The sequence below is a fragment of the Tachyglossus aculeatus genome, chromosome X4 (assembly GCF_015852505.1).
Source record: "Tachyglossus aculeatus isolate mTacAcu1 chromosome X4, mTacAcu1.pri, whole genome shotgun sequence".
In the NCBI taxonomy this organism is placed as follows: Eukaryota; Metazoa; Chordata; class Mammalia; order Monotremata; family Tachyglossidae; genus Tachyglossus; species Tachyglossus aculeatus.
The window spans coordinates 41,256,901-41,328,989 of NC_052098.1; the positions used below are offsets into that span (position 1 = coordinate 41,256,901).

At 42.9% G+C, this 72,089-nt stretch overlaps 1 pseudogene; it reads right to left on the reverse strand.

The window, feature by feature from the left end:
- Positions 1 to 11,617: 11,617 nt before the first annotated feature.
- Positions 11,618 to 41,651, reverse strand: LOC119947879 (annotated as a pseudogene).
- Positions 41,652 to 72,089: the final 30,438 nt, after the last annotated feature.

Genomic DNA, 72,089 nt, shown 5'->3' on the forward strand with positions numbered 1-72,089 from the left:
CTAGGCCAAACTGCTTCCCAACTTGAATGAGAAAAAAGAATGTTACAGAAGAGGGAGACACTTGAGGTTTTCTGAAACCTCTTTACCAGGTCTGTTTCTAGGGCAGTGTTAGCAATGTTAGCCAAGAACCCACCCTCTATAGCTTGTTTTCCTTCCTTTCCTTTCTGTCTGATTTGGAAGGGCAGTTGCCATGAATGAAAGAGACAAAATGTGCATTTAAAACACTGTGGCTTGGAGGGGAGGGAGAGGTAATTCAAATCAATCAGTTGTATTTATTGAGCCCTTACTGTGTGCAGAGCACTGTACTAAGTTCTTGGGAGATTACAGTATATCAGAGTTGGTAGACATGTTCCTTGTCCACAATGAGCTTACAGTCTAGAGGGGGAAGACAAACATTAATGTAGATAAATTACACGGATGTACATAAGTGGTAGTGGGGAGTGGAATCAGTGAGAGCATGGTCAAATTCCAGAATTTTGGACTCACTCCACACCTTGCTCCAACACCTTTCCTGGTTCCTGTTCCTTCCCTGTCCCCCTGCTCTCTCCTTCACCTTCCCTTTCCCTCAAATCTTTTGACCCTGCCTTATTACAATGGTCAGTCACTAGAAAAAGAAGAAGACACAGTCATAGAAGATGGAGAGAGTATTGGTTTTCAGAACCTCTCCTCTTGGCTAGTTCTCCTGCAATGAGCTTAATTGCCCCAGATCCTACCCTTTCCAGTTCATTTGCTGCTCCTATATGATTCAGAAGTTATGGTGACTGGGGAATGAAGGCACAAAGCTGCTCTTGTATTTAAAGCATGACTACTCCAGTGAGGAGAAGTGCTTAATACAGTGCTCTGCACACAGTAAGCACTCAATAAATATGATTGAATGGATAAATGAATGAGAAGGGATTGGAAAGTTTGGGTTGGTTAGGATAAACTCCATTCACACATGAGAGTTTGTCTTCCATCCTGTCTCAGTTCTAAGTAGATAAGAGTTGAGACCATGCACAAGACATCCTCCATACGTGGTAAAACGTATAAGCCATGTGGGAACATGGCCAAGTTCCCACTGAGGACTAACTAAGCATAGCTGGGCTATATGGGAGGGTGAATAGATCCGTTTTTTTTTAAGGCCAACTCTCCCACCAGTTATTTTGCATCTCCTGTCCATGCTCTGTTTCCTTTAAAGTGAGACCCACCACATCCCCCAGCTCCAATGTATTTTCCTCCCAAACACATGGAGTCTGGCTAACTCCATCTCTCTTCCTCACCATTTTTTAAACAATTGGTGTCAGTCTGGGGAACTAGCCAAAACACCACTCTTTGCAGTTCATTGACTGCCCCTGTGCGATTCTGGAAGGCAGTAGCTCAGGGGGTAAATGAACAAAGTATGCCTCTATTTAAAGCACAACTCTCAGGGCCAAGATCAGAATTGGGCTATTCAGAAAATCTAGCCTCTGACAACTTTATTTGGTTATTATAAATTCAAATTACGGTTGGGGGTTTCCAACCAATTACTTTTCTGCCTATTTCTCAATTCCTTGAGCACTGGCCGAAGAATTGAATCTCCTAAGAGTTTTTGTCCTACTCCAGACATTGCTCCGACCCATGCCTTTCCCTCTTCCCCTTCCCTTCTCCTCCAGCTCCTTCTCTTGACCATCCATAGGACCAGCAAAAAAGCTCCTTCCTGACTGAACTCAACTGTTATAACTGCTGAAACTTTAGAACCAAAATGAGATTTGGGACACTTCATTTTGAGTTTTTTTATGGTATGTGTTAAGCGCTTACTATGTGTCAAAACAGTGCTCTAAGCACCGGGGTAGATACAGTGTTAATTATCAGATACAGATCCTCTCCTTCAAGGGCTCACAACAGTCTAAGTAGGTGGAAGAACAGGTTTTGAATCTCCATTTTGCAGTTGAGGAAACTGAGGTATAGAGAAGTTAAGTGACTTGCCCAAAGTCACATAGCAAGCAATTGACAGAGCCAGGATTAGAATGTAGGTTCCCTGACTCTAGGCCTGGTCTCTTTCCACTAGGCAATGATGCTTCCCTAGGCCACACCACTTCCCTAGGCTATGCTTCTTCCCTAGTTTGTGATTTACTTTAAATGTTCCATTTTCCAAAATGTATTCCTTTATTTTCTGTGCATTTTTCCTCCCTGAGAGAGAGAGAGAGAGGGAATGAATATGAATAACTGATGTATTCAGATAGAAGAAGAGACCAGGCTGTAAAGCAAGTCTAGTCTCTCAGAACGTTGATTGGTTATCGTAAACTCAACCTATGTATGGGAGTTTCTCCCAAATTATTTTTCTGCCCCTGCCCCAAGGGAAGAGAGTTGAGAATTTCAAGCATGATGCCCTGTAGAGGGGCAAGGGGATTGAAGTCATGGAAGACGTGGCTAAATGCCCTCTCCCTCTTCACTGAAAATGATCCAGCTGAAGTTGGACTGAAAGAAAACTGGAAAGTTTGACAGATTCAGCAACCTCGCTTACTGCTTATCACCTCCCACTTCCCCTGAGAGTTTTTGATCCACTCCACCCTGTCCCTGCCTCTTCTCTTGTTATTTTCTCCTCCCTTTGCCCTTTTCTTTAATCAAGGTTCTTGCCCTTTGCAGTTTGATTGCAACCCCTTGTGATTCAGAGGTGCATTTGAGCAGGGAATGAAAGTACAAAGGTGTGCAAAGTTAATGACTTCTGTCAGGGCTGCTAGGAAAACATCCAGAAGAAGTTACAGAAAAGGGAGAAAGTTGAGGCTTTCTGAACCTCTCCTCTAGACCAGACGTTTTTCAGGCAATACAGTTGACCCTAGCCCCATCTTTTCCAGCTCATTTACTGCTTCTCTTGTTATTCAGAGGCACAGGTGACTGGAGAATGAAGGCACAAATGGGGCACTTATATTTCAAGCACAACTCCTCCAACTTTGGATGGTTAAGGGAAACTTCACTCACACGAAAGAGATTGACCAATACCCTTCCTGTACCATTTTTAAGCAAATAAAATTGAGACCATGAACAAGTCACCTCCAGGTGTGGCAAGTTTTATAAATTGTGTGGAAACATGGTTAAAAACCATTACACCCCACACTGAGGAACACTTAGGGGAAATGACCAGACTGTAAAGCAAGTCTAGTTCCTGAGAACTTTAGTTGGTTATGATGAATTCAGTCTACATACAGGAGATTCTTCCAAATTCCTTTTCTGCACCTTCCCCAAGGGAAGAGAGCTGAGACCTTCAAAGGCAAGCCCTGGAGAGTGGGAAGGGTGTTGAAGTCAGGAAGTGCATGGCTCTCTCCTTTCTCACTGAAAATAATCCAGCTAAAGCTGAGCTGAAAGGGAACTGGAAAGGTTGACAGATCTGAACTCATTCTTTCAGCCTGGCTTTTCTCAAGCTTCCAAGACCTTTTGACCCACTCCGCACCCTGTCCCTGCCTCTTTCCTTGGTTTTTTTTTTAATGGTACTTGTTAAATGCTTACTACGTGCCAGACAATGTATTAAACACTGGGATAAACAAACACGCTAATCAGGTTGGACACAGTCTTTGCCCCACCTGGGGCTCACAATATTAATTCCCATTTTATAGATGAGGTAAATGAGGCACAGAAAAGTTAAGTGATTTGTACAAAGTCACACAGCAGACAAGTGGCGGAACTGGAATGAGAACCCAGGTGCTTCTGACTCCCAGGCCCATGCTCGATTAGGCTCCCCTGCTTCCTCTTGCCCCTTATTTGCCTTAAATTTCACCCCTCCCTCCTGGCTCTGTCCCTCCACAGTTCATTAGAATAGTTGGAACTGTTAATACCAAAATGAGGCTGATGCCTGGAGCCTAAAGTAATGAGAAAAAGATGTTTATCTGCCTATGGACTGTCTTCATTTTCAAGTATGTGCTTTCTTTTTTACAATGTACCAAATAAAGCATATTTTTTTCTTAGTTTTTTTACTTCCTCCTTTAGATCATGAACTCCTTGTGGGGAAAGAAGTTTCTCTGATCTGTTTCAAGCCTGCCATTTACCATCCTGTTTGGATTTTGATTTCTGTTAGAGTCAGGGTTTTGATCACCTGGTCCTTTCCATTTCCAGCCAAGAAGAGTTGCCAAGGCAGTTCAGGAAATCTAGTCTTGTAGAACGTTGCGTGCATAGCACAGACTCCTCTCAGGCACTGGGTTTTCTAAACATTTAGCTTCGCCAAGGCAAGAGAGTCAAAACCTTCAGTAAATACTTCTCAAAGAGGGGCAGAGGGCACTGGAGCCAGTGAAAGCACAGCCAAAGTCCCTCTCCTTCATTTGCTGTTAGCTCACTATTTACTCATAACTGGGTTGGAGGGCCCCAGGAGGGGCTGGCAGCTCTGAGTTCCCTGTGGTCAACCCTCACACAGGTTGTCTTGCTTTTCTTCATCAAGGCTTCTGCTCTGACTTTCACAGCTATTCCCACCTCCTGCCACAACTGCTCTCCCTCACTAGCTACCAAGGCTTCTCCTGGCTCTCCATACTCCACACTCACATCAGCCTTTCCACCCACTGCCTTTCCACTATGGCCTAGTGAAGCAACGACCTCACACCAGCCTGACAGGAAAGAGGAAAGTGCCCGCAACATTAAGCCTCCACAGAATCTAGGTAAGGATATTAAATGCTGTAGCCACTGCTGTGGCTTCAGGTGTACCTAGGACAGAGCCACAAGGAGCCTGAAATTCCACTCCTTTTGCCACAACCCTTTGCTGATTTGGGGTTGTGTATGTATCTGTATTTGTCCTTTTATATGTTCTATTGTTTCATTGTTCCTTATGTGTCTGTCACCAGTCCCGTCTTCCCCCCTCTCCACTCGCCCCAGCAATATTTTCTGATTGTGAGCCCCCTGTGGGACAGGACTGTGTCTACTTACCACTTCTGTACATTTTCCCAGGGTTCAGTACAGTGCTCTGCACACAGTAAATGTTCAATAAATATGATTGCTACTACTCCCATTACTACTACTACTGCCTCCCTCTCCCACCATCATTACACCAGATCACTTGAAAGGGTGTATTGTAATAACAATAAAAATGAAGATGTTTGTCAAGCACACACTTTTTGCCAAGGACTGTAATATGTGCTAAACACTATACCAATTGCTGGGCTAGATAATCAGATTGAACATAGTCCCTGACCCATCTATAGTCCAAGTGAGAGGGAGACCAGATATCTATCTGAGCCACAGTTTTACGGATGAGGAAATGGAAGAACCGAGAAGTTAAGTGACTTGACTAAGGTCACACAACAGGTAAGTGACAGAGCTGGGAATGGAACACAAGCCTCCTCACTCCCAGCCCCTGCTCTTTCCACTAGGCCACACCACTAGGCTTAACAGTCCAAATCCAATAAGAGCCTGGGCCTGGCAGTCAGAGGACCTGGGTCCTAATTCTGTCTCTACTGTGTGAATTTGGGCAAATTACTAAACATCTGTGGGCCTCAGTTCTCTCATCTGCAAAATGGGGATTCAAGACTGTGAGCCCAGTGTGGGACCTGATGATCTTGTATCTATCCCAGTGTCTGGTACAGTGCTTGGCACATAGTAAGCACTTAACGAATACTACAATTATTATTATCCCTGTACAATGTGGTCTGAATCTATTTGAAGATAAGGAAATGGATCAGCCAGAGCAATCTAGTACCAGCAAAGGGAGAACAACCCTACAGGAGATATAACAATTAGAACCTAGGTAACATCAGCCTAAAGGAGTAATCAGAGCCAAGGGAACAGGATGTGACAGTGGGAAGAGCACAACTTGGGAGTCAGAAGGCCTAGTGAGTGCTTTACAAGTATCTTAAAAAACCAACAACCTGTAAGTAGGTGAACTGTCTTCAATTTTAGTGCTAATAATGATAATAGTAATATTTGTTAAATGTTCAATAATAATAATAAGAAGAATGATGGTATCTGTAAGCTCTTACTATGTGCCAAGCACTGTTATAAATGCTGGAGGGAGATACAAGGTTATCAGGTTGTCCTACATGGGGCTCACAGTGTTAATCCCCATTTTATAGATGAGGTAACTGAGGCCCAGAGAAGAGAAGTGATTTGCCCAAAGTCACACAGCTGACGAGTGGCAGAGCCAGAATTAGAACCCATGACCTGTGACTCCCAAGCCCATGCTCTTTCCACTAAGCCACGCTTCTATATGCTTCTACATGTTTATTATATGCCAAGCTCTGTACTAAGTGCCAGGGCAGAAACAAGTTAATCAGACCAAATGCAGTCATTGCCCTACCTTGTGCTCAAAGGCTAAGTAGGAGAGAGAACAGGTATTGAATCCCTATTTTACAGGTGAAGAAACGGAGGCCCAGAGAAATTAAGTGATTTGCTCAGGTCACACAGCAGGTAAGTGGCAGAGCCTACTTCTCCAGAAGAAAAAGCAAGCCACTCATTTAAGAACCAGCCCTGCACCTCTCAGGAAGCTGCCCTCTCAGGAAGCTGTCCGTTCCTCTCTCTGTCCATCTGTCTGTCCGTCCATCCATCTGTCCTTCCATTTGTCTGTCCATCTGTCAGTCTGTCCATCCGTCAGTCTGTCCATCTATCAGTCTGTCTGGCAAGAAAGAGAAAAGGGATGCTGTCTGATCTTGGGCAAGGCACTGCACTTCTCTGTGCTTCAGTTACCTCATCTGTAAAATGGGGATTGAGACTGTGAGCCCCACATGGGAAAGGGACTTTGTCCAGCTCAATTTGCTTGTATCTACCCTAGTGCTTAGGACAGTGCCTAGCACATAGTAAGCACTTAAATATCATCACTGTCATTACTATGACAGACAAACGGACAGACTGATGGATGGATGGGGAAATTCTTATGGTAAAAAACACCCAAGACAGAGGTAGGTCACAAGCTGCCAATAATTCAGGTGGAACTGAGAATTAATGATCAAATTGGGAGCTATAGCAGTTAAATTCCGCACCAGGATTGGCACATTTTCAGAGTTCACGACAGTCACAGTGAACCCACCTGTTGAGATGGGAATAAGAGACAACTCTCTTCAGGTCAAAGTCCTAAGGGATGAATACAGAATTTGGGAATGACAGAATAATTACAGCCAGGATCGTTTTCTTAACATAGTTTCAATTTCATTGCTAAACATTGCAGATGCAAACACTGTCTCTCCATAGTTCATCCTTTCTCTTATTTCCCTTTAATTTTTCTAGGATATTTTAAAGGGAATTTGATTTTTGACTGGTTACTTAAATTGATTTGCCAGTTCCTTTGGAAAGTTCATGAAATTAAACTAAATATTTTGAAAGAGGAATTTCCTCCCTTTCCTCTAGTGCCTTTTCTTTACTCTGTTTTCCTTTTTTCCATATTCTTACCAGCACTCCTTGATTTCTGATGTTTTGAATTATGATGAATAGCACCTCAGACCTTTCTCTAATTATTCCAGCCTTACATCCATTTTGGCTTTATACCATCGTCCTCCTTGATGGGCATTACCTCCACTTACCATCCACAGACTAGTGCTTCATCAGTGGTAAAAATGGACATATCCACCCTACCTAGCAACTCCACCACCCTAACTTGGCCTCTTCTGCTCCATCCCTTTTTTAAACATTCCATCCCTCTTCCCCTCCAGTCATTTCACAGTTTCCACGTGGCACCCACTCACACTCATGCATCCCACAACACGCAACCCCAAATCCCCAGGAGCCCCTTTTCCCTCTCCTTCCCGGTGCCATATTTTGGAATTTATTTTAGAGCAGTTCTCACTGTCGGGCCAGAAGTGGGTCCCAACGGCCTTTCCAATCATACACTCACCTGTGAGTGAACCTTACTCAATTTCCAACTTTACAACAACATTTCCATCCAAAATGAGGGACTTAAATGCATGTCTGTATACCCTTTATTATTATGATATTAAGCACTCACTATGTGTCATGCACTGTTCTAAGCACCGGGATGGAAAAAAGTTAATCAGATTAGATGCCGTCCCTCTCCCACATGGAGTCCATGGTCTAAGTAGAAGGGAGAACAGCTAATTTGAATCCTCACTTTACAGATGAGGAAACTGAGGCACAGAGAAGTTAAGCGAGTTGCCTAAGGTCTTCCTCTTCTCCTTTCCAACCTTAAATTCACTCTTCATGCTCATGAAGGATAGGGACCATGTTTCCTAAGGGATTCCTTTGAAGCTCAGTTCCCAGAAAAGCCAGTTTAGTTTTTACACCACAGTTATGTCACGGTAAAGTCCCTTGTCATAGAAGCCATTAGATTAAGGCTGGCAGCCTGCTGGGGCATAGGGGCATCATGTGTGTGTCACTTTCTGATGCTGGGAGCCTTCTCAGGGTCAGGGATGTTGTGCTTGTCACTGTCCGAGGCTGTGTGCCCCTTCAGAGGGAGGGAGGCTATGTCCATTACACTGTCAGAGGCTGGGAGCATCCCTATTGGGAAGAGAGGCAATATCCATGTCACTGGAAGCTGGGAGCCATCTGGAGGGGCAGGGCCTTAGAATCCATGTCATTATCTGAGGCTAGGAGTCTGCTGAGGGACAGGGCCACTGTGTCTCTGTCTTTGGCAGAGACATAGAGTCTGCTCAGTGGCAGAGCTACAGCATCTGTATCGCTGGTCTTGGCCTGGGAGTCAGGGCTACTGGCTGCTTGTCTCTGATGGAGGCTAGAAGCCTGCAGAGTCATTTGTCCACATTGCTGTCCAAAGCTGTGAGCTGCCTGAGGGGCAGGGACATTGTGTCCATGTCACTGTCAGAGGCTAAGAGCTGCCCCTTGTCAGGTACAGAGGTTGAGTCTATGTAACTGCCCAAGGCTGGCAACCCACTACAGGCCACAACCACTGGGTCCATATCGCTGGCCATGGCACCGAGTTTTCTGTGGGGGAGGTTGACTGCTTGCTTGCCTCTGGCCATGGCTGGGAGAACTTTGGGAGGGTAGGATCATTGTGTCAGTGTCTGGCCAAGGCACGGAGTCCACTGGGGGACAGGGTCACCGTGTGCATATCACTGAGTCTGAGGGCCACGGAGTCCATGATTTTGACAGAGCCTTGGGCCCTGGCCACTGTGTGGGTGTTTCTGGTCTTGGCCTGGAGCCTTTGGGGGGGCAAGGCCACCACCTATATATCTCTCAGTGAGGCTGAGAGCCCACTGGGGGGACAGAGCTGTCCCATCTGTGTCTCTGGCCAAAGCTGTGAGCCCATCTTGGGGCAGGGCTGCGTCAACCATATCGCTGTCCGAGGCCTGGAGCCCTCTGGTGGAGCAGCCCATGGCGTTCATGTCTATGAGCATGGCAGAGGGTCCCATGGGGGGTGGGGGGTGGCAGGGGGAAGGCAGGGCCAACACATCCAATTGGCACAGCACCAGTAGGAGAAGGGAATCGGATGTCATTATCTGTGTGCCTTACAAATAATATCAGTTTATTCCTTCTTTTCATTGGTTTCCTGCCTAGGGCCAGGCTGAGAATTAAAACTCAGTGAGCAAGAGGCAGCATGGTGGGGAGAGATGCTCCCTGCTCACCATGGCATGGACCATTTTGAGTTTCTGAGGTGAGATGCTCAGTGACTGGAGGAAGAAGGGTTCTGGAGGAACTCAGCTATCTTCGTTTCTCCCCCACTGTGGTCTGTGGTTGCCCTCGTAGTAACAGAGGCCCTATCTTTTCACCCTGCCCCCACTGGCCAGAGAAGTTATGTCACAGGTAGCATTTTGACTTTGGGATAGCCGGTGCCCAGGCTCACAGTCTTAATCCCCATTTTATAGATAAGGTAACTGAGGCAATGAGAAGTTAAGTACCTTGCCCAAAGTCACACAGCTGATAAGTGGCAGAGCTGGAATTAGAACCCACGACCTCTGACTCCCAAGCCCGAGCTCTTGCCACTAAGTCATGGGGTTCTCATCCTGACTCTGCCACTTGTCTGCTGTGTGACTCTGGCCAAGTCATTTCAGTTCCTTTGTGCCCCAGTTTTCTCATCAGTAAAATGGGGATTAAGACTGTGAGCCCCACGTGGGACAGGGACTGTGTCCAACTTGATTGCTTTATATCTACCCCAGCACTTAGAACAGTGCTTGGCGCATAGCACTTAACAAATACTATTAAAAAAAATACCTGTTCTCCTTCTTACTTAAACTGAGCCTCACATGGGGCAGTGACTGTGTCCGACCTGATTATCTCATATCTATTCTAGCATTTAGTAAAGTGCTTTGCAAATGAGTAAGTGCTTAACAAATGTCACCATCATTACTACTATTGTTGAGGCACTCTCCTTATTCTAGCTCCTCTGCTAATTCCTCTTTATCTGTTGCCAGTCCTCTGCTGTGCTTGTTGACTATCCTGTTTCACCTGCCAGTTCTCTGCCTATTGGTGATCCTATTTCACCTTCTGTTTACCTTAAACTATGCCTATTGGATCTGCTGCTCCACCTGCATTCTGCCCAGACGTTTACCAACTTGTACCCAATAACCGCACCAGTACATTCTGATTCTGGGCTGACTTTGCCCTTGGTCCTGTCCTTGGGCTTCAATAATGCCTGATTACCCATACCTCCTAATTAGGGCTTCATCTAAGGTGAAATGGAAACTCAAGTAGATCTATTTGATTTACTTTATGTAATTTTGCCCCCATAATTGATTACATCCTCATCCATTCCATAGATCTCCCAAGTAACTGGTGACTAGCCCTTGCTTATTTCTTACCCAAACCTTTCCAACTTCTAATTTGGAAGGAATGATGGCATGGGGGGCACCTATTCTTGCTAAACTGAGGGGCGGGGGAAGTCATCTATAGATTTGTGAATGGTTGCTTTCAAGGATATTTTTCCACAAAATCTTATACTACCTGCAGTGTGGCTGCTTTAGCCAAGAGGCAAACCTGGAATTAACTTAGGACCCATTTCTCTCTGCAAGGCCCTGTGATCCTCAGGGAAGCACTACTGACTCAATAGCCTCTCTCTTTTCCCCCTCTTATCTCCACCTCATCAAACAGAGCCCTGAAACTGCAGTCCAAGAAGGGTGGTGAGAGAGTTAACTTTGACCTAGGGGTCCCAAGAATTCTTCTGCCCAGGATTTACCAGAACTTCAACTGGCCCTGGCTTTTTGATAATCGCCACCTGCCTAATCAGGGAGAAGATTTCTGAAGGGTGCAGTTTGCACCTTGCATAAACACCCTGTTAAACTTAATGTCCTTAGGCTATCGCTTCCTATGATCACAACCAGACAGATAGGCTCCAATCAATCGAAGGGAATACATAGGAACTGTAATTGATAGATTAGGATAATTAGGGGGTCAACAAGTATAGTATAGTGTAATAGGAATTCCTCATGGCCCCTGGATTGGAAGGCCTAAATAGTGTCAGAGATCTCATCACCCCTGGGTTGGAGGCCTTAATGGAAGAAGGATCTTTTGTGATTGATGTTTTGTGCATGCTAATAAGTATTTTCTTAAGGTGATACTGAATATCTTGGTTTGTTCTGTCTGTAAAGCTGAGTCACGAATCCACTCTCCCCACTCCCTAATTGGCTCAATTGGGACATAACAACTTCCAACCCTCATTCTCCATCTAAGCTCTACACAAAGTAAGCGCATAATAAATACCACTACCACCACTTTCCTATATAAGATTAATGGTGTTTATTCTCTCTCCTCTTATCTTGACAATTCACAATAGCCAGAGGCTATTCATTCATGTAATATCCATGTCCCCACTCCACACCTCCTGATAGTAGCCTTTTGACCGACTCACACTTGTTCTTATCTAGTAATTAGGCATAAGGGGAAAGGAAATCAAACTAAAATCAATCATATTACTCCTTCTTAGCAGTTCCAGGACAGGATTTATTCAGGGAGAAGATTAAACTGAAACTGCTGATGAAAATCATTGGTTGGGTTTATCTGATATTTCAATCACTCCTGTTCCCATTTTGATGGTTCATTCATTCATTCAATCATATTTATTGAGCACTTACTGTGTGCAGAGCACTGTACTAAGCACTTGGGAAGTACAAGTCGGATGGTTGATAATGGACTATAGTTCTGAATCTTTCAAAGCCTTTATACAGCCCAGAGTAACTCCCCAGAGAAGGATTGGGCTCTCATTTGCCCTAGAGTTATAAACACATTCTTTCTTACCTAAAAATTGTGCCCATTTTCCCAAATGATTTCTAATGGCCCAAGCTCAAACTATTTGCCATTGTGCTAAGTGTAATTATCGCCTGACTAAAGATAGCTATCACCTCAGTTATCTGTGGCACTGCCATGAGCCACTTGGAACAGGACTGTTGAGTGCCACCTTTGTGAAGAGCTAGGAGTTGTAGTCAAACTAGTGGAGCTCATTTCATTTTTGCCCCAAGTCCAGGAGCTCTGCAAACTAACCATTTGGGAACATTTAATTGATGTCTTCAGGACTAAATGACTCACATTTGCAACAGTGCCCCAAAATAAAGCTTGCAGCAATGAGGAATGGAATGACATTTCTTGATCAAAGGCTTTGGTCAGCAGAAAAGTACGGGTCAAGAATGCAGTACAGCACACAATGTGATCGGGAGACCCCTGCGGCTAAAAAGCAAAGAACAATTCTTTTGTGGCTGCGGGTGGAAGGGAATGATGGGTTTGCACCCTTTAGGATGGCATTTCATTGTCAGTGGCATTGGCATCACCTTCAAGAAGGAAGGATGACTTCTTTTCTATCTCTTTCTCTCTCATGTTATTTCAAAATGCATTTATCTCTCAAAAGAAAACTCAGGAAATGTCATTTCTCTCCAAATAAACTTCAAGAACATTTTTTTCTAAATCTAAATCTGAAATGAGATATATTTCTGCTGTACAGAAAGAAGCATAATAAACACACACACGCATGAGAAAAAGCTCCCAAGACGCAGTTTATTTACTCAAAACTAGAATCCTGCCACTTTTCATATGACTGGTCTCAATCTTTGTGGTCAGAATCAGTTGAAAAGATGATTGATTACTGAAAATTCTGCCACCAACTATTGTAATTGTAGCTCAATTCACTTTCTTCTTAGGCATTGCTTCATCTTTAGACACAGAATGAGAAAAGAAAACATATGGTTTTGCTGCCAAATGATTCGCCAAAAACAAATACCTTAAAACATCATTAGGTTTTTCTAAAACATGTCTCAAAACCCAGAGGATTCCGATGATAAATATGAGGCAGAAATAATGACTGATAATTGGTGTAATTGATTAAAACTGGAGTCTACATTCCCGAAGTAATTGTTTTGTTTTGTCGGGAACTACATAGTTGAATCAGAGTATCAGAGTTTTGCATATAAGGAACAAATAAGTTATAACTGACACTGAGGTGATGTGCTGTTTATACGATACTGGATATAGTTTACCAATTCCTTTACTGCAGTATTATTATTTTCTGTAATAATTTCATAATCTAAATATGATCTGTCATTTTCCTTAGAAAATAGTTCTGTAAAAATTACCGTTATGAGTAATTAGTTTCTGCTTATGTCAATTTATTCACTGTTCCTCGATTTTGTCTATTGCACTGCCAACCTCTTGCCCAGGTCTCTGACCTGGAACTCTTTTTGTGGCTGCTGCCTGGTTTCTGTTGGGCAGCAGAGTGACCTAATGATTAGAGCACAGACCTTGGAATAAGAAAGACCTGGGTTCTAATACTGGCCCCGCCACTTGACTGCTGTGTGACCTCGGGCAAGTCTCATTTCTCTCTGCTTCAGTTATCTGAAAAGTGGGAATTAAGACTGAGTCCTGTGTGGGATGTGGACTGTGTCAAACCTGATTAGCTTGTATCTACCCTAGTGCTTAGTGCAGTGCCTGGCCCAAGTTATTTCATAACAAATACCATTAATAAAAAAAAGGAAAAAACTCCCCTCATGTGTGACCGAACACTATCTTCCCACCTTCAAAGCCTTCTTAAAAATTACATCTCCTCCAAGAGGCCTTCCCCGATTGAGCTTTTTTTCCTCCTACTCCCTCTCCCTTCTGTGTTGTCTATACATTTGGATCTGTTCCTTTTAAGTACTTGTTATTCTCCCCACCCTCAGCCCCACAGCAACATCCTTTATTTATTTATTTATATTAATGTCTGTCTCTTCCTCTAGACTATAAACTCCTCTTGGGCAGGGAATGTATCTACCATCTCTGTTGTATTCCACTCTCCCCAGCATTCAGTACAGTGCTCTGTATACAGTAAGAACTCAACTAATATCATCGACTGATTGCTAATCGATGAGGCTTTGAGGATGGGGGTTGACACTTCATTCATAAATTTAATTCTTCTTCCCTGACACATGGAGCTATACTCTTTACAGATGGGAAACTAGTGTGATGATGCTAAATGTGTCTTCAGCCCCTCTCTCTAATCTCCAACAGCCCCTCCTGCATGTCATTTAAGCCAGGTGGTTCCCCAAGGGCACATTGAGGTAAATTCAACCATCCTTAGTGTGGATTACAGTACATCATAGTTTGCCATATGTAATAATAATAATAATAATAATTCTGGTAGTTTTTAAGCACTTACTATGTGCCAGGCACCATTCTAAGTGCTGGAGTGGATATAAGCAAATTGGGTTGGACACAGTCCCTGTCCCATGTGGGGCTGGCTCACAGTCTCAATCCTCATTTTGCAGATGATGTAACTGAGGCACAGAGAAATGAAGTAAGTTGCTCAAGGTCACACAGCAGACAAGTGGTGGAGCTGGGATTAGAACCCATGACCTTCTGACTACCAGAGCCGTAGTCTATCCACTACGCCATGTAGGTTGACCATGTTGCTTTTGCTGAAAACTGGAACATTGGGAAACCCTCCCCAGCATAGGAGGGAGAGATAGCAAGTGGACAGCTAGGTGGTAGTGCAGGTAGGCTGAGCAAGTTCAGGCAGGGCAGCCAAGTTTTAGGACATTTATGTGTTTTGCTAAGATGGGTTGGGCCTACCTACATAGATCCAGGATAGTCTCAATTCATCTGGGATGTATGGTCTGCCTGGCTATTATGGAGCATCGACACTGTTTGAACAACATAATAAATGCCAAAACCACTTGCTCACTCTGTCTTGGACTAGATCAGCTTGGTATCAGATACCACACAGTTTTGAGGCTCTGGAATCTTTATGACAGTCACCTGAGAATACCCAATGGTTTCAATAGTTTATTACCACCTACAGTCCTTGGCTATTATTGTGAAAATTAGAACTGCAGTTTCATCAAACACACTTACTTCTTACACATGCAGAGGAGCCCAACCTCATTCATTCATTCATTCAATTTTATTTATTGAGCGCTTACTGTGTGCAGAGCACTGTACTAAGTGATTGGGTAGTACAAATGGGCAACATATAGAGACAGTCCCTACCCAACAACGGACTCACAATCAGGAAGGGGGAGAGAGACCAAAAAACAAGTAGACAAGTGTCAGTACCAACAGAATAAATAGAATTATAGCTATAAACATATCATTAATAAAATAGAGTAATAAATATTTACAAATATACACAAGTGCTGTGGTGAGGGGAAGGGGGAAGGGCAGAAGGAGGGGGGAGCTATGGGGAGGGGAGGAGGAGGAGAGGAAAAAGTAGGGCTCAGTCTGGGAAGGCCTCTTGGAGGAGTTTAGCTCTTAGGGCTTTGAAGGGAGGAAGAGAGTTAGTTTATATATATATATATATATACATATATATATATATATATATATATATATATAATATATACCTGTAATATCTATCTATATCTTTTTCCTCTCCTCCTCCCCATCCCCCCGCCCTACCTCCTTCCCCTCCCCACAACACCTGTTTATATGTTTGCAGATTTTACTTTTCTATTTTACATGCATACATTTTTAATACATTTTCTATTTTACTTGCACATATTTACTTTCTATTTATTTTGCTAATGATGTGCATGTAGCTTTACTTATAATTATTCTGACTTGACACCTGTCCACATGTTTTGTTTTGTTGTCTGTCTCCCTCTTCTAGACTGTGAGCCCATCGTTGGGTAGGGACCATCTCTGTATGTTGCCAACTTGCACTTCTCAAGCGCTTAGTACAGTGCTCTGTACACAGTAAGCACTCAATAAATACGAATGAATGAATATATATATATATATATCAGAGTAAGCATGAAAATAAGTACTAACCCACTTACCCACGGCCCAAAAGAGGCCAGCAGCCACATAAAGAGGTTCAGAACTTAAGGAAAGAAGTTCAGAAGCTTAGGGAAAATATGAATTTTCTATGCATCTTTGATTTGCTGTTCACAAGGATCTTTAATGGGGAAATTGAGTACATGCATAGTGGGCATTATTCCCTATAAACCCAGTGGGATGGAAGGAAGGTCAAAGATACAGTAGTGATGATGAAGAAATACGATTGGCAGCAGGAAGTGGTAAACATCGTGGATGTGGGGAGGGCTAGTTTGGCAGGCTAAAGAAAATATGAAGTGATTTGCAATGGTCTTTTACAGAGTGTGACAGCAACAGAATCTAGAAGCTGTTGAAGAAGGCATTTTTCAGTTTCATGGTATTTTGTTAATGATATATACTGATTTATTATTCACTGGAAGTGCATAAGATCTCTTCTGGGCTATGGGTTGGTAGCATCCAAGTATTCAACCTCATCTTTCATGTTTGTTTTAATTGTTGCAATACATTTTATAGTTCCAATGCATAAGGCATCATTGCATTAATGAATTAATCAATTGCATGTAGTCTGATCTTCCCATTTCCATCTGTGTCATAAGTTAAAAGATACTTTGCCTTGGGGATGTTAGCTCTGTGCACTTCAAGATGCACAGTAATAGCTGATGATCATGTTTGAAAATCATGTCTTGCCACGTCATTAATTGTTATTCAATGCTGAATCATTTCATTTTAAACAAATGATGTAAGAACACTACTATCATTGGAGCCATCATTTTATCCTCTTGTTAAGATGACATAAAACACTATGCTATTCTATTTTAAATATAACAGAGACCCTTAATTTGAATCAACTTCTTATTTTTGTGCTTGTTATTGTGGCTTGGCCTTCAATTTTTTTTTCTGCTCTGGAGCCACACAGCATGAGATACACCAAAACCTGGTTAACTCAAAATTTGGGCTAACAAATTATCAGTTTTGTACTTTGAGGGCAGGAGAACAGCAAACCTATCACGTCTATTTCATCAGCTATTCATTCATTCATTCATTCAATCGTATTTATTGAGCGCTTACTATGTGCAGAGCACTGTACTAAGCGCTTGGGAAGTACAAGTCGGCAACATATAGAGACGGTCCCTACCCAACAACGGGCTCACAGTCTAGAAGGGTACGTGATGCTTTTTCTAAAGAACCAATAAGTTACTGACAAGGTGACCAACTGTCTCATTCTATCCATTTTTCAGCTTGTCTTTTGTCCAGTAGTAGTTGTAGGAATGGTATTTATTAATCATTTACTGTGTGCAGAGTACTGTACTAAGCTTTCCACACAGGTGAAAATTAGACATGATCCTTGTCCCAATACTGATATGGAATTACATATATGCACAGTAGTTATGTTTTTAAACCATTCAGCCTCTTTTTAAACACCACAGCTCCTGCTGCTGAATTCCATAGCTTGGGATCTCACTTGTGACTACAGAGACCTGGGATGGGAACACAAAAGGCCCTGTGACATGTTCAGCTTAAAGGAGCAGGAAGACATAGCTCCTTTTCTCTTTCCAGAGCTGGTGGTTCTGAGCTCAACTGGGGACCTGTCTTTCAACATTTCTAGAGCTTTTCTTGGCCTGTCTCCTGGATTAGCCCTATCAATCAATCAATGGTATTTACAATGAGCATTTACTGGGTGCAGAGCACTGTGCTAAGCACTTGGGAGAGTACACTACATGAGTTGGTAGACACATACCCTGCTCACAGTCTAGAGATGATAGGGAACAGATGGGCAGATGGAGCTGGAGAGAAGAGGGGCTTTGCTCATACCACATCATTTAGATGGGGGGCTAAGGAAGAGGGACTGTCCCCCCTCCTGCCCCCCACCAGTCTTCCAGCAAATTAGGGGCCTCGGGGGACTGATCTGTGTCCTTTTCAACATACTACTACACATTGGTTCTTATTTTGATCAATCATTTATTGAGTACTTTCTGTGTGCAGAGCACTGAACTAAGCTCTTGGGAGAGTAAAATGCAACAATAAACAGACACATTCCCTGCCCACCATAAGCTTACAGTCTAGAGGGAGACAGACATTAATATAAATAAATAAACTGTAGACAGGTACATAGGTGCTATGGGCCTGGGAGCGGGGAAGAAGAAAGGGAGCAAGTCAAGGAGACACAGAAGGGAGTGGAAGAAGGTGGGGGGGCTGAGTCAGGGAAGGCTTCTTGGAGGAGATGTGCTTTCAATAAGGCTCTGAAGGTGGGGAGAGTAATGGTCTGTTGGCTTTGAGATGAGAGGGTATTCCAGGCCAGAGGCAGGATGTGGGCAAGGAGTTGGCACCAAGATAGGGGAAATCGAGGGATAGTGAGAAGGTTAGCTTAAAAGAGCAAAGTGTGCGAGCTGGGTTGTAGTAGGAGAGTAGTGAGGTGAGGTAGGAGGGGGCAAGGTGATTCACTGCTTTAATAATAATGATGGCATTTGAAGCCAATGGTGAAGAGTTTTTGTTTGATGGGCAACCACAGGAGTTTTTTGAGGAGTGGGGTGACATGTCCTGAACATTTTTATAGAAAAATGATCTGGGCAGCAGAGTGAAGTATGGAGTGGAGTGGGGAGAGAAGGAGGCTGAGAGGTCAGCAAGGAAGCTGATGCAGTAATCCAGGAGGGATAGGATGAGTGATTGTATTAATGAGGTAGCAATTTGGATGGAGGGAAAAGGGCAGTGTTTAACAATGTTGCGAAGGTGGGACCAACAGGATTTAGTGATGGATTCAATATGTGGGTTGAATGAGAGAGTGGAGTCAAGGATAACTCCGAGGTTACACCTCACAAATTCAATAGTCCCTCTCTGCTGCTCACAGACATGTTGTTAAGATGGCTTTTTATGGTATTTAAGTACTTACTATGTGTCAAACACCATTCTAACCACTGGGGTAGATTCAAGTGAATTAGGTTGGACACAGTCCCTGTCCCTCATGAGGCTCACAGTCTAAGTAGGAAGGAGAACAGGAGAACTGAGTCACCGAGAAATTAAACACAGCAAGCCTTTGGTGGAGCCGAGATTAGAACCCAAGTCCTCTGACTCCCAGATCCATTCTCTTTCCACTATGCCATGCTACTTGTTAGCTAAATCCATATTGGCCCACTGTTGTTTCATGGGAAATGAAAGGATGCTTCCCAAGCCTCTCCACCAAACTCCTATTGCCTTAATGCATCACAGTACTGACCGTTCCCTGTATTATACTCAAAATCCTGTCATAAACTACCTGTGTGGCCTTGGGCAAGTCACTTTACTTCTCTGTCCCTCAGTCTCCTTAACTGTAAAATGGGGATTCAATACAAGTGTTCCTTCATACTTGACTGTGAGCCCCATGGGGGACAGGGACTGTGTCCCACCTGATGAACTTGTATCTACCCCTGCACTTAAAATAGGGTTTGACACATAGTAAGAACTTCACAAATACCATTAAAAACTAAATTCTAATGGCAATAATGTCCATGGCTTTTGCTTTGCATTTTCCCTTATCAGTCCAAATGTCAATTTTTTAGAGATGCTGGGCATGGAAATTCTGTAAAGCGAAAGAGTGTCCTGGAAAATACACAGAATAGTTAAGCACCATGAACTAATAATGAATTCACAGTTCACCACCAATCCCCCTTGCTTTGCAGTTGAAGAACATGATATTCCTGGGCAATAGGCTGCCCTTCAGTATGGGCTATATTTTCTTTTTTAAATTTATTTCTTTTTTAATTTTTCATTTTTTTATCCTAAAACATTCCTGTGCCAATCTTTGGTATTTGCAATATTTTGAAGTTTGAAAGTCGAATAATTCAGGTGCAGAATCAGTAACACAGACACTGTTTTTGTGAGGGACTATGGGAAGCAGCATGGCTTAGTGGAAAGAGCATGGGCCTGGGAGTCAGAAGACCTAGGTTCTAATCCCAGCTCTGTCACTAACCTGCTGTGTGACCTTGGGCAAGTCATTTAACTTCTCCGTGCCTCAGTTCTCTTAAAATGGAGATTCCATACCTGTACTTCCTTCTACTTAGATTGTAAACCCCATGAGTTACCTGATTATTTTGTATCTACCCCAGAGCTTCATACAGGACTTGGCACATAGTAAGCACTTTACAATTACTGCAGTCATTATTATTGTTATCATTATTATTGTTGCTTTTGTAAAGTCTATAGATACCTGGAAGAGGTATACATTAGTATACAGTTAGTTGAAAAGTCAATCAAAATAATGTATTTTTGTTCTATTTCATTGATCATTGTCATGTTATTTATAGCCTTCTCTTGTTGGTACCCTTTCATGCTAGAACCTATTCAACTGCTAATCTAAGAGAGATATGATCCCTATTCAAAGAGGAGGCCATGGAATTTGGGGTGTTGATCACTGATGAGGCAGAAGAGGTTTCACCTTGAGGGCAGAGATCATTTATTCTCACTCCATTGTACTCTTTAAAACAGTACTGTGCTTTCCCCAGGAGGCACTTAATAAATACTATTGATCAAGTGACACCCTGAGTGTCTGAGCAGCCCTTTTTAGGAGTACTTGTGGATGGAGAAGGGATTAGAAAAATGCCATAAATATTTGCCAGCTGCTTTACCTCACATCAGTAGGGCAAAGGACTGACTGTCTTAACGTGTGTCAAATAGCATGTCAGTCTTTTCAGTCAAATAAACATGCACTGTCTATTAATCTCAATGTCAGTCATGTAATCTTTGAACACACACACACACACATACACACACACACAAAATTATGTATATCAATAGATATGAGAGAGAATATTAGGACTTCCCCCTCTAGACCGTAAACTCGTTATGTACAGGGAGCATATCTGCTTATTCTGCTGTACTGTACTCTCCCAAGTGTTTAGTACAGTGCTCTGCACATAAATGCTCAATAAACACTATTGACTGATTGATTGATTGATGGGAAGAAACATATCCTAGTGGATATAGCTTGGGCCTGGGAATCAGATGGATCTAATCCCGGCTCTGTCACTTGTCCGCTGTGTGACCGTGGGCAAGTCACTTCATTCATTCATTCATTCATTCAATCGTATTTATTGAGCGCTTACTGTGTGCAGAGCACTGTACTAAGCGCTTGGGAAGTACAAGTTGGCAACATATAGAGACAGTCCCTATCCAACAAGGGGCTCACAGTCTAGAAGACCGACCGATTCCTAGGCTGTATCTGCATCAGCAATCGACCTCAGTGCCTTCGGCTCAGGAGAGACGCTGCCACGGAGAAGCAGCGTGGCTCCGTGGAAGGACCCCGGGCCTTGGAGTCAGAGGTCATGAGTTCAAATCTCGGCTCTGCCAAGTGTCAGCTGGGTGAACTTGGGCAAGCCACTTCACTTCTCTGGGCCTCAGCTCCCTCATCTGGAAAATGGGGATCAAGACTGTGAGCCCCATGTGGTATACAGATTGTGTCCAACCTGATTAGCTTATATATAGCCCAGTGCTTAGAACAATGTCTGGCACATAGTAAGTGTTTAGCAAATATCATCATTATTTTCATTATTTGTTACTGTCATTGTGAGATGTCTCTAAAATAACATTTCTACCAGGTTTGTGAGCAATGAGTGTGAATTTTCTCATCAGATAAAGAGGTCAGTTACATGTGTCAGAATGTGAGCTTGTCCTTAGTTCTCAGCGACCTGCTTGCCATGGGCCAAGTGTATTTTTAAAAAATAGTTTTATTTCAGAAAATTCTGATTTGGACAACAACTTTCTAGGAACTGCCCTCAATCTTTACATGGCAGCAGCCAGGAGGAAGGATAGAGCTAGTGGGTGGTGTGGTGAGCAGGAATGACTCCATCTTGTAATGCAGAAGCCATTTCCTAAGAGACTATCTTTTGACCCCAAGAGCAACAAGTTCGAAGGAAGAATTTGAGTAGTAACTGTATTATCTTGCTGAGGACTTCGAGGAGGCCCTGAATTGCCCTACTGGGCAGGAGAAAGACTGCCAGATAGAAAGACAGCCATGGGGTAGGTGCAGTGGGGTAGGATAGCCGCCCACCCCCTTTGCCCCTTCCCCCCAGCATCTCCCCGTAATAAGTTAAAGACTGCAGGAAATCAGAACTGCAAATCAGAACTCCCACTGCAACACCCCCCTGAAACAGCTAATAAAAGGGGGAAAGAACTGGTTCCCTGGGCTGCAGCAAAACCACCTAAGCCAAGACACTTGTGGCGTGGCCACAGCAAAAAAACAACTAAGCCATGCACTGAGACGCCTTACTGCAGCCACGGCCAAAGCACTTGAGACTTGATCTGGGACAATGTGCCTTGGGAGGCCAGACTCTTTGAAACCCTAACTTGGCATCATCTGCAAGACTTTGGGGAAAAACAGTTGGATAGGTAGCTATTCTGTGTCTGTGTATGAGTGTGTGTAGGAATCTACCCCCTGTTTTTAGTAGGTTAAGTATGAAATAAAGCTTTCCCCTGTACACAGTGATGGTTTGGTTTCATTTTGAACTTGTCAGAGAGTTCCTGATTCAGTAGGTGCTCCTGGTTATTTAGGGCTGCCCAGTGGAGGGAGGTGAATCTATGGATCTCACCTCAGGGGCCAGGAATCTGGGGGGAAATGCATCTATGGATCTCATTCCAGAGGATCAGGAATTTGGGCGAGGGGTATCCAAGGATCTCATACCAGGAATCTGGGTGAGATCCATCCAAGGATCTCATCCAACGGAGCAGGAAACTGGGGGTGAGGTGCAGCCTGGGGGAGGCCAGGCAGGGCAAAGAGCTCAGGCGGGGCTTATGACAGGTGGAAAAATCTGAAAGGCTCCACAACAGCCCAGTAGAAATCATTTCCCATCTAAATGATTTCCACATTTGCAGAGACACCAGGTAACGGCCAATCATATTTATTGAGTGCTGACTGTGTGCAGAGCACTGTACTAAGCACTTGGGAGAGTACAATATAACAGAGTTGGTAGAGACATCCCCTGCCCACAACGAGTTTACAGTCCAGAGGGACAATGTCCAGAGGGCCTCCTCCAGGAGGCCTTCCCAGACTGAGCCCCCTCCTTCCTCTCCCCCTCCTCCCCCTCCCCATCCCCCCACCTTACCTCCTTCCCCTTCCCACAGCACCTGTATATATGTATATATGTTTGTACATATTTATTACTCTTATTTGTACATATTTATTCTATTTATTTTATTTTGTTAATATGTTTTGTTTTGTTCTCTGTCTCCCCCTTCTAAACTGTGAGCCCACTGTTGGGTAGGGACCGTCTCTATATGTTGCCAACTTGTACTTCCCAAGCGCTTAGTACAGTGCTCTGCACACAGTGATTGAATGAATGAATGTAAAAACAACCCAAGTCCCACTCTCCTGGCTCTGCCCTCTGTGGTTCCTAGTCCACACCCTTCCTGCCCTTCTCTCCACATTCTCTGGCACTCTCCTCAGCAGTGACTTGTCTATTATTTAAACATTTTATTTTTCAAATTGCTGCTACTGCTACAGCTGCAGCCACCATCATTTGACCTTTCCCAGAAGGCTATATGTATATATAAGTGCTGGTCTATGTACATATCAAAGTGCATAGACATGCAGAGGAGAGGGTGGGTTGGAGAAATGAGGGCTTAGTCAGAGAAGGCCTCTTGGAGGGACTGTGGTCTTGTAGGGCTTTGAAGGTGGGTAGAGTGGTAGACTGTCCTATGTTCTAGAAGATTGTGCCACTGTCTTTAAAAAAAAAAACCTTACAAATACAGAGAAGCAGCATGACTTAGTGGAAAGAGCACGGGCTTGGGAGTCAGAGGACATGGGTGCGAATCCCGGCTCCACCACTTGTCTGCTGTTGGACCTTGGGCAAGCCACTTAACTTCTCTGTGCCTCAGTTATCTCATCTGTAAAATGGGGATGAAGACTGTGAGCCCCACGTGGGACAACCTGATTACCTTGTACCTACCCCAGCGCTTAGAACAGTGCTTGGCACATAGTAAGCGCTTAACGTATATTATTATTATTATTCTTATTAAAAAGCCAGTTTGAAAGACTCTGGAGACCCAAAAAGAAACTTCTCACTAGACTATGATAATCGTTGAAGCTACAATACTAGACTTTTTCAAGCCATTCTCAAATTCATCAAATACTCATGTTAAATTAATTCAGTTTATTCAGTCGCAATGATAAGCTTAACAAGACTCCAGAACAGTTAAATAAATGTTCACCTGGGAAATCAACGATTTTTCGTCTCCTCTGCTGTCCTTAGCAAATGATAAAAGAAAGAAAAATTCGTGGAATTTCATTACTAAACAAATTATACAAGTCATCAACCTTCATCACTCATAGTATGAAATGGTAAAATCCATCTTCAATCATGTTCTCGCTTTGTCAGATAGATGAGGATGTTCATTTTAAGCAAAAATGTTCCCCAGTTGAGGAAAATAGATCTCTTAATTGAATATGTTATTTATATCATATCTCTCCCTAAAGAGGAAATCATTCTTAGTCTTCATTTTCTCTTCAGCTGCTGCCAAACCGGTAGAGGAGGCTAGTCCAACTGGTCAAACAAGGAGCAAGGAAAGAGCTGAGAGACAACAGAGAAAACACACCTCTTCCATCTACACAAGCAGCCTTCTGAGTCAAAAGATATACCAAGATCCAGGGTGGAGTCATGCAATGAAACATTTAATTTTTGGTAGGCAGGGATCATGCCTACCAACTCTATCATCTTGTACTCACCCAAGTGGCTTGGTACAATGATCTACATACAGTAAATGGTTAAAAGTGCCTTTGATTTATAGATCAGCTGAAGAATAAAAAGCACAGATTTGTTGTTTCAGTGATTATCTGAGCAATAAATTAAAATGCCACCCCTGCCTGGAACAAGGAAACTGTCACTCGTAAATCCCCAGGAGCCAGTTTTGCTAGCATCAGACAGTAAACTTGGTTCCAAGGTTTCAGAATGGAGGTGGTCCCAAGTGATGTGAAAAAAATCCATTTCTTGATGTTTTGTTTCTTTTAGGATGACATTGATTTCAAGTTTTCTTTTTGGGGGGTCAAAATGGTTTGAATTAAGAGTGTTGGGAAGCACACACTTCTTCCGTACTGGGTTATGTTATTTGAGCAATCAAAATGTGGGCATGTTTGTGTCTCATGGTGAAGCCACTTTGTTCTGTCACAGCAGGGCATAATAATAATAATGGTATTTGTTAAGCGCTTACTATGTGCAAAGCATTGTTCTAAGTGCTGAGCATTGTTCTAAGCGCTGAATCCTTTTGGAACCAATGATTCTCACCTTGGAGATATCATACATGGTGACTGGGACAAGAGCCATCCACCCTACTCAGGGACTCTAATTCCTGTGATCTGGTTAGATTCAGAGTGACTTCTTTTTGGAGAAAATGATCCAAGTCATCTAGGACTTATTATTATTATTGTTATTATTATTAATAATGACAAGAATAATAAAGGTTTTTCGGTGCTTACTGTGTACCAAACTTATTAAAGCAGTGGGGTAGATACAAGAGAAGCAGCATGGCTCAATGGAAAGAGCACGGGCTTTGGAGTTAGAGGTCATGGGTTCAAATCCCAGCTCCATCACTTGTCAGCTGTGTGACTTTGGACAAGTCACTTAATTTCTCTGTGCCTCAGTTACCTCATCTGTAAAATGGGGATTAAGACTGTGAGCCCCCACGTGGGACAACCTGATCACCTTGTAACCTCCCCAGCGATTAGAATAGTGCTTTGCACATAGTAAGTGCTTAATAAATGCCATTATTATTATTAAGATCATCAGGTCAGACACGGTCCCTGACCCATATGAGGCTCACAGTTTATGTAGGAGAACAAGTGCTGAATCCCCATTTTACAGAGAAGGAAACTGAGGCCCATAGATGTTAACTGATTTACCCAAGATCACAAAGCAGAAAAGTGGCAGAACCAGGATCAAAACCCAGGTCCGCTGACTCCCAGGCCAGAGTGCTTCCCACTCGACGGGCAACTGGAGGGGAGGGCTGTGAACTACTGGCAGATCAATTCCTGTAGACAATCAGCTCAATTCACGTAGACCACACAGACCCTTCACTGGTTTCTGAGCTGGATCAAATCAGTGGTAAGGTATTGTTTTTTCCCTCACCAATGCTGTTTATTGAGATGGCAAAATTCTGTCAACTGGATTTCATCAATCTTAAATTTTATCTTAACTGCTCTAAATTGGAAGTGTCAAGGGAAAAATCCTTGATCAGTTCAGCTTGATGTCATTTGCATTATTGTTTGATTAGCAAAGCAACTGTCTCTTGCTTATCTGTGCTCAGAGTTGTTTTTCATTTCTCCTGATCTCTCTGGTCTTTAGTTTCTCTTCATCCTGTTCACCCCCCAGGCCCCCACCAACACATCCACCCTCTCGCTGATTAGCAAAGCAGATTTATTGCAGTGTCAAAGGGCTGGATTTGTTTCTACAATACTTAGATTTGTAGTGATAAATACCCTTCTCCATATTTACCTAAAAGGGTATTTGCAGAAGATCACTATATCTTCGTAATGATGGGTAAACCTTCAAACAGTTCAGAGATTTGAATGATATGGATCTTTTATGAAGCACTGGATGCTTTCTCCAACTCCCTCAAATGGTGCTGAATCCTGCTCCCAAAGTGTAGTAATACAAGTCCAGACCATACCGGCTCTTCCCCTACCATGCAGATCGCTGATTCCCTACCTTAGAAGGCTCCAGAGGGGAACATTCCTGTTCTTGGGGCCCAAGCCCACAGTAACAGGCCAGGAGGGAGAGGTTGGTTAGGCTCTTCCCTAGCCCACCTGGGAATTTCCTACCCAATTGGTATCAGTGCAGGGATAAACCATCAAACCTGTATCAGAAGCCAAATGCAGCTCCATGGAGTCAGCAACTCGTGCTGGCCTCAGTGCTTCAAGTTGGCATTCTCCAGTCTCGTTTTTCTCAGTTCTCTAGATTGTATGGTCCTTGTCAATCAGCCTGTCAATCAGTCAGCTCTCCCCCTCCTAAAATACCTTGCTGCTTTCCTCCTAGAACCCAGCCGGCACATTTAGTTCCTCTAATGCCAAACTACTCACCGCAACCCTATCTCATCTATCTCGCCACTGACCTCTCACCCACGTCCTGCTTCTGGCCTGGAACAAACTCCTCCTTCATATCCAAGAAATAATTGCTCTCCCTACCTTCAAAGCCTAATAGAAGGCATATCTCCTCAAAGAGGCCTTCCCTAAGCCCTCATTTTTTCTTTTCTCACTCCCTTCAGTGTCACCCTGATTTGCTCCCTTTATTCATCCCTCAGCCCAACCGAACTTATGCACACATCCATAATTCATTTATATTACTGTTTGACTCCTCCTCTAGATGGTAAGCTCGCTGTAGGCAGGGAATGTGTCTACCAATGCTGTTATATTGTACTCTTCCAAGTGCTTACTGCAGTGCTCTGCACTCAGTAAACTCTCAATAAATGCCATTGATCGATTGATTCAACCACAGAACCTGCATTGTACACAGAACCATCCCACCTCCATCACCACCTCTTGGCAAACACAAACAATTTAGGGATGTTTATGCTGTTTCAAGGACTCCATAGTGGAGAAAATAATAATAATAGTGAAAATAATAATAGCATTTGTTAAGCCCTTACTCTGTGCTAAGAACTGAGGTATCTTTGGTACACAGATGCTGCCCCACATGGGTTCACAATCTAGAGTAACCCCATTTTCCATTCATTCATTCATCCAATCATATTTATTGAGCGCTTTCTGTGGGCAGAGCACTGTACTAAGCGTTTGGAAAGTACAATTCAGCATTACCAGATTTCCAGATGAGGAACCTAAGGACCAGAGAGGTGAAGTGATTTGTCCAAGGGTCACACAGCAGGCCAAGTTTCCACCCAGGTTTCCAGACTCCCAGACCAGTGGTCTTTCTGCTGGACTCTGCTGGCTCTCACTAGGTCTTCCTGGGTGGAATGTTAGAATTGAGGAGGTGTGGTGATGTGACGCCAAAGAAACCATTACTGTCCTCAAACCTATAAACTCCTCAGAACTGTCCTAGAATGAGGAGGTTCCAAAGATTTCCTCTTTAAGGTTGAACTAGAAATGTCCTCAAAATAACATTATATCCTTGGTGTCTGGCATATTCGTTCCAGTCCTGACACTCCCTAGATAAGAACAAAGGCGGGAAAATGAGTTAATAAGAGCCCTTTGAATTTCAAAATGTCAGGTTCAGGTACAGAAAATTATTCAAAGCAAAAATATTTACTTAAATTACTACTTCCAAATATTTCCTTTTAACTACACCAATTAATTGTGCGGTTATTTTGCAATCTGCATGGGCTTTCATATCAATATTTCTCACAAAATGTATTTATCACTGCCCTGTGAGCACAGAATATAGATGAGCCATGAAGTAACTTGACCATAGCTTAGTCAAATGTTGGATGTGTAGCATTTAAACAGCATGTTCTCAAAATATGGAATAGGTTGTCCTTCAGTTTTAATGGAAACTGGTTTCCCAGATGACAAGTCTTTTTTTGGCCAGGGGGAGGGGGAGAATCTATTAAAAATCTGCCAAAATGTAAAACTAAATATTAAATTACTAAAAATAAGCTTTGAAATGTCTTTTGATGAAAATTAAATTGTCTCTGAAAAATGCAACAAAAACTTTGACCAGCTGACTTTCATCTAATATTTCTTTAATGTCTGTATCCCTTCTCCCCTTTCTTCTCTCTCCCCCTACCTTCTGCTTCTCCCCTGTCTCTCTTCTCTAGGAGAGTGGTGTGTGAGGGAGAGCAGGAGGAGAAGTCTAGGATTCCAAGATAGCTGGGAACTAATGTATCTGCAGTGGGGGTATGATTTGCATGAGAGGGGTTTGGTTGATTGATGGATTTGTCTGGGTGTTCTCTCAGTTCCTCTAATCGTTAGTAAGCGGGGTTGAACTGCAACACAAAATGGTGCTGCCTTTCCCTCTCCCCCCCAGTCCTATGATGCAATCTGTTGCCTGGCAGTGACCACAGATCACCCTAGTCCATAGTCCGGTGGACACCCCTGCCTTGGACCGCTGCTGCCTCTGGGGAATTTATTTTTTGCTTTTTTTTTTTAAACAAAAAGCAGAAGAAAAGGTTTCTCATTTTGTTTTCTCTACCCACCCCCAGTCTGGTGAGGAACCACAGGTGCTTTCATGCTTCCCCTGCTCTGGCTGCCACTCTGGAGCCTGGGCTGATGAGTGGGGAGATGGATCTTGGGTGGCATGAACCCTCCTGAGGAGCTGGGACAGAGCTGCTTTGGTTTGTACCGCTTTCCTGCACGGAGGGGAGGGAAAAAGGTTTCCCTGCTCTGGCCGCCACTCCAGAGCCTGGGCTGACAGATCACCCACACCCAGCCCCCCACTGGAGTGGCCTCTCCGTCCCCTGGTCCAGGAATGGAAACCTTGCATGCACATCTCCCTTCACCCACGCAGCTTGGTGACAGTGGCAGCAATAACAGCAGCAGCTCTACGCAACCGGCCAGTAAAGCCCCAGTTGTGGCGGTCCAGGCTGGGATCCCACTTGCCTTGGGGGTCAGCTCTGGGTTCACCCCCCCCACACACACACACACACTTCAGTTTCAGAGGAAACTACATAGTCTTGCATCCCTAGCACTCAAATCCCTTCTTCCTATGGAGCTTCACAGAATGCCCCCGCCCCGCTTACTTGGAAGGTAGGGCAACCTAGTAATTTCAACTTTGAGCCTATCAAATCAGTAGATTATGAATTGCTGGTTGGTCTTATCATCTTGAAGGATTTCACCTGAAAAATAATAATGATGGCATTTATTAAGCACTTACTATGTGCAAAGCACTGTTCTAAGCGCTGGGGAGGTTACACGGTGATGAGGTTGTCCCATGGGGGGCTCAGAGTCTTAATCCCCATTTTACAGATGAGGTAACTGAGGCACAGAGAAGTTAAGTGACTTGCCCAAAGTCACACAGCTGATAATTGGTGGAGCCGGGATTTGAACCCCTGACTTCTGACTCCAAAGCCCGTGCTCTTTCCACTGAGCCACGCTGCTTCATTTCATAGAGCAAACTGCACCAACCCATCATGGAACTGCACTAACGCCTCCACTCAGCAGCTTGATAGGCAAGATGGGATTCCCCAGTTTGAATAGCTTTTTGCTTCAGATGAAAGGGTTCTTGAGCATACATACTACTGACATTTCATTGAAGCATGGCATAGTGGTTACAGCACTGGCCTGGGAGTCAGAATGTTATGGGTTCTAATCCCGGCTCTGCCACTTGTCTGCTGTGTGACCTTGGGCAAGTCGCTTCACTTCTTTTTGACTCAGTTACCTCTTCTGTAAAATGGCGATTGAAACTGTGAGGATAGACTAGGTGATCCCTTGTAGTCCCTATGGTTTTGTGGCCTTACAAATCCCAAAAGGCATCTTTAGAAGTAGATTGTAGCTCTTTGTGGTCTGGATTCTGGAAACATCCTCCCTACCCGCTGCCCCCACCCACCTCCACTTCTCCAGTTAGGATGAACTCTCCCTTTCACTTCTGTTTCTAACCCTCCAGTGACTTCAAACATTATTTCCTTCACCTCATTTTCTAATTTGGAATGTTTAGCATGTGTAGCATAGTCAATAACCGGTCTATGAAGCACTGAGGAAAGGCAGAAACTGTTAAAGTATGATGTTTTGACAGAAGCCTTTTCCTTGTTCTAGTTTGGGCCATGGTAATTGCGGACCAAATGTAAAATTACCATGCCATTTGACTCATAAAATAAAAAATTAAGAAGGGAATAGAGGGAAGAAGCCCTGTAAACTCTGATTTCTGGGGAGGTACTAAGTGCTTACTGCAGTGCTCTGCACACAGTAAGTACTCAGTAAATATCACTGATTGGTCAATTGCTTGCTTGGGCTCTCTTCTGCCCTAGATCAAGCTTTCCCTTCCAGTTTGCAAGTATGCGAGTAGGGAAGTGCAGTGAAGAGGAAATTCGTCTTCACTCTGTGCCTGGGGAATGCACGGTTCTTGGCAAAGAGGTGAGCATCAAGACCAATTTTTCCTAATTAGAAGCAGAAGCTTCATAATTCTGATTAATGATGTAGGGAGATAGTGCTAAATATGGATACTTAAGGATTCTGAGTCCCAATTGATAAGGAACGTCAAAACCAAATGTCTCAGTAAATATGTAAAGTGTAAGTGTCTTACGTTCCAGCACAAGTAAAGTGGAAATGCCTGCTGTACATTATACATGGTTGGTCAAGCATTCCTAACTATCTGTATTTTGCTCAAATTTAGTTTTTATATGATTTATTTGATAATGCTCATGGTGAACTATAGTTATTGTGTTCATTAAACAAGTACTTATTGGAAGAGCAGTACTTACTATATAGCTCCAAAACCAAAATCAGGGTTTCGGGTGTTTTTCGAGCACTGTAAACAAAAGGCAAATTTAAAAATAGCAAAACCGAACAGTAGTTTTACCACCTCCCTCTTTGTACAAAGTGTGGTAAGGAGAGGGGATCTAGAGGAAAAAGAAAGTTCTAGAGAAAAAAAAACATAAAAGGTCTGGGGAGAGATGAACAGAGTGATGTTTATGAAATATGATACAGGCATTAGAAAGAATTATGGATTGGAGGGGGGAAACATTGGAAGTAGGGAGACCAGTGCAGACCTGATGCAGTAATCAAGTTGGGATATGGAGTTAAGGAAGTGAAACCCAGATTGTGGGAGGTTAAAGAGGGAGTTGGAGAAGAGGAAGTGAAGGCAGCAGATGCTTACAACCTATTGGAGGGGTTTGGACATAAATAGGAGTAGGAAGATGGGGCGATAGCTGGATGGTACAGTGTGGTCCATATAAAGTTTTGGTTTTTTTTGAGATAGGGGAAACATGGGCATGTTTAAAGTGAGAGAGGAAGGAGCAATCGGAGAGTGAGGAAGAATGAGTGAAAACATTATTGTATCTGTAGTGTTTATTGGATGCTTACTATGTGCAGAGCACTGTACTCAGCACTTGGGAGAGTACAATACAACAGAATAGAAAACAAATTCCCCACCCATAATGAGCTTACAGTCTACGGGGGAAACAGACATTAATATGAATAAATAAATAATTTCTTATATTTAGTTTAAAGATACGTACATAAGTGCTGTGTAGACTATAAGCTCGTTGTGGGCAGGGACTACATCTGTTTTATTGTTATATTGTACTCTCCCGAGTGCTTAGTACAACAATCTGCTCACGGTAAACACTCAAGAAATATGAATGACTGACTGATTGACTGACTGGGATGAATATCAAATGTTCAAAGCTCATAGATTCAAGTTCATAGACAAGTTCAAGTTCATAGGGAGAGAGAACTGGGGAAAAGAGGGTTTAATCAGGGAAGGCCTCTTGGAGAGGATGTGACCTTAATATAGGTCATGGGTTCTAATCCCAGCTCTGCTACTTGTCTGCTCTGTGACCTAGGGCAAGTCACTTCACTTCCCTGGGCCTTAGTTACCTCATCTGTAAAATAGGGCTTGAGATTGTGAGCCCCATGTAGGACAGGGGATTGTGTTCAACTGGATTTGCTTGATTCTATCCCAGCACTTAGTACAGTGTCTGGCACATAGCAAGTGCTTAACAAATACCATAATTATTATTATTATTAATGATTTGATGAAGGAGAGAATGGTGATCTGGCATATATGGAGGGGAGGGAGTTCCAGGCTAGGGGGAGGATGTGGGAAAGTGGTCAGAGGTGAGATAGTCAAGATAGGGCCATAGTGAGTAAGCTGGCAGTAAGAGGAGCAGAGTGTGCAGGCTGGGCTGTAGTAGGAGATTAGTGAGGTAAAGTAGGATGGAGCAAGCTGGTTGAGTGCTTTAAAACTGATGGTAGGGCGTTTCTGTTTGATGCGGAGGTAGATGGGCAGCCATTGGAGGTTCTTGAGGAATGGAGAGAGATAGACTGAATGCTTTTATTGTTACATGATCTATGCAGGAGAGTGAAGTAAGGATTGGAGTGGGGAAAGACAGGAGGCTGTGGAATCATCAAGGAGGAAGATAATAATAATAATGATAATAATGGCATTTATTAAGCGCTTACTATGTGCAAAGCACTATTCTAAGCGCTGGGGAGGTTACAAGGTGATCAAGTTGTCCCATGGGGGGCTCACAGTCTTAATCCCTCATTTTAGAGATGAGGTAACTGAGGCAAAGAGAAGTTAAGTGAATTGCCCAAAGTCACACAGCTGACAGTTGGCAAAGCCGGGATTTGAACCCACATTAGAACCCGCAGTAGTCAGGGCAGAGAAGCAGCATGGCTCAGTGGAAAGAGCACGGGCTTTGGAGTCAGAGGTCATGGGCTCAAATCCAGGCTCCGCCATTGTCAGCTGTGTGACTTTGGGCAAGTCACTTCACTTCTCTGTGCCTCAGTTACCTCATCTGTAAAATGGGGGATTAAGATCGTGAGCCCCCCGTGGGGCAACCTGCACTAAGCACTAAAAAATGCCATTATTATTATTATTATTATTATTAGGAAAAGTGCATAAAAACAACATAATAGCAGTTTGGATGGAGAGACAAGTGTGGATTTTAGCAATGTTGTGAAGGTAGAATCGATAGGATTTGGTGACAGATTGGATATATGGGTGGAAGGAGAGAGATGAATTGAGGACAATGCCAAGGTTACAGGCTTGTGAGATAAGAATATTGGTGTTGTCTACAGTGATGGGTAAGACAGTTGGGGCGGGCAGTGTTTCAGTGGGAAGAGGAGTTCAGTTTTAAACATGTTTCATTTGAGGTGTTGGCAGGATATCCATGTAGCTATGTCTTGAAGGCAGGAGGAAATGCATGATTGCAGGGAAGGAGCAAGGTCAGGGCTGGAGATATAGATTTGGGAATCATCTGCATAGAGATGGTAATTGAAGCTATGGGAGCAAATGAGTTCTCAAGGGAGTGGTTGTAGAGGGAGAATAAAAGGGGACCTAGAAATGAGCCTTGAGGGACTTCTACTCTCAGAGGGTGGGAAGCAGAGGAGAAGCCAGCAAAAGATACTGAGAAGGAGCAGAAAGATAGGAGAACAAGAGTGGATGGTGTCAGTGAATCCAAGGTTGGGTAAAGTTTCAAGGAGGGGGGTTGGTCTACAGTGACAAAGGCAGCTGACAGATCTAGGAGGATTACGATGGAGTAGAGGCAGTTAGATTTGGCGAGAAGAAGGCCATTGGTTACCTTAGGGAGGGCTCTTTCTGTGGAGTGAAGGTGGTGGAAGCCAGATTGGAAGGGATTTAGGAGAGAATTGGAGGATAGGAAGTGGAAACAGCAGGCGCAAACACTCTCTCAAGATTATTATAATAATAATAATTGTGGTATTTGTTAAGCACTTACTGTGTGCCAAGCACTGTTCTAAGCACTGAGGTAGATACAAGGTAATCAGGTTGGACACAGTCCCTGTCCCACGTGGGGCTCACAGTCTTAATCCCCATTTTACAGATTCATTCATTCATTCAATCGTATTTATTGTGCAGAGCACTGTACTAAGCGCTTGGGAAGTACAAGTTGGCAACATATAGAGATGGTCCCTACCCAACAGTGGGCTCACAGTCTAGAAGGGGGAGACAGAGAACAAAACAAAACATATTAACAAAATAAAATAAATAGAATAAATATTTACAAATAAAATAAATAAATAGAGTAATAAAAACGTACAAAGATATATACATGTGCTGTGGGGAGGGGAAGGAGGTAAGGCGATGGGGAGGGGGAGGAGGGGAAGAGGAAGGAGGGGGTTTAGTCTGGGAAGGCCTCCTGGAGGAGGTGAGCTCTCAGTAGGGCTTTGAAGGGAGGAAGAGAGCTAGCTTGGCGGATGTGCGGAGGGAGGGCATTCCAGGTCAGGGGGATGACGTGGGCCGAGGTCAATGGCGGGACAGGCGAGAACGAGGCACGGTGAGGACATTAGCGGCAGAGGAGCGGAGGGTGCGGGCTGGGTGTCACGTTCCCCTGGCTGCAGATCCTGTAGTCTTAGTACATGGCGCTGGGGCAGCAGCAGGGTCTGGAAGGGCCACACGGCCCAGTAGGGCACCAACATGAGCCAGTCCTCATTGGCTAGCACAGGCCACTTCTTCCTCTGGGCCTCCTGGCGCCCATATGCCAGCAGCAGCGGCTCTCCGTGACGACTCAGGTATTCCCACTGGTTCTTGTCCTCCCGCCGGGGCACATCCGGCAGGAAGCTACTGGCCCACACCTGGCAGTGAGGATGGGGGTTCGAACAGCCCATCATGGCCCCTTTGTTCTCAAAGATCTGAACCCAGGGATACTCAGCGCCCAGGTCCCCCGCCACCTTGGCTCATGTGTCGATGACAGTCCGAATCTCGGGGATGGACATGAGGGGCAGAGAGATGTCTGACCACGGGTGGAAACACAGGACCTTACAGGGCTGGGGTATCAGGTTGCAGGGCAGGGAAGTCATTGTCAAAGAGGAGGTATCTGAGGCACAGAGAAGTTAAGTGACTTGCCCAAGGTCACACAGCAGACATGTGGTAGAGCCGGGATTAGAACCTACATCCTCTGACTCCCAATTCTGTGCTCTTTTCACTAGTCCACACTGCTTCCTTCAGAGAGAAGTATGGAGAGAAATGTTAGGAGGGCGATGGGGTGATAACTGGAAGGAGCTGTGGGGTGAAGGGAGTTTTTTTTTAGGATATAGGATACATAATCATGGTATGAAGATGTGGGGTCTGAGACACAGGTGTAAAGGTAGAACTATAGCAGGCGAAGATGAGTTTGAGATAAATGAGGTTAGCTTGTAGTCTGGATTTCTGCCAGCAGCACTCCACAGCACAAGCACATGAGTAGAGGCAGTGTACTGTGGAGGTGATTCAGGGCTGCAGGTTGGTGGTACAAGATGGACAGGGGGACAGGGGTGCAGGGGAGCTGAGTTCAATTGAGAGTGTGAAATTGAGGATGTGGATGTTTTCACCGAGAGAGGGGAATTTGAGTAAGGAGTCCAAATGAGGCATGATGGCCTGGGTTACGCAGAAAGGGCCAGGAAATTGGAGGAGAGGACATATTAGTTTTGGAGGGGGGAGTGTGGGAGAGAAGGCAAATTAGGAAGTTGTGGCCTGAGAGCGGGATTTCAGAGTTGGTGAGGTTAGAGATAGACACTCATTCAACTCCCCACTACATCCCAGTTTGCATGTTTCTTTCCTTTTAAGCCACCTGACTGTACCTCATTCTCACTTCTCTCACTGCGGACCTCTTGCTCACACCCCTCTTTTGTCTGGAACTCCCCTTTTACATCCAGCAGACCACTGCTTTCTCCCTATATTTAAACCTCTTCTGAAATCACATTTCCCCCAGGAGACTTTTCCTGTCTCGTCTCCCCATTCCCCTCAGCTGCCACTCTGGCATTTCTGCATTATCTAAGAACATGAGTACTACCCTCCCACTCCCTCTGCAACACTACTTACGCATGTGTCTTCATACTGTGTCGCTTCCTTCCATATGGAATTTATTTTAGGGTCTTTCCCCACAACTAGATTGTAAGCTTCTAAAGGTCAGGAATTGTGTCAATGAAATCTATTTTACTCCCCCAAGGTCTTAGTATAGTGTTATGCATGAGTATTTGTTCAGCAAATACTATTCATTGATTAATTTGTTTAAAAGGTCATTGTTTTATTTTTCTCTTTCCCCTATTCATTGCAGTCTCTACCTCTCTTATTATATGCCTGTTCTGTCTGTCTCTCTGTCTCTGTCTCTCTCTCTCTCCCCTGCCCTCACCCCCCAGCTCTGGACTTCTGTTCCTTCCTTCAGTGAATTCATTCATTCATTCATTCATTCAATCATATTTATTGAGCACTTACTGTGGGCAGAACACTGTACAAAGTGCTTAGGAAGTACAAGCTGGCAACATAATCCACCTCCTCCTGTTCTAGCTACTGTGCATAAATAGATATCAGTTAGAGAAGAAAAGTGAACAGATAGAAGCAGAGGTAACAGTCCAGGAGACAAAGCAATAGATTCAGAGACCTGAGTATAAAGTCACAATAGAATAATTCATTTCATTTTCTATCCCAAAGCATAAGATTTTAGGAGGGGTCGTCTCAAATCCTGGGTCACTGTGGTCTCTGAGTAAGATGGCATATTAGAAATTGTAAAATCATGTGTCAAGAAACAGAGAACATTCCCTAAGTGGCCCTACAGAGTGCTGAAACTTGAAGAAACATGTGGAAAGGAATTTGAGATGGTGAAGGTACTAGCACTTAGTACAGTGCTCCGCACACAGTAAGTGCCCAATAAATACCATTTTCCAAATTAGCAAGCAACTCTGGGTGAATTCAAAGGACCTTACAAATATTAGCTTGTTGTTGCAAGTTCTCATATATCACTATACAGTTTCTTTCAGGTCAAATATAATTACTCCTAATATACAGATAGGAAAACTAGAGGAACAAAGCATTTAAGGAGAGATTGTATTAAGAATTAACAGCCAAGGAAACTATAGAATAGTACCATGCAGAGTAATAATCATCAGTCGCCTTCTTTAATCAAAGGCTAAGCTCCATGGCTATTAAATTCATTTAAAAAATACAAATTTAGAGTCGAGTGAGTTCCTACAAATTTGACATTCCAGTTATCTACCTTGTTTTTAATTGAATCTTTCAACCCACTTTCAAGGGGGAAAAGGAAATCATATTTTTACTAAAATAGCATATTATTTTCAGACCACATAAAGCATAAATTAGGCATGTGTTCAATTAAAAGTCATGTGTGCATATTTTCTATCCTAATTTTAATTGAAGAAGTCAGGTGTAATTGGAAAAAATTTGTTTCATACATGATTTTTGAATTGCTTTAAGAGCTGTTCTTTCTATCCCTAAATAGGTATTTCATATTTTAACATTATTAAGAAATGAGTTCGACCAAGTTGACAGTCCCCTGAACCAAACATTGAATTGTTTTTTCTTCTGATGGAATCAATGGATTATTGCTAGAAAAACAGACCCAAATTCAGATACTTATACACTAAAATGGTTTTATCATTGGAAAAGCTGTATCTACACATGAATAATGGCATCAAGACCTGGGCTCTTTATCCAGGCAATTGAGTTTTTTAAGCCTATATTTGAATATAAATGTCAGGTGCAGCCAATGAAGAGTAAGATTTCTTTCTAAAATTGATCTGACTGCTTTGAATGCCATGAGAGAGGAGAACATAAGTAAATATAAATAAATTAATAGTACAATCAGTCATAAGCTACACTTGCCTTTTATAAATCATTCAAAGTCTGAAGACCAACTCAGAAAATCATTTTGTCAGACTGTCATTATGTGTCCTTAATGTGCATATAGTTATAACTTGTAACATGGCTAGTACCCTATAATTAAGTAAAATAACTGAGGGAAGGAATTTAGGCAAGTGTACTTTTTTGTGAAATATTTTCTGTGATTTCATTACCATATGCTCAACATCCACAAGCCTATAGATTTAGAATTTTTTTAAGAATTCTATATTATATTATATTATATATTGTATATATCATACAAGAAATTGAAATATAATCTCATCTGTCAATCAGTAGTATTCATTGTACCCCTAGTCCCAGCAGAGCAAAGCACTTGGACAAGTACAATAGAATAAAAGACACGATTCCTGCCCTCAAAGACCATTATTTTCACATAATTCACAGTAGAAGTGTGTTTAAACTATATGAAATATCTCAGACAGTAGGTGAAATTACAAAATGAGAAATCTCAATCATTATAGTTTGGGCCTGAATTTTCCTATAACAGAAAGGGCAAATAATGTATCTAGCCAATGTTTCAATTATTGCAAGTTATATTTTACTGCTGTACTTATTTCATATAGTAAGCTTTGTTATGAGGAGACACTACCTCCATAGTTCTCAGCTCTGGTTATAATTCCAAAATGCTGTACTCATTAAGGCTGAGTTGACAGAAGGCAAACCAATCCACACATAACATTCACTTCACTCAGTCCAAAAGTGACATGATGATAATCAGAAGACTTTTTGTTTGGAAAATAGAAACATTTGGTAAATTCAGTTGAGTGGAACTCTGTTTCTGCAATAGCTTCTTTAAGTCCATTTATAAGAGATTGCCACCCTATCTTCTCCACATTTCCTCCCCCAAGTTACTTATCTTCATACCTGGAATCTTTGCTGATAAAATTATCAAGCTGTTCATTCATTCAGTGGTATTTATTAGGCATCTACTCTGTACTAAGCTCTGGGGAAAGGTATAAGAGGATGATGATAATTATGTCATTTGTTATGCACTTACTATGTGCCAGGCACTGTACCAAGTGCTGGGGTGGGAACAAGCAAATCGGGTTGGACACAGTCCCTGACCCACGTGGGGCTCACAATTTCAATCTCCATTTGTCAGATGGGGTAACTGAGGCACAGAGAACTGAAGTGACTTACCCAAGATCACACAGCAGACAAGTTAAGGAGCCAGGATTAGAACCCATGACCATCTGACTCCCAGGCCTGTGCTCTATCCACTATGCCATGCTGCTTCTCTGACAATGTAGCTATGGTCACTGGCCTGCAGGGAGCTCACAATCTCAGAAAAAAATGGAGAGGGGAGGTTGGTGATGGACTCCCAGGAAAAGATTGAAATGATAAAAACAAAAAAAAATTAGAAAACAAAGAGCACATTAAAAACAGTAAGAGCACCAGTCCATTACAGCAAGAGGAGCAGTTTTGAGTTCCCCACACTCTAGGAGGCCAGTCCAGAGTCTAACAACCGTTAACAGCAATCAATCAGTGGTAATTTTTTGTGCATTTATTTCATTCAAAGCACTGTTCTAAGCAGTTCAGAGAGTGCTGTATAGTAGGAAGATATGATCCCGTCCCTCAAGGATTTTACACTCTAGTGAGAGAGAGAGATATTTTAAAAAATTACATGTAGTAGGAACAACAAAATATAACAATATGCACGCATGTGTTGTGTGGGTGAAGGTGTGATGAGTATCAAAGTGTTTGTGGGGAATGGACTTAAGTGAGTAGCTGATCCAGGACAGATGAGAGGTTAGTCCAGGAAGGCTTCTTGGAGGAGATGATATTTTAATAGGACTTTGATGATGGGGAGAATGGTGGTCTGCCAAATATGAAGTGGGAGGGAGTTCCAGACTGGAGAGAGGGTGTGAATAAGGGCTAGACCACAAGCTCCTTGTGGGCAGGGAATGTATCTTCCAACTCTGTTATATTTAACTCTCCCAAGCACTAAGTACAATGCTCCACACAGAGTAAGTGCTCAAATAATTACAATTGATTGATTGAGAGGGTCGAGGTTGAATAAGTAAGTTGGCATTAGGGGAGTGAGGTTTGCTGGCTGGATTGTAGTGGAAGAGGAGTGAGCTTGGGTAGGAGAGGGAGAGTTGATTGCCTTAAAGCCGATGGCAAACCATAGTTGCTTGATACGGAGATAGATGGACAACCATTGGAGGTTTCTGAGGAGCAAGAGGTATGTGTAGAGTGATTATTTTAGAAAAAATAAACGATCCTGGCAACAGAGTGCAGTATGAACTGGAGTGGAGAAAGGCTGATAGCGGGGAGGTCAGCGAGGAGGCTGATGCAATAGTTGAGATGGGATTTGACAAGTCTCTGAACCAGCGTGGTACAGCATGGACAACAACAACCTTCTAAACATTCTAATTGTTCTAACTGTCAGTGAGGTATGCTACTACTCTAGCTGCTTCTTACCATACCCTAAACTGTAAGCTTGTTGTGAGCAGGGAATGTGTCTGTGTTGTACTCTCCCAAGCACTTAGTACAGTACACTGCATGTTGTAAGTGCTCAGTAAATATGATTGAATGAATGAATGAGAATACTCCAGTGGGACAAAGTGAGATGCCAGGATGGCTCTTTCCCAAGCTCCTTGTGGGCAGGGAATGTCTCTGTTTATTGTTACATTGTATTCTCCCAAGCATTTAGTACAGTGCTGTGCACATAGTAAGTGCTCAGTAAATACAATTGACTGACAGATTGACTGTGCTCCAATCAAACAGGAGCCACCAAGGCCATTTGTCATCGCTTCAGCTAGTTTCCCTGGTGCAGACTGTTTCATAACTTCAGTTTTCTTCCAGCATAATGCCAGCCCATATCAAGGCTTAATTTATTTAGGAACTCATTGGAATGAAGTTCCTATTCCTCTGAATTAGGCAGCAAGATCACCAACAAAATAGTATGTGTTAAAAGCCTTTTGAAAGACATTTGGCAGGAGAATTGAAGGAAAGGAAGCAGAAGCCCAAAGCTCCCTCCAGAAGTTAGCTATTGGGACATTCTGGGAGGAAATGTGCTCCTCTGCCAATAGTGGGAAAACCCCAGGCCTTTGGGGGGTGGGAGGGGGCAGATTTCTCCTCAGGGAGAGACTGGAGAAGACGTTTATTTTTAACTTCCTATACTGTGTACTTCAGATCAGCTTGTGGTTGGTACTATGCCATAAGAAGAGTTCCACATGGCAATGTATTTCTCTCTGTTTCAGGCATACCTGGGATAACAAGGAGGCTAGGGTGAACTGATTTGGAGTGATTTTTCATTCTGAACCCTTTTCCAGTCACTTCCCTAAGCAAAACCTTTAGGTAGCCCTGCGACTGAACACTGGGTGACTGGTTTCTGGTAATAAAAGCAATCACATTTGGCATTGTTTAACACTCAGTAACTCATTATTATTATGGTGTTTGATAAGTGCTTATTATGTGTCAAGCACTGTTCTAAGCTCTGGCGTAGATATATGTTAATCAGGTCAGACACAGTCCCTGTCCTAAATGGGGCTCACATTCTAAATAACAGGGAGAAAATCCCTATTTTACAGATGAGAAAACTGAGGCATAGAGAAGTTAAGTGACTTGCCCAAGGTCACACAGCAAACAAGTAGCAGAGCCAAGAACCCAGAACCCAGGTCCTCTGAGTCCCGGGCCCATCAGCCAGTGAGTCAGTCAATCGTATTTACTGAGAAGCACTTATTGTGTTCAGAGCACTGTACTAAGTGCTTGGGAGAGTACTGTAAAATAGACATATTCCCTGCCCACAATGAGCTTACAGCCTAGAAGGGGAGAAAGACATTAATATAAATAAATAAATTTCCACTAGGCCATGCTGCTCCTCAAACAACATCTTGTAAACTCCAGCTTGTATATTTTTCCATTGTTATTCTTGTACTTCCCAAGCGCTTAGTACAGTGCTCTGCACACAGTAAGCGCTCAATAAATATGATTGATTGATTGATTGATTTCCACCTTGTAATATTGATTAAATTTCAACTTTGGTCCGTTTGGGAATCTGGCTTGGTCGCTAATACTGCAGGCTTCATAGAGCTATCAGCTGCATCCTGGTTGGAGTTTTATAATTGCACATCTTCTCTGAATCATTCTGAACATAGAATGGTCAGTAGTTTGGAAGCAGCATGGACTAGTGGAAAGAGCATGGGTTTGGGAGGTAGAGGACCTGAGTTCTAATCCCCGTTCTGCCACGTTTCTGCTGTGTGACCTTAGGCAAGTCACTTAGCTTCTCTGAGCCTTAGTTACCTCATCGGTAAAATGGGGATTAAATTCTACTCTCTCCTACTTAGACTGTGAGCCCCATGTGGGACAGAGACTGTCCAAACTGATTAACTTGTACCTACCCCGGCTCTTAGAACACTTCTTAGGACATAGTAAGCATTTAACAAGTACCATAATTATTATTAAGTATTAGTTTTAATCATAGTACAGTGTATACAGCTAGACAGCCCCTATCTCAGTCTCTGGAAGCATTAGTTTCTGCATCTAACACTTTATTAATGGGGAAGATGCAAAACACATTAAGTGCTCAATGAATGGTCAATTTTTGGTGTTAACAAGTAAATTGTTTTTGTGAGGAACTGCCATAAATCTACTATGTCTAGTGCACTGGAATACTATTTAATGAAGTTTGCACACATTTCACTGATGTGTTCTCTAGAGACTGAAGAAGTTAATGCACCTCCCAAATGCCAGGATGTCTTCAATTAATTTCCACTCAAGCTCCCGTCCAGTATTTTCAAGGTAAACTACTTAAAAGAAGTGCTTCTTACCCTTTCCTACACTATGAAACCCATTTGTTTAAGCCTGCCAAGGGGAAACCTCACCTTCACGTTCAGAAGCCATTGTTAAATCATTCCGGATGGGTTCACATACCACAAGTACTCTGAAATATAATGACAAAGCTTCTGGTTCAGGATGGAATAGACATCTCTTCCAAAAGCAGGTGAATTAAGACAATTTCCATAAAAAATTTTTATCAGTCAGTATATTTTTGAGCATTTGTTCCACTCACTGTTGAACCACTTTGACCAAAACTGCTGCCTCTTCATAGTTGCTTTAATGGTAGCTAGCCCCAAAATGAGAAAATAAAACTCAGTTGGCCAAAACCTTTTGAAAACAATCTTATTAAGTTTTTCTGTTTAAGATAACAGAATTCTCTGAGTTAATGGTGTTTGCATGCTTGAGGAATGAAATAGATTGGAAATTGAAAATGTGATTTGTGTTAAATATTAGTGGAGAAAACAAATCTATCTAAGTATTGATTGCACTTGCAGGGAATGATATAGCGCAAGTGTGTGTGTGGGTGTTGGTATGTGTGCATTTTCCTGTCCACTAAGAAACAGGGCCATCGTTCATTTAGGGAAATGTTAATACATAAACTGATGAGTTTGATTTACCCCTGTTTTGAATGGTGTGTGAATTCCATTTCATCACACAGGTGCTGTTGACTATACAGCCTTCCCATTTCAACAGCTTCTGCCATAGGAAGTGATGTTCAAAATGGTACCGACTTGTACTTCCCAAGCACTTAGTACAGTGCTCTGCACACAGTAACTGCTCAATAAATACGATTGAATAAATGAATGAATGGTACAAAAACAATGAATGCATTTCTCCCTACCATTGTTTATCCTAGTTTCATTTTTTATGGGTTCAAGGCATCAAAAATCCTGTGTGCCTGTGTTTGGTGTTTTTAAAGTGAGTTTTCTATACTCTTCAGATTTCAGGAAGTGTTGGTGAGCCAAAGGCAAACCCAAAGGCTTTAAAGCAGAGCCAAGGGAAATAGTGAAGTACCAACTTTCACAGGTTCCTTTTTCTCTAATGAAAGCAGTTCACTCTTTTCTCATATTTAAGGTGAACTTTATAGTGAGAATTAGGTTATTTTTCATCATACAACAAATCCTCTCTGTTTTTTCAGAAGAATCTGTTGGTTATTTTTTGATCTTAAAATTCCCTTTAGAAAGATAAATAAAAATGTGAGTGATAATTTGACTATTATCTCCTCCAAAAGAATTCAGGCAAACTTGGGGAAAAAATAGCTTGCCCCATTCAAAGTATAACTGCACTGTTCCTTCCATATGTCTAATTCAGCAGGCTCAGGCAGGCATAGGCAGGCATGGTCCAAATCCCAAAGAACAGCACTCCCAGAAAACAGCCCAATCATCTTGTCGGCCTGTTTCCTTGGCTGACAGGGAAGAGGAATTGAACAAAAGTGATTAGCTCATCAATAGCAGTGAGGCCTAAAAATGATGTGTCATAAAGATGGCTGCCTTGTAAAAGATTAAATCCATTTGGGGAATGCATTTCTAGTGCTAATATGAACATTAAAAATAGTTTTAGCCCCATAGCCATGATTCACCCCTTCAGAAATCCCTGAACCATACTTGGGTTAACTTTGACTCTCACCCTGAGACTAAGGCACTTAGTGTTCTCATTGCTTTGCATGCAGTTTGGGTATCTATATTTGCCTTGTCTTCAAAGATAATGAGATTGCTACTGAAATTTTGGAGATTCTCATGAGAGGCAATAGATCATTTGTATTTATTGAGTGCTCTCTGTGCATAAAGCACTGTACTAAGCTCTTGGGAGAGTACCTTTAGACTGTAATAATAATAGTAATAATGATGGTATTTGCTAAGCACTTACTATGTGCAAAACACTGTTCTAAGCACTGGGGGATACAAGGTGATCAGGTTGTCCCACGTGGGGCTCACAATCTTAATACCCATTTTACAGATGAGGTAGCTGAGGCACAGAGAAGTTGTGACTTGCCCAAAGTCACACAGCTGACAAGTGGCAGAGTCGGGATTAGAACCCATGACCTCTGACTTCCAAGCCCACACTCTTTCCAATGAGCCACGCTGCTTAAAGCTAGCCCGTTCTGAGCAGAGAATGTTTCTGCTAATTCTGTTGTATTGTACTCTTCCAAGCACTTAGTATGGTGCTCTGCACATAGTAAGCCCTCAATAAATACCATCCATTGATACAATATAACAGAGTTGGTAGACATGTTCCTTGCCCACAAGGAGCTTAACGGACACAAAGTGATTTAACTGAGAAGGTTTCAGAATAGTTGTGAAATAAAATGCCATTTTCCAAGTGAGAATCTACATGGTAAACAACTAGTGTAGAGTGATGGTCTCTGGTGCCTAGAATCCAGACAAAGCTTTGAGTTGTTCTTATGTCTTGCTAGGAGTCTTAACAATCATGTCTTCATCACTAGTTATTTGCAGGGATTCTTTTGATAGCAAGAAAAATCAAACAATGCAGAAAATCAATCTCTATACTTGAAGTCTGCCCCAATGACAACATGGGGCTATTAGTCTTTGCTGGGGAAAATGAAGTGAACTTCCTAAATGTAACTATGAGGCACTGAATTTTCTTCAAATACAGGTAGTTCATCACTTGGTAGAAGAGCCCATATTCTGTTAATTCATTACTTATTCAGTAAGATTTCATTTATCATGTTTAAAAGCTTAACTTTTTAATACCTTAATGGGTTTTTTCTCATATATTATAGATTCTGAGTGCTGCAACTTTTTGTAAGAAATGTAATGAGGGAATAATAGTGTACTAGAATAGTTTCAAGAGGAGTGGCTATAAAATCAATTCTAAAAGAAGAAATGCAGACAGTTGATGTGTTACAAGAGGTTTGACATACCTTTACCTAGGAGAATGGAATGTGGATTCATTAGCCTGTCATTATTGAAGACCACTTCTTCTGCTTCTGCTTGAGCTAATTGAAATTAACTTGGTCTCATCCACATGATGCTCAAAAGAAGTCTTATGTCCTGGTTTTCCATGCAATGAATTACAATTCAGTAGGATTGGAAATCAACTTAAAACCAGATTTGCAAATGGGCCCTGGGCAATAGCAGAAAAGGCTGGACTGTGGACACTAAAGTTCAAGGGCTTGATTGCTACTGCTGTGGTCACCTCCTTTCTGGATTTACCACTATCACATCAATTCATGATTGACTGGCACCTTAACAAAACTTCTGTCCCCTCCCTTCTTCCCTCCCTAACAGCCATCTTCAACTCTTTGCTCTCCAATGGCTTCTTCCCACTTTTTTTCAAACATGACCTTATCTCCCCTATGCTAAAAAAAACCCTCTCTTGACCCCATGGCTCCTTCTAGTTATCACTCCATATCCGTCATACCATTCCTCTCCAAACTCCTTGAGCAAATTTTCTACGTCTGCTGTCTCAAATTCCTCTCTTCCAATTCTCTCCTTGACTCCCTCTAATCTAGCTTCCATCCCTTTCATGCCACAGAAACCTCCCTCTCAAAGATCACCAATTATCTCCTTCTCACCAAATCCATTGGCCTCTACTCCATCCTAATCCTCCTCCACCTCTCAGCTGCCTTAGACACCGTGGACCACCCCCTTCTCCTGGAAACATTATCCAACCTTAGCTTCACTGACTCCTGCCTCTCTTGGTTCTCCTCTTATCTCTCTGGACATTCATTCTCTCCTTCGTGGGCTCCTCCTCTGCCTCCCATCCCCTACTGTAAGAGTCCCTCAAGGTTCAGTTTTGGGTCCCCTTTGATTCTCCACCTACATTCACTCCCTTGGAGAACTCATTAGCTTCCATGGCTTCAACTACCACATCTATTTGGATGATACCCAAATGTACATCTCCAGCCCTGATCTCTCTTCCTCTCTGCAATCTCGCATTCCCTCCTGTCTTTAAGACCTCTTTACTTGGAAGTCCTCCTGTCACCACAAGCTTCACATGTCCAAAACAGAACTCCTTGTCTTCCCACCCAAACCCTGTCCTCCCCGTGACTTTCCCATCTCTGTAGATGGCACCATCATCCTTTCTGTCTCACAAGCCTGTAACCTTGGCATTATCCTTGATTCCTCTCTCTCATTCAACCCACATATGCAATGCATCACTAAATCCTCTCAGTCCCACCTTCACAATATAGCTAAAATCCTCCCTTTCCTCTCCATCATAAACTGCTGTTTATGCAATCACTCATCCTATCCCTCCTGGATTACTGCATCAGCCTCCTTGCTGGCTTCCCAGCCTCCTGTCTCTCCCCACTACAGTCCATATTCACTCTGCTGCCTGGATCATTTTTCTACAAAATGTTCAGGACACGTCACTCCACTTTCCAAAAAACTCCAGTTGTTGCCTATCCACCTCTGCATCAAGCAAGAACTCCTCAGAATTGGCTTTAAAGCACTCCATCACCTTGCCCTCTCCTACCTCACCTTGCTACTGTCCTACTAGAACCCAGCCCATGCACATTGCTCCTCTAATGCTACCCTTCTCACTGTGCCTCGATCTCACCTATCTCACTGCTGACCCCTTGCCCATGCCCTGCTTCTGGCCTGCAATGCCCTCCCTCCTCAAAATCCGACAGTTACCTCCCCACCCCCAAAGTCTTATTGAAAGCACATCTCCTCGAGGAGGCCTTCCCTGATTAAGTCTCCCCTTTTGTCTTCTCCCACTCCTTTCCACATCATCCTGGCTTGCTCCCTTTGTTCTTCCCCAATCCCAGCCTCACAGCACTGATGTACGTATCTGTAATTTTTTTTATATTAATGTGTGTCTCCCCGCCTCTAGACTGTAAGCTCGAGTGGGCAGGGTATGTGTCTGTTTTTGTTGTATTGTACTCTCCCAAGCACTTAGTACAGTGCTCTACACACAGTAAGCACTCAATAAATATGATTGAATGAATGAATGAAATACAAAGAAAAAACCAATAAAAAGCAGTAGGATCATCTCTTTCTTATAATATAGTGTTTGTTTTTTTCTTATGGTATTTGTTAAGTGCTTACTATGTGCCAGGCACTGTTCTAAGTGCTGGGATAGTTACAAGGTAGGTTGGACACATTCCATATCCCACATGGGGCTCACAGTCTTAATACCCATTTTACAGGTGAAGTAACTGAAGAATGGAGAAGTGAACTGATTTGCCCAAGGTCACACAGCAGACAAGTGGTAGAGCCAAGATTAGAACCCAGGTTCTTCTGACTCCCAGGCCTGTGCTCTATCCAACAGGCCACACTGCTTCTCTGTTGTTCTCTAACACTCCTTTTGAGGTATTGCTGAACAATACTGCTAATAATAATAATAACAATAATAATAATAATAATAATAATAATAATAATAATGACATTTATTAAGCACTTACTATGTGCAAAGCACTGTTCTAAGCACTAGAAATATTATGCTTCCTTTTCTTGAACTGCTGAGGAACAGTGAGGGAAAGTGACTTGCCCAAAGCCCTACAAACATTTTGTCAACAAGGGGTGAACTACTTTGTAAGGCAGAAAAAGAATCCGATTATATTGGATCCTGGATCTCTTCCACCTCTTACCCATTCATGGTATATTTTTTAGCCCAACATGCCATGGCCTAGCCACAGGGGTTGTCACTCACAATACAGCCTGGTAGTAGTGGTGATGGTGGTGGTAGTAGTGGCTTGTGGGGGGTGATAAGCACCTTGTGGACAGGGAACATTTCTACTAGCTCTGTTGTACTCTCCCAAGTACTTAGTACAGTGCTCTGCACACAGTAGGCACTCAATAAATACCATCGATTGATGGATTGATAGTAGTAGTAGTAATAATTATAGTGAACATATTTATTGAGGGCCCACTGGGTGCAACTTACACTAACCAGCAATTGGCAGAGCACAACAGGAGCATGAAACATGGTCCTGCCTCCAAGGAGCTTACACTCTAATGGGGAGAAATAAACATAAGTACAAAAGGGGTAATCAGAATAAATTGACTATACAGTCAATCATATATGCTTCAGTGCTGAGCACATCAGTGCTGAGGGACAGTGTAAATAAATATATAAGGGCTAGAGATGGATAGATGTGACTTGGGGTGTTAGGAGTTAATCAGGGAAGACTTATTGGAGGAGCTGGGATTTTATGAGGGCTGCGATGGTGGGGATAGCTGTGGTCTGTCAATTTGATGGTTGTGGGGGGCAGAGTTCCAGACTGGTGGAACATCATGCGTGAGGTGATGGAGATAAGAGCGTCAAGAGCAAAGTACATCTAGGAAGCTGCCTTGGCAGGAATGAAGAGAGTGAGCTGGAGAATAGCAGGTGGAGAGAGCAGATATGTCTCCCTCTTCTAGACTGTGAGTCCATTGTTGGGTCGGGACCATCTCTATATGTTGCCAACTTGTACTTCCCAAGCGCTTAGTACAGTGCTCTGCACACAGTAAGCACTCTATAAATATGATTGAATTTCCCCTCCCCATCCCCCCGCCTTACCTTCTTCCCCTCCCCACAGCACCTGTATATATGTTTGTACATATTTATTACTCTATTTATTTATTTATTTATTTTATTTGTACATATTTATTCTATTATTTTATTTTGTTAATGTTTTGTTTTGTTGTCTGTCTCCCCCTTCTAGACTGTGAGCCCGCTGTTGGGTAGGGACCATCTCTATATGTTGCCAACTTCTACTTCCCAAGCGCTTAGTACAGTGCTCTGCACACAGTAAGCGCTCAATAAATACGATTGAATGAATGAATTGAATGAATGAATGAATATGTAAGATAGGGAGAGTTGGTGGGGAACCCTGAAGCTGATTGTGAGGAATGTTTGCTTGATGTAGAGGGAAATGGGAGGCTACTGGAAAGATTTGGAGGAGGGGAGATGTGAGATTAGTGATATTTCATGAAGATGATCCATGTTGTTATTGTTGTTTATGGTATTTGTTAAGTGTTTACTATGTGCCAAGCACTGTACAGAGAGTTTCGGTAGTTACAAGGTTGTCAGGTTGGACATAGTCCTTGTCCCGCATGGGGCTCACAGTCTTAATCCCCATTTTACAGATGATGATGCCCAGAGAAGTGAAGTGACTTGCCCAAGGTCACACAGTAGACACATTGCGGACCCGGGATTAGAACCCAAGTCCTTCTGACTCTCAGGCTCATACTCTATCTACTAGTCCATGCTGCTTATTTACATTTGGACTCATAGAGATGAAGAAGTCAGTAGCATGTGGCATTGCCATTATCTCTGCCTGCCTGCTGATTGTCCCAGGAGACCACAAGATAGATAGCCATTGCCACTTGATGTAATTGCTAGGAGCCCTCCCCACATTCTCCATCCACCAATAGCCTGGATCAACTTTGGGGACTGTCCTGAAGTCATCCAGGCAATCCAGGGGGGTTGTAATGATGGAGAAGCAATATCTGGAATGTTAAGCAGATCCATAGGCTGGTGCCCTGGTTACTAGGGCAGACTAAAAGGCAGAGCTAATTGTCTGGGCCTTGAGAAACCATTTGGAGAGGAAGGTAGCCTGTAGAGTCCAGATGTGCATTAAGTCTGTGGCTTGTCCAGTGTAGATTTGGGAGGAGATGTTGTAATCAGCTAACTCTACTGAACTCTCAGAAGTGCTTAGTAAAGTGCTCTGTACCCAGTACACACTCAAGAAATGTGATTGATTGAAAATATTTTTTAGAGTGAATACTTGAGTTCTGAAGGAAACTTTTAAAAACTATGGCTTTGGTTGGCATCATCTAGACTGTAAGCTTGTGGGCAGGGAGTGTGTCAGTTGTTAAATCGTACTCTTCCAAGCACTTAGTACAGTGCTCTGCACACAGAAAGTGCTCAATAAATACGACTGACTGACTGACTGACCTCAGTGTGCTGAAAAACTGAAAACACTAGGACACATTTTTACCTACTTTAAGAACAGAGCCTCCAACTCTATAAAGGAAGAAAATGGAGGACCATGGATTTTCTTTTTAATGCCCCAATTCAGGATTGGTTTCACAGTTCTGCTTGCTTTATGCTGTGACCAGAAAATCCAACCCTCTAATTTATGGGACAGCCTGAGGGATCAGAGCAGGAGCCAGAAGATTATGTTAAAAGTGAATCCATAGGAAACAGATTTCATTAGTTCAGGTGCCTGGCTCATGGAACTCTTATTTTCTAAGCTGCAGGGGAAATCCAGAGAGAATATTGTGGGTAGCAGAGGCAACACTGAATGAAACTTAGCTAAGTACTTGGAATTATTTTCAAAACAGTAAATATAATGAAAACAATCTAAAGTATAATTCAATAAGGGCTTATTTGGAACAATTTAGTAAAGTTCCCAGTGGGTTCCAAGGGGTCTGCAGCTTGATTTAAATGAACATCTTAAAATAACAGGGTCTGTGTCAAATTGGTAAAACCCCTCCTGGGTTTGTGGGGGGATTTATATAAACTCAAAATCAATTGAAGAAATAATAAAATATGTAAAACCTCAACTACATATATTAATTATATATGTATATAAAAATATAATCAAGCAATTTGAATGTAGAAAAAATGAAAAAGTTCTCCTCTTAGCCAGGAGTACAAGCATGATGCTGTATTTCATGAATGCATTGAGTGCAAAATCAGGATTGAAATGCTCCTGTTTTGAAGTGATTCTTGCACTCAAAATTAGGTACAATTTTAGAAAGTATCTGGGCTATCTTTTCATTCATGAATGTCTACCTACCATAAATGTTAACACCCATATCATAGTTAAGGTGATTATCATCATCAATAGCACTCTACTAGGAATTTAGGAACATATAAAACATAAAACAAAATATGGTCCCTCCTCAGAGTATGATGAAAAAAAACCCCAACAGATATGTTATACCAAATATGCATTGTGAATAAAGAGCTGAGATATCAAAGATTAATTGGTATCCTTGGGCATCATTGATTGATTGAAAAGTAAGCAATGAACAAATACATAAATAGATGTGGGTTTGTGCCTCCTGTTTTATGTTTATAATAGCTTGTCTCCCTCTTTAGAGTATAAGGTCTTTCAAGGCAGAAATGATATATTTTTCTTCTTTTGTAACCCCTCAGCACCTGTCTAGTTGCTGGACACAGGGGGTGTCTAATCAATCAACCAATAGTAGTAATTGTGTGCTTACTGTGTGCAGAGCACTGTACTCAACACCTGGGAGAGTACAGTTCAACAGACTTGGTAGACCTTTCCCTGCTCACAAGGAGCTTACAGTCTAGAGGGGGGACAGACATTAATATAAATGAATTAAGGATATAAACATCAGTGTTGTGGGGCTGAGGGTGGGGTGAATATTAAGTGCTGAAAGGTTACAGATCTGTTTGACCAACGTACTGAATAGATTCATTTGGAAATGACACCTCAGGTTGGGTGTTTGTGTGGGAATTAATACCACTCCCTGGAGGAGTACAGCGTAGAAAACACCAGAACAGCAGCTCATTCGAGTCTAGGTGCCCTCCCAGGAGATTTCAGCACATGTTCACAAGTCGAGGCAAAGAGCACGTGGTGCCTGCAGATCTGGCCTTTCTTGGCTTTGGCTATTTACATATTCCCTTCTATAGGTGGTCATACTGGTGCAACTCCTCCATGGCCTTTCACTGGTTGCGGGTCCATCAGTCCATTCCCACAGCCCATCAGTGGTCACCACCATCAGTGTCTGCTCCTCCTGGTTGGCCTGTTTTTGCTGCCACTGTGTGACCGGGATCCTGGGCCCAAAAGCTGGGCAGAGGTGAGGTAATGGGGCTGGACTCTGACTGGACTTCAGAGTCACTGTAGGGCTAAGCCCTGGTGGGTGGGAGGGGAATCAGGCATCTGGGGAGGGTCAGGTTGATCTCTGCCCACTGCTCAACTCCAGAGCACAAGGGGGCAGGGGGGAGGGGTAAAGAGGGGCTGGAACCAGGAGTCTGATCTCTGAGGAGAGGGGGCAGGGGATATCAGCCCCACAATAGTGACAGCTCGAGCTTTCCTCAAGGTGCATGCACCTGCTTTCACTCCCAACAGCATCCCAGACTAGCATCTCCCTCCCTTGCCTCCATTTGCCCACTTTTTTTAGCATTTATTAAGCACTTACTCTGTGCAAAGCACTGTCCTAAGTGCTGGGGAGGTTACAAGGTGATCAGGATGTCCCACGAGGGGCTCACAGTCTTCATCCCCATTTTACAGATGAGGTAACTGAGGCCCAGAGAAGTTAAGTGACTTGCCCAAAGTCACACAGCTGACAATTGATGGAGCCAGGATTTGAACCCGTGATCTCTGACTCCAAAGCCTGGGCTTTTTCCACTGAGCCATGCTGCTTCTCTTTAAAACCAACCCTCCTTCTCCTCTCCCATTCCTGCTGTTGATGCCACCTGCCCTCATCCCAGGAAAGCTGAAACCCCTTGCTTCTCTCCCTCCAGCCGCTGCAGATACACACCCTAGGCTCCACCAGGCAATGTAAACAACAGAGTTTAGGCATATAGCCACCACCACCCTCAAATTAGGGCAAGTTGTCACCCCAGTAGCAGCTATCTGCCTGGACGACAGAGGGTATTTCTGTTCCTCAGATTCAAATGTGAAACTATTGACAGAGAGACCTTGTCCTTACTTTTGAATGTTACTGAAAAGGTACCAAAACTCCATTTGACATTTAAAGATTGTTCTTTAACTCACTCATGCATTTGGAACTTGCAGGACCTATGCTGTTTTCAAAGCAGTCCCTTGGATGTCTGATCTTCCTGAAGCCTCTGCTCAAAGAGAGCAACTCCTCTCCTGACTGCTGCTTTCTGGCCTAATAGTCCTCTGCTATGCCACATTGTTTAAGACTGGGCTCTGTTTTATCTTTAATCCATTTTTTTCTGGCCCCTATGTTCATGTGGCCCCTTTCAGTTTCCGACAATTGGTTGGGTATCCCGAGGCTCTTCTTCCCTTTCCCTTCCCATAGCATTTGGAACTGGGAATAATTTTCATGAGAGAATTCCTGCCTGCTGCAAAATACAAAATTATTGGCACTGGCCCATCCAAATCAGGTCAAACGGACACACTACAATGCATGTATAAAATACATATGTGGAAAGAGCCCGGGCTTTGGAGTCAGAGGTCATGGGTTCAAATCCCAGCTCCACCAACTATCAGCTGTATGACTTTGGGCAAGTCACTTAACTTCTCTGTGCCTCAGTTACCTCATCTGTAAAATGGGGATTAAGACTGTGAGCCCCCCGTGGGACACCCTGATCACCTTGTAACATCCCCAGCGCTTAGAACAGTGCTTTGCACATAGTAAGCGCTTAATAAATGCTATCATTATATATATATATGTATATATATATATATATGTATGTATGTCTCTGTGCGTGTGTGTGTGTGTGTGTGGACTGAGTGGCATATATTTTGGTTTATTTTGCTTGATAGTCCAGAAGGCAGAGCACATAAATAGTTATCCAGTGGATTCTGTGATTTCTGGAAAGGCCAGGAGGCACAATCTATCATCCCCCACACTCCCAAAATGCACACTGTACCCCCTGACCTTTCCAGAAGCTAGACTTTACTGATCTGGTCTCTTTTCTTTCATCATTTTTAAACATTTTGCCTTGTGTTCAAGCCTTTCATATCTCTGCCACTGCCTTCCTTGGAGCCTCTAAAACAGGACATGTTTGTGTCATTCTGAGTGGTAAGGGTCCTGCATATAAGGAGTATGGACTAAATGACCTCTTAAGCCTCCTTCTAGTCCAGGTTGCAATTATTCTGCCTGGCTAGGTAGAGCTGCTGATACAACTGGAAAAAAAAAATCACCCAGTATTGTTAAGCCAGCTTTCTCTCTGCTACGGGTCTTTTTTTCAAAATTGCATTATTTCCTAAAGCCTCTGGTTAAATTCAAATAACGTATTGAAGGAACTGGAGAAAATAATTGAGAAAAAATATCAATTTACTAGAACAAAAGACCAGCATTGAAACAACTCTCCTGCTTCTCATTGGTGGTTTGAGGGGGTGTGCTTCTTTCTACATTACATTTTAGATCTGGACAATAGCAATCAACATTTTTGAGGCATTTACTAAATTCCTAGCTTTTATTTTACTTATGGAACACATAGCTCATTTTCTGGCACCACCTAAGGTGACTGATGCCAGGGGGAAAGAACGTGTTGGGTTTTTTTTTCCTTACTAAACTGAAGACAATTGAAGATATTTTAGCACTAATCCAAAAGGATTTAGTGCCAGAAGACATGGAATAATTTCATTCATTCATTCAATTGTATTTATTGAGCACTTACTGTGTGCAGAGCACTGTACTAAGCACTTGGGAAGTACAAGTTGGCAACATATAGAGATGGTCCTCCCAGCAAGGGAGGAAAAGAGCTAGCTTGGCGGATGTGTGGAGGGAGGGCATTCCAGGCCAGGGGGAGGATGTGGGCTGGGGGTCGATGGCAGGACAGGTGAGAATGTGGTACAGTGAGGATAATAGGGTATGGGGGATAATGGGGTAAACACCCAAAGTTTTCTCCACAGAAAGTAGGAAAATGAGTTGAGTAAGCGCCTCTGACACCAGGGTGTTCTTAAGTATGAGTCTTCCCTACACTTCAGAACAAAAGCAAGTGGAGAAATATGCTACAGAAATAAGACCAAATCAGACACATCTATATGAAATTTTGTTTTCTGGATGCTGGGGCAATATAGAAAACAGAGCCTGGGGTTACACATAACCAGCTCAATTCTCAGGGATGTTTGAAAATATTATCAGGGTACTCCACATTATTTCTGTCATCTTAAGCATATGGATCTCAGTATTATGCACAACAGGAGCATCCTGGAGGTAATGGGGGATGTAAGCAAATAGGTAAGAGGAGGCCAGCTGATAGAGCACTTGAAGCCAATGGAAATATAAGGTGTTTGCAATTACAATTTTTTTTTTTGTAAGTGTGTGGTATGGACTCTGCATCAGCTGTTTCTGACTGATTTCTTGAAAAGAAAAACAACCCCTGAGGCAGTTTTTGGTATTTCATTAATTGGATGTTTTAGTAAAACATCCTTCCAGATTCTTGGATAAAGACATCTTAATGGGGTCAAACCAGAAGGGCTTTTGTTAAGGGAAATCTCCATGCTTGTGATGTCTTGGTAAAGGTTAATGACAGTTTAAATTTAAGACTGACAATTAGTGAATGCAATAGTCTTAGGGGGCCCTGATTCACAGCCTGAGAAGAGCAGTGGAATAGCCATAGGGCCATTTTTATTATGGATTTCGATAGGCTCTAGTGAACAGCTGCTCAGCTACAATGAGGAAAATGTTCCAGGGTTGCAACTGAGGTCAGGAATAGGAAGAATGGATTCTTAGGAGAGAGAGGAAGCAAAGTTGGGGAAGTTTGCTTTATTCAGCAGACCAGGGACAACAGTTTTAAAAGGCCCATGAAGTGCCAAGATCACCAGTGACTTTCTATTTGGTTTGGAGACATGTTCTCAACTGAAGCAGCATGGCCTAATGGATAGAGCACCAGACTGGGAGTCAGAAGCACCTGGGTTCTAATCCTGGCTCTGACACTTGTTTGCTGTGTGACCTTGGGCAAGTAACTTAATTTCTCTGTGCTTCAGTTACTTCATCTTTAAAATGGGGATGAAGGTTGTGAGCCCCCTGTAGGACCTGAACTGTGTCCAACCTGATTACTTTGTATCTACCCTAGCATATAGAATAGTGATTGGCACATAGTAAGTGCTTAACAAATACCAACCCCCCACCCCCAAAAAACCTTCTAATGATCCTTGATCTTTCCAAGAAAATCACCACCTCTTTCCTTACCCCTGAAGTTACCTCAAATAACTATAATGATTAAGCTCCTGGTGAGGAGGACTTGTTTCTACAAACTCTGTTGCATTGAACAGAGAAGCAGTGTGGCTCAGTGGAAAAAACCCAGGCTTGGGAGTCAGAGGTCATGGGTTCTAATCCTGCTCCACCACATGTCTGCTGTGTGACCTTGGGCAAATCACTTAACTTCTCTGAGCCTCAGTTAGCTCATCTGTAAAATGGGGATTAAGACTGTGAGCCCCACATGGGACAACCTGATCACCTTATATCCCCCCAACGCTTACAATGCTTTGCACATAGTAAGCACTTAACAAATACCATCGTTATTATTATTGAACTCTCCCAAGCACTTAGTAAAGTGTTCTGGACACACTAAGTACTCAATAAATACCACTGATTGATTAACAGATAATTGTGGCACAGAGAAGTAAAATGACTTGTCCAAATACCACAATTATCTATCAGTGGAGTCTAGGCTTTCCCAAATTCACCACCTTGTTTCCCAGTGCCCATGCACCTCCCTCTATTCTAAGTCTACTTTTATAACTTTTTTCTAATAATAATTGTGGTATTAACAGCTTACCCAAGCACTCTACTAAAGGGTATGGAGTACGAAGAGGGGACGGAGGCTCAGATGAGAATTCTCAAGGACGGCTGGGGAGTGGGGCAGGGTGGGACAGGGGAATGGAAACATAGGTGAGAATATGGAGTACTTAGGCTATTAATAGACAGTTAAGAGACGATCAGGTAGGAAACAAAGTTGATTGCCAGGTGTGAAGTGAAGGAAAACATACGTGAGACTGTGGGGCACTTAGGTTATTAACAGGCAGTTAAGGTACAATCAGGTAGGAAACAAATTTGATTTCCAGGTGCGAAATAGACAACTGACCCTGAAAAGTAATATCTCATTTGTAAAGAAGAGTAATGTGCCTGGCAGTTAGGTGTCTATATACTGCTCTGCACTGAGAGCTGCTCAATATATGTTCTGCCCAGCAGAATACTTTGCATAAGGCAGGCACTGGCAATATGGTGCTCCATACACAGGAGACACTCATTAAATACTGATGATGATGTTGATAGCTAAGTGTGAAAGTCCCACGTAGAACACCCCGACCCCCCCCCACCACCCAGCTAAGATTTTCTAATATTTTCACATCCTCCTTGGAGGCAAGGGGTGATTGGCTTTGCTGCATTTTCTTTTTCCAAATACTGAAACCAAGATCCCAAATGACTAGAATCAGCAGCATTCTAATAGTGGAGCAAATCTAGAACCGGTGTGGTTCTAGAGCAGCATGCCCTACTGGAAATGAATGAATCAATCAATCAATTGAATTTATTGAGCATTTACTATGTTCTGAGTACTGTACTAAGCACTTGAAAGAGTGTAATATAACAATATAATAATAATAATGTTGGTATTTGTTAAGCGCTTACTATGTGCAAAGCACTGTTGAAAGCACTGGAGCAGATACAAGGTAATCACGTTGCCCCACGTGGGGCTCACAGTCTTCATCCCCATTTTACAGATGAGGGAACTGAGGCCCAGAGAAGTTAACTGACTTGCCCAAAGTCACACAGCTGACAAGTGGCGGAGCAGGGATTTGAACCCATGACCTCTGACTCCAAAGCCCGTGCTCTTTCCACTGAGCCACGCTAATATACCAGAGTTGGTAGACACATTTCCTGCCCAAAAAAGCTTACGGTCTAGAGGGGAAAGAAAACAGGCCTGGGAGTCAGAGGACCTGAGTTCTAATCCTTACTCCTCCGTTTACCTGCTGTATTACCTTGGGGAAGTCAATTACCTTCTCTGTTCCTCAGTTCTGTCATCTGCAAAATGGGAGTTCAATACTTGCTCTTTCTCCTACTTAGACTGTGAGCCTGATTATCTTGTATCTATACCAGCTCTTAGAACAGAGCCTGGCATATTGCAAGTTTTTAACAAATACCAAAATTATTATTATTATTATCATATTTTTATTCTGAAGCTAGTTATGAAATGAGATGATTTGGGTTCTGTCACTTGTTAATGAATTGAGGCATTATTCAGGAATGGCAGCAGTAAAGAGACACATTCAACATAATTTGAGACATTTTTAGTATTATTGTAACTGGATACCTTCATCCATTTCCACCAATACATTTTTTCCAGAATGCTTGCTTGACGTCAGCAAGCCGGATTCTGCTGAAATGGAAGCTAAGGTAAGGAATCAAATTACTACAACTGTTAATGCCTATATAAAAACCCCTTAGGCTACCTCTATTTGACATTTATTTGTGATCCCAAAGCCGGAAGAACATGGATAAGTATGGGATTATTAGCAAAGCAGATTACACTGCAGAGTCAAAATAATCAACGTGTCCATTAAATATGCAAGATAATCATAAATACAGTTAATGATCATGATGGCAAATACTGAAAGAATGATTTCTGTTAAAGCCAGAGAATGTAGCATGCATTCTTATGGATGACAACTGCTTCCTGATGTTTATATTGATAATCAAAGGGGTTGAAGTCAGGAGAAGAAAGGAAGACAAATGAATAGATATATTAGCATGCACTGTGTGGTATGAATTTAGATTCAGTCATTTTGCATCGTGCTCTGAGAAGCCAATGATAATGCAATGGACACCTTCTCATAGCTTGCTGTATTTGCTAATGATGTGTTTGCAATTGAAAACCCTCATTGTTTCTTCTGTACATCAAATGGAAATCAAATATGGCGTGCATCAAATCCGGATGCGTTCAGTTCCACTTGGTGGTGTATTCCAGTGATTCTTTCAAATACTAATAATACTGTACAGCAAGAAAGCAAGCATAACTTAGAGAAGCTGCACGGAATAGTGGTTAGAGCACGGACCTGGGAGTCAAAAGGTCAGGGGTTCTATGCCCAGTGCCACCACTTGTCTGGTGTGTGACCTTGGGCAAATCACTTCACTTCTCTGGGCCTCAGTTACCTCATCTGTGAAGTGGGGATTGAGACTGTGAGCCTTACATGGGACAGGGACTGTGTCCAACTAGATTTGCTTGTATCCACCCCATTACTTAGTACAGTGCCTGGAACATAGTAAGTGCTTAGCTAACACTATTATTATTATTATCATCATAACTGGATGGTTTTATTGACACATTATTTATATTTGCGAAATCCTTATAGAACACCAAAGCCAAATTGATACTATCAAAGGACTTAAGCAAGTCCTTTAAAAACCAAATATTCATTCATTCATTCAATCGTATTTATTGAGTGCTTAGTGTGCAGAGCACTGCACTACTGCACAAGCATTCATATTCATCATCATTCATTTTAAAATTAAAATCATTTAAGTTTTCTTTTTGTTTTGTCTTCCTTACCCCTCAAATTGTCAGCTCTTTGCGGGACAGGGAGTGTGCTTTTTCATTTCTTCAGCAGCTAGTACATCTGGTTCATACTATACCAGAGCTGAAACAAATGGCACGAGGAAGATAACCTAATTTTTTCCATCTTTCATCATTGTTATTAATCGTTCTTATATTTGTTAAGCATTTATTATGTGTCAAACTCTGTTCCAAGTGCTGGGATAGGTACAAGATAATTAGGTTAGACACAGTCCCTGTCCCACATGGGGCTCACAGTCTAAGGAGGAGTAGGATTTAATTCCCATCTTGCAATTGAGGAAGATGGAGGCACAGTGAAGTTAAGTGACTTATCCAAGGTCACACTGTAAGAGGTTGGCAGAACCAGGATTAGAACCCAGGTCATCTGCTCCCAGGTCCATGCTCTTTCCACTAAGCCATGCTGGTTCTCAAGCAGGGTTAAGTCTTTATTCTGCCTCTCCCAAGCCTGGGAATGCTCAGCACTCTGCTCGTTATAGTGCACCCAGTCCCATTTCCGACAGTTCAAGGCCAAGGAATCCTTATGCTCTTAATCCAAAATGCTCTGCATTCTTTTTACATGTAGCTCCTTATATGAATGGAAGATCGTGGTGTCTTTACAACACTGTCTTTGGGGCTGAAAGAAAAAGAGGAAAACCACCAATCAAATAAATGGAATTTCAAAATATCCCTCCCACCAGATTAGTAAGCACTTAAGACATGGCCCACGAATGTGTTTTCCTCCCAGAAGAATGTCATATTCTTGATTCAAATCAAGAAGTCTTGTTTTGGCAAAGGGAACAGAAAAATGCAATTTGATTTCTCGAGTCTAAAATCTTCAGCATTCTGCTCTTTGGAACAGAGAAAACAATGGCAGTTGCATAGAGCCAGAATAGATCTCAGTCCCCATGGAAACAACACCTTGGATTCTAATAAGGGATATGCTTTCAGTTCTCAGACCGGACAGCCACACTGGGTAGGTCTGCTCAGAAATCTCGGCAATCTGGACCATTTGGTAGAAAGATATTTAGATCCACACCACCATAAGTATCTCTCTCTCTCCCAGTACACTATAAAGACACATGACCTCAAACACAGTAAAACAGGCACCCTGAAGAGTGAAGATGGCTCCCCACTTGCCCCGGACAAGGGCGGCATTCTGGGGTAATGGCAACAACGCTTCAAGGTTCTCCTGAAAACATCTTCTACTACTGAAAATAAGATCTTATAAATGACGAGACACCGACATATTGAAGGTTTGGCACTCATGTAACTATTGAGGAAGTCAGAGAAATGATCAAATAAGTAGACCAACTCTCTGCGTGCACACATACACATATATAATAATAATAATAATAATGGCATTTGTTAAGTGCTTATTACGTGCAAAGCACTTTTCTAAGCACTGGGGTAAATACAAGGTAATCAGGTTGTCCCACATGAGGCTCACTGTCTTAATCCCCATTTTACAGATGAGGTAACTGAGGCTCAGGGAAGTTAAGTGACTTGCCTAGAGTCACACAGCTGACAAGTGGCAGATCCGGGATTAGAACCCATGACCTCTGACTCCCAAGCCCATGTTCTTTCCAAAGAGCCATGCTGCTTCTCTCTCTCTCTCTCTCTCTCTCTCTCTCTCTCTCTCTCTCTCTCTCTCTCTCTCTCTCTCTCTCTCTCTCTCTCTCTCTCTCTCTCTCTCTCTCTCTCTCTCTCTCTCTCCCTCTCTCTCTCTCCCTCTCTCTCTCCCTCTCTCTCTCTCTCTCTCTCTCTCTCTCTCTCCCCCTCTCTCCCTCTCTCCCTCACACACACACACACACACACACACACACACATACTTTCTAGATACAATTTAATCTCCTTAAGCAAGCCTTTCAATATCTCCATCAGTGATGTCAGGTGCAGTCTTTCAGACTTGGAAAATTTCTCCTCTCCCACAACTTAATAAATTTCCATTTAAAGATCTAGAAAAGGGAACATGGGTCTACTATCAATGCTGCAATTTACTGAAATACTGGATAGCCCTACCACAGCTGCAGTGACAATATTAAATATTAGTTTGTAGTTGGAAAATGTGATCAGGATTGCATTGATAATATGCAGTCATTTGTGTCTTCTGGAATAATGAATATTTACATAACTAAAGATGAGAAGCAATTCAGCTCCTAATCTAATATTCAGCCATTTTTTTCAAGATTTTTTTAACATCCATTATTTGTTAATCAGAGGCCACCAAGGACAAGAGTGGCAGAAGGCAGCAGTAAAGGGAAAAGACTATTCTTGCAATTCTCTTTTATGAAGCATCTTTAATTGAAAGCTTAAAAACAGCCCCCAAAGCAATTGCTTAAGTGATCACCTGGCCCAAGTCATTTCATTGCAAGGCCAAGGCTGGGATGACTTGGAGCAAAAAGAAAAGGAACGAACATGTGTCTATTATGATGGGAATTATTTGTGCTCCTTCTCGACGGGGAGTTTGCAATGATGGTTTTGGTCAGTTTACACAAAAAGCAGTTGGTTCAAGGCAATGTAGCATTTGTTTTTTCTTATAAATTGTGTCCTTGGACACGGCTCCTGATTGTTCTGGGAGACTGTTTATTGGCATTTCCCTCAGGAAAAGTAAATATTTCAAAGCATTAAACATGGTTATTTTGTCTTTCAGAATATGACGATTGTTGTTGTCGTAAAACTCTATAATCGGAGAGCACTGCAGCGTTCTTAAGCTTCAAATTAAGTACTAGGTGGCAGGAATGTGTTCACATCTCCAGGGTCCAGGAACAAATGTATTTTGCAAGGCCCATACAAAATGTGGGCGGAGAAGCAGCATGGCCTAGTGGGAAAGAGAATGGGCCTTGGAGTCAAGTGTCTTGGGTTCTACTAACGGCTCTTCCATTTGCCTACTGTGTGACCCTGGGCAAGTCACTTAGCTTCTCTCAGCCTCAGTTTCCTCATCTGTAAAATGGAGATTAAATGCCCGTTCTCCCTCCCTCTTATACTGTGAGCCCCCTTTGGGAAAGACACTGTGCCTGATCTGAATGTATTGTATCTACCCCAGCACTTAACACACGGCTTGTTACACAGTAAGCATTTAACAAATACCACAATTCTTACTATGTCATTATTTCATGCTGAGAATGGTGATTCTGGAGTCGTCTCCCCAACATAACTGATTAGTTGATCAGTTCCCACTGACTTCCCCATAGCAGTCTCCCAACCAAGTAGAGATAGATTGTTTGCATATCCTAGGGATCGCTTCCATTAACAATTGCCAATCCCCCATGAATGAGCCCTTGCTGAATGGTGGACCAGGTCTGTGGATTTTTCCAGGCTGCTACTGATGCGGCATATCCCTGTTTGACTCCCTCAAAGCCAAGTGTTTGGGGGATGAGAGTTGGGGAAGGCCTGCTGGGAGGGGCAGGGAAAAGGGTGATCTTTCATCTCCTCTGCTTCTCTCCCTACACACCTGGGGACTCTGTCCCCTTCCTGATTTTAGGTAACTTAAGCCAACCTCTTCTGAGCTGGGTTGGCTGGAACTCTGGTTCCCACATGACTGGAGAGTAACAATTTCCCAGGTGATTCTGGAAAAAAAACATCCTTCTGACTCTTGGAAAATGTAGATCCCAGGAGGATCGAGTTATAGGAGCAAGGTTCCTCCACTTCCAGTGCTCACTATAGCTCTGTCTCTAATAGGTGACTGAACATTTCAAGAAACAAATTCCGCCAACAATCCATCAGTGATATATATTGGCACTTACTCTGTGCAGAGCACTGTACTAAGCTCTTGGGAGACTACAATAGAGTTGGTAGACATGTTACTTGCCCCCAAAGAGCTTACAGAGGGGGAGGCAGACATGAAAACACTTCCCACCTTGAAGCCCATCAACATAAGAAGAAAAGGTCACACTTACACATGTCCATCAGTTTGATCAGCATTCACTCTTAATTGCTATACCTTCCATTCCATCAGCCTATTGCGTGGGGTGTCACTGAGAGCATCAAGCTGATGTGGGGGCTAGAACTGTGCTAGCAAGGTCCTAGATGATGATGATGATGATTAGTAATAATAATGATAATACTGTGGGTAACGATGGTATTTGTTAAGTGCTTACTATGTGTCAAGCACTGTTCTAAGTGCTGGGGCAGATACAAGCTAATCAGGTTGGACAAGGGGCTCACAGTCTTAATCCCCATTTCACAGATGAGGTAACTGAGGTTCAGATTTTACAGCAGATGAGGTAACTGGGGCACAGAGAAGTGAAGTGACTTGCCCAAGGTCACACAGCAGACAAGTGGTGGAGCCAGGATTAGAACCCATGTCCTCCTGACTCCTAGACCCAGGCTGTTATCCACTAGGCCATGCTGATTCACGGTACAACCTGCTTGATCTCACTGCTAACCACAATGGGTCTCTACCATTTGGTCAGGGGGCATGATGGTTCTTTACTCACCCTGCACAGTCCCTCCTGCCTCATAAAGCCTTACCCAATGCCACAGTATTTAAAAATTGTGGCTAGACTGCCTCAGGACTGTGTGGAGCAAGGTGGTGCTTTACTGTCCATTTACTGATCAATGTTTCAGGTAATGGGGATTGAAGGGTAATTTAATATAACTTAATTCAATTATGGTATTAGTTGAGTGCTTACTATGTGCCAGGCACTGTACTAAGCCATGGGGTAGATACAAGCAAATCAGGTTGAACACAGTCCCTGTCCCACATGGGGCTCACAGTCTTAACCCTCAATTTACAGATTAGATAATTGAGGCCCAGAGAAGTGAAGTGACTTGCCCAAAGTCACACAGCTGGCCAGTGGTGGAGCCGGGATTAGAACTCAGGTCCCTCTGACTCCCAGGCCCATGCCTGTTCTAACTTCCCAATCAATAATCTCCTCACTCCAAATATCTATAAAGTGATGTGGATGGTTTACAGGGCTGGGCAGCAGAGTTGAGTAATAATGATTATGATACTTGTTAAGCACTTACTGTGTGCCATTGAGCACTTACTATGTGCCAAGCACTGTTCTAAGCATTCAGGTAGATGCAAGTTAATCAGGTTGGACACAGTCCCTGTCCCACATGGGGCTCACACTCTCAACCCCATTTTACAGATAAGGTAACTGAGGCCCAGAGAAGTGGCTTGCCCATGGTCACACAGCAGACAGGGGACAGAGCCAGGATTAGAACCCAAGTCCTTCTGACTCCCAGGCCCGTGCTCTATCCACTAAATCATGCTGCAGCCCTCCCACTTACAATATAGGTTTCAGGAACCAAATGTGTTGCAAGTCAAAACACTGTAAGTCAGAACCAATTTTTCCATAACTCCCCATACTATAAGTAGGTTATGGTTCCTGACCCAAGTTCAGACACCTGCTTTTTACATAAATTAGCCAGAATTGTATAGCCAATTCATATAAGATGTGTAATATAGCTAATATTATGTACTTCATATTTTAAAGGGCATCACTTTGAAAGTAAAAAAAAGCACCTAAAAACTATAGCAAAAAACTGCACTATCGAAAGTGCATTGCCTCTATGTACAAATGATCTAAAACATATAGAAAAAATTCAAGCTAATTCTTTGTTTATTTTGGTTTAAATAGGCTTATTCATTCATTCTATCATATTTATTGAGCACTTACTATACACAGAGCACTGTACTAAACACTTGGGAAGTACAAGTTGGCAACATAAAGAGATGGTCCCTACCCAACAACGGGCTCACAGTCTAGAAGGGGGAGACAGACAATAAAACAAAACATGTGGACAGGTGTCAAGTCATAACAATAAATAAAGCTAGATGCACATCATTAACAAAATAAAAACAATAGTAAATATGTACAAGTAAAATAGAGTAATAAATCTGTACAAACATATATACAGGTGCTGTGGGGAGGGGAAGGAGGTAGGGCGGGGGGATGGGTAGGGGGAGAGGAAGGAGGGGGCTCAGTCTGGGAAGGCCTCCTGGAGGAGGTGAGCTCTCAGTAGGGCTTTGAAGGGAGGAAGAGAGCTAGCTTGGTGGATATGCGGAGGGAGGGCATTCCAGGCCAGGGGGAGGATGTGGGGCAGGGGTCGACGGCGGGACAGGAGAGAATGAGGCACAGTGAGGAGGTTAGTGGCAGAGGAGTGGAGGGTGCAGGCTGGGCTGTAGAAGGAAAGAAGGGAGGTGAGGTAGGAGACGCGAGGTGATGGAGAGCCTTGAAGCCGAGAGTGAGGAGTTTTTGCCTGATGCGTAGGTTGACTGGTAGCCACAGGACTTTTGAGGTGATTTGGAGGGACATTTTGAAGGGATTGAGGCCAGGGGGTGGGGCAAGACGAGGAGGAAGAAAGGGAAAAAACAAACCAAAAACAGAACAAAAACCTGTCAGTGTCATCGCTACAACCCAGAGAGGAAGAGATTCAGTGTTTTTTAATCTGTGTCTGTTTCACTCATTCATTCTTCATTTTCTTTCCAATTCAGTGTGTGTGTGTGTGTGTGTGTGTGTGTGTGTGTTTGTGTGTATGTGTGTGTGTGTGATTAATAAAAATTAACATTATTTCTAATAATATTTATGGTATTTGTTAACCGCGTACTATGTGCCAAGGACTGTTCTAAGTGCTGGGGTAGATACGAGGTAATCATGTTGGTCACAGTCCCTGTTCCACATGGGTCTCACAGTCTTAATCCCCATTTTTCAGATGAGGTAATTGAGGCACAGAGAAATTGAGTGACTTGCCCAAGGTCACACAGCAGACAAATGGCAGAGCTGGAATTAGAACCCACATCCTCAGACTCCCAAGCCCATGCTCTTGCTACTAGTCCATGCTGCTTCTCAATTCCTGGTTGTATTTTGAGTTAGGAATGGGAGAGTTAGGGAGCTGATTGTATTTTCATTTAGGAATGGAGGAGTTAGGGTGCTGGGAATTTGAGCTGGTTCCAGTTCTATTGGCCACTTGCAAAGCACTGTGTTTATCAATTAATCAGTCAATCACTTAATCATATTTATTGAGTACTTACTGTGTGCAGAGTATTGTATTAAGCACTTGGGAGAGTTCAATATAACATATGGTAGACACATTCCCTTCTCTAAATAATAATAATAATAATAATGATGGTATTTATTAAGTGCTTACTATGTGCAAAGCACTGTTCTAAGCACTGGGGAGGACACAAGGTGATCACATTGTCCCACATGGGGCTCACAGTCTCCATCCCCATTTTACAGATGAGATAATAATCATAATAATGATGGCATTTGTTAAACACGTACTATGTGCAAAGCACTGTTCTAAGCACTGGGCGGATACAAGGTGATCAGATTGTCCCATGTGGGGCTCATAGTCTAAATCCCCATTTTCCAGATGAGATAACTGAGGCTCAGAGAAGTTAAGTGACTTGCCCAAAGTCACCCAGCTGTCAAATGGGGCAGTCGGGGTTAGAATCCATGACCTCTGACTCCCAAGCCCATGCTCTTTCCTCTGGGCCATGCTGCTTCTCCCAAGCACGTAATACAATCTTGAGGGTGTATAATCAGTGGTATTTATTGAGTGCTTCCTGGGTGCAGAGCACTGAACTAAGCACTTGGGAGAGTATAATCACCCTTTGATTGCCAAGAGGTTAAGGCGTTGGACTTGAAATACAATGGGGTTTCCCCATGCAGGTTCAAATTCTGCTCACAGCAAATTTCTTGAGGAGCATGACGAAGTGGATAGAGCATGGGCCTGGGAGTCAGAAGGTCATGGGTTCTAATCCTGTCTGTGTGACCTTGGGCTAGTCACTTCACTTCACTGAGCCTCAATTACCTCGTCTGGAAAATGGGGATGGAGACCGTGAGCCCCTTGTGGGACAGGGATTGTGTCCAACCCAATTTGCTTGTATCTACCCCAGCGCTTAGTACAGTGGCTGGCACACACAGTGAGCACTTAACAAATACCACAATTATTATTACTATAATACAACAGAATTGGTAGATGCAATATCTGCCCATGCGGAGCTTACGGTCTACAGGTTTACATATTTAAGCAGAGGATCATTGATATTTGATATTGATTGATATTTGTTAATGGTGCTACTACAACTGGGTTTGGGGGGAAGGGGAGACTTGTAGAGACATAGGCCCCCCTGAGGTCTCACTTGTAAATGAGTGAGGGGAGGAGGGAGCCTTCTCTGAACTGAACACATCCTCCTCAGAGAAAATTGCTGTGGATCTGGGACCTTTTGTCCTTTTCTGCTTCTACCTGCTGCCATTGCTGCTCCTGCCCCACTACCCTACTCTGGTCCAGTCCAGCCTTTCTGCATAGTAACTCTACAGGGGTCTGGCAGTGTCAGCAAGAGAGACATTAAGTGGGAGATGTGGAGGCAGGAAGACTAGAACAGGAAAGCCATGAGAACAGAGGGAGTGGTGTTAGCTACTTTAGGAGTCTGGTGTCATAATGTCAGGTCTGATGCTGTAAATGTGAACAGGGTGTAAATTCAGAGATGCTGAAAGTGCCATTTGTCATAACTCTGGCAGTCTTAGGTCAAAGATTGCCTATGTAAGCTGTATAAGCAAATGTGTAAGATGGAACATTCACCAGGGAAACAGTGAGAACTCAGGGGACACCAGAAAGAAAGCAACAATAACTAATAAGTAATTATCATTATGGTATTTGTTAAGTGCTGACTATGGGTCAAGCACTGCCCTAAGCAGGGATAGATACAAGTTAATCAGGTTGGACACAGTCTCTGTCCCATTTGGGGCTCACAGTCTAAGTAGGAGGGAGAAAGGGCATTGAATCCCTATTTTACAGGTGAGGAAACTAAGGCACAGAGAAGTTAAGTGACTTGCTCAAAGTCACACAGCAGATAATTGGTGGTTTCTGGTTTAGAATCCACGTCTTCTGACTCCCCAGACCTATGCTCTTTCCACTAGGCCACGCTGCTCCTCTAGTAATGTCAGCATAGACACAAAATTGACTGTTCTGATTCTTTAGCTAGAGTTATAGTGATTCAACTTGCAATGGAGTACTTTGGAGGGAAAAACTCTTTTGAGGAAATAAAACATGTTTTCAGTCCTCTCTCAAAGCCAGATCTTACACACATAAAATAACTTGGAAATTTCACGTGTCTGGTAAATTTGATCCCATTGATAAACGTCTTCAACTAGGGCCAGCTTCAGAAATTAAATAAACTACTACCTCAGGTTGCAATGCCAGGTAGGAAGCTGCATGATAAGGGTGTGTGGTGCAGCGTGGCACGATGGGGGCAACGGCATGGGTGTAAAAACATGGGGCAGGGCAGCAGTTCAGCCTCCCGCGAAGATGGTGATGGTGATGCAGCCCCTCCCTCCCGAAGATGGCATAGGCAAGGATGACACTTCCCTCTTCTCTCTAAGATTGTGCAGAACAAAAGTGATGCATCAACAGAGGCCAACAGGAGGCCTTCCCCAGTTACGCTTTCTTTTCCCCTACCCCCTCTTCTTTCTGCATCATCTGCGCACTTCATTCATTCATTCATTCGTATTTATTGAGCACTTAGTCTGTGCAGAGCACTGTACTAAGCGCTTGGGAAGTACAAGTTGGCAACATATAGAGAGGGTCCCATCCAACAATGGGCACTTGGATCTTTACCCTATCAACAACTGATATCCTTCCCACCCTCGGCCCCAAAGCACTTATGTAACATATCTGTTATGTCTTTATTTCAACGCCTGTCTCCTCCTCTAGGACTGTGAAATCTGTGTGGGCAGGGAATGTAAAACTCTGTTGTACTCTCCCAAATGCTTACTTAGTACAATGCTCTGCACACCATACATGCTCAGTAAAGACCATAGATTGATCAATTGAGAGATTTTAAATATAAAAAATGCCCCTATATTCCATCTTTTTATAATGACTTGTTGCTTGATGCTTTGACAGAAATCTCATTCCCATTGTTTTAAGAGAAAGCTTCTAAAACTGGGCATCTTTAAGGAATTAAGAGTGTAGGGTTCTTACTGATGAGGTAGTGTTAGTCATCAGAGACCCCTATTCCCTTGTGGAAAGAGCATAATTTTTACAAAGAAGCATACCTCTGATGACAGAGTACTCTTGGTGAGTTGATTAATATTCCACTTCTGTGCAACCAGGAAAATTTGAGTATTCAATAATGCAGAAATGAATTGGGTTCATTCCAGGAGTTCTATTAGTAAGAAACATTCCTTGAGTGTGCAGAATGTTCTTGGAGCTTTATGAAACAGATAGTCAGATATGACCAACAATACATCTTCAATTAAGGGAAGGAAAATGAGTGGAGCAGATGAAGGTGGTAAAGAGGTGGTCACTTGTTTCAGGAGCAAGTGGACTGCCCACAGTAAGAACATCACTCAGCTCACCACCTGGTCCTGCCACCTGACAAATGACTGGTAGACAGGCAAAAGTCCCACTTTGGGCCATGGTGGCTGTAGTGCTGGTGAAAAGTTTGAGCAGCCAGCAGCAATGCAGAGCCATGGAGAAGTGATATGAGGTGATAAATTACATCCTCTGTAGACTGTAACGTTCTTGTGGGCAGGAATCATGTCTACCATCATGGCTCAGTGGAAAGAGCACGGGCTTTGGAGTCAGGGGTCATGGGTTCAAATCCCAGCTCTGCCACTTGTCAGCTGTGTGACTTTGGGCAAGTCACTTAACTTCTCTGTGCCTCAGTTCCCTCATCTGTAAAATGGGGATTAAGACTGTGAGCCCCCTGTGGGACAACCTGATCACCTTGTAACCCCCCCAACGCTTAGTACAGTGCTTTGCACATAGTAAGGGCTTAATAAATGCCATTATTATTATAATTACTAACTTTGTTGTATTCTCCCAAGCGCTTAATAAAAGAGCTCTGAACTCACTAAGTGCTCAGTAAGTGCCACTGATTGATTGCTTGATCAACAGCTGAGTGCCAGAGCCTGTCAGAGTTGCCATTACTATTTCTTACCTCCCCTAGTCCTAGAGAAGCAGTAGTGGGAACTCTGGTGACACTATAATGGCTATTATGCTGCTCACCTGCTGCTCTTTCATGCTCCTCCCACTCCACTACCCCAAGCATGTTTCTCTTGGGCAGAAAGAGATTTTTCTTACCCTAAGATTGTGTTTTCTGGCCTGGCCTCCTTTCTATCCCTGAATAATGCCAGAGTGATGACCTATCATGTATATTTCATGCAGGCCCACATTCTCTCCTCAGAAAAGATAATGTAGCCCAACCTGAAAAAGTGAGATTGAACCACAATGCAGTTTTGAGAGGGTTATCGATCAATGAGGCTTTAAAATATGAAACCAAAATGGATGGGGAATATACCCAGTCTTGGGATCATAGCCTTCAAAAACTGTGGTGCTGGGTGGCACCTAGAGGAGACATTACACCCAGACGTAATTTTGAAAGAAATTCATTACACAGCTAGCAGTTGTTTCTGGGATCTGAATGTTAAATGATACTTTTCTTATGAGAGATTGGATTTGCTCTTTTGAACTGAAGGTCAAAGTTAGGAAATTGAATATGGCTTAAAAAATAACTTACAAAATGAATGCCATTCTTCATCAACTTTACACATTGCCAACTACCTAAAGAAGGATTTTTAAAGGTGAAAGGGAGGTAGAGCTTGTAATCAAGGAAGTCAGAGAACTGACTGTGTGAGGAAAATGAAGGGCGGGAATCATGGATTGGAGGGTAGAAGTGAAGGAAGAAAGGGGGAAAGGAGAAGGAGGAAGAGGGATAGGTGGCAGAGAGGATAGAAGAGGAGTGTGTGTGTGGATAAGAATATTATTTATCCTGTCATTATCCAACAGTGCATTGTGATTTATAAAATGCTGTGTAAAAACTTTTAATGGACCCTGTGGCTTCAGTGGTGAGAATGTGGGGAGGTGGGAACCCTGGAGTTTCAGAAGGGGCTTAAGATCTGGAATAGTTGGTGAGGGCAACGGGCATTAGCATCAATAGGGAGG